Raw genomic sequence first — 72,089 nt, forward strand, 5'->3', positions numbered from 1 at the left:
GGCCCACAGTATCTTTATCTCTAAATGGGGTTAATACTACTACTTTCCTCATGAGAGGACTGTGGATGGTCAATAAAATAGTGCACGTGACAATGTGAAGTGGAACCCATGGTGTGTTATAAGCATGCGATGAATCTTACGTCTGAATATAATAGCATTAATCCACTTTTATACTAATATTCTTTTTATGAGCAAACTGAGACTTGGGGAAGTGGAAAACTTGCCCAAGGTTAAACAGCTTTAAAGAGGCCATCTAGGTTTGAGACTCAGCTCTGGGGCACCAGAGTCTGTGTTCCTTCCACCCATCTTGCATCTAACTACACGGCATCACTGCCCGTGAGCTCCATGGGTGCTGAAGACTATGTGGAAGGTTCTATGTGGTTTTGATCAAGAGGTAGTCTCTGCCCCGATCTTACATACAATGGCCTGTGATAAGAGCCACGTGTGAGAAGTTCCAAATGAATGGAATAAATGACGTGAGGCTAGAGTGCTGAGCAGAGGGAGGCCATGTGACTGTGAGCTCAGTCATTTCTGGGTAATCTCAAACCTCTGGCGGAGTGCCTGACTCTTCATTTCACCTCTTGCCGTGGAACTCTTGTTTTCCTTTAAGCCCAAGAGTCCAGCTCCACGTGTAACATAATATCATGTAAATGAGGGTAATCTTGGAAGGCAGGCTGCTTGTCATACTATAGTTGCTTTGTTGCTATAACGAAAACCACATGCTTCATGGTATTTTTAGACTAGTTAATATCAGCCGGTCGGCAGCATTTTTATTTAGATATTGCTATTCCAGCTGTGCTACCTCTAGTTACTTAAAGAAAATTCAGAATTTCTACCAAACTGTAAGCTTTCAGGAGAGTAGATTATCAGAAGAAAATGAACAGCACTTTCCTCTGGGCTCTTTTGGTTTCCACATGGAATTTTTATTTGCTTCCCTGAGTCTCTGTGAAAGGAAGATATGGCTGACCAAGTGGCTTGCTTTCAAAGAATGGTGGAACCAATAACAAGGTGGGATAAATGACGGAGAAACAATTTGAGTTCATCCTGGTTGAGAGTGAAGTGAATAGAAAAGAGGAAAGAAGGAGAAAAGGGGATGTCCACATACATCCCTGAGTTCTTGATCTTTACTGGCATGGTATGGGTTTTTTTGTTGTGATTTGTTGTGATTTGTTTTATTGTTTTGAGAAAGGAAGGATCATTCCAGTCCATTCTTGAGCCCTCTTTGAAGTCATTTGGATTTCTAGATTTGCTTCTTTCTGAGAAAGTTTTTATTTCTTGGGAAAGGTCCTTAAATTACTTTTCTCCAAACTAAATTGTACCTCTCCTTCTCCACCCAGCATTAAATACCCAAAGTCTTTGTGGCCAGAAAAATAAAAATGCCACTTCTCTCTCCCTAGAGAGAAATTGAGACCTATGGGTAGGTCTTTGTGGGTTCAAGGAGTGATTGAAGGGTATACTTTCCTCTGCCCAGCAGGCTGGAGGAAAAGGGAGTAAAAGAAAGGAATGAACTAGGTCCTTCATAACAGTCTTACAGACAAAGACCTTTTTGCCAAGGATCAGGTCAATTTATGACAAGCCTGTGCAAGCAACAACTCAGAACTCTTTGTTGGTGGAGGGCAGGACTGATGAAATTTTGCTTGGCATATGTTTTGTTTTGTTTTGACTAATGTATTGTGAATGCATTGCCCAACAGCTACGCACAGGAACCTGCCAAATTATTGCCACCACGACTGCCTTGAAAATGTATGCTGCTCAGTTTTCTTCCCCTGTCCCCTTCTAAAGTCTGGTCATTTTCACATTAAAAAAACAAACAAATCTTAATTTGATAATTGTGACTCCTCAAGTATTAAAAGACTCAATAGAGTCTAAATCAAATCTTGGATCTCAGATCCAATTCAAAACTTCTCTTGTTTCCATAGCATAGGCCTGACCATTGACTGGGGGTCCTGAAATGGGGAAGGAGGGTCTGATCTTAGAGTCTGCTTAAACAATATTCTTTCTGACTCACTCGCCCTCCTCCACTTTCTTTGCTGTCTTTGGTTTCTCCAGGTTAAGGAGTTAGGCAAAAGGGAAAGAAGGGCAAATAGCCTTTTATATCATTGGGGCTCTTTTTGATTTTCTCTTGGCTGGCACTGCTAAGGTGCTGGGCCCTTTGATACCTTTTTTCACGACGTGCATCTGTGGATCCTCCACTTTGAGACTTTTGTGCTGTACTGGTTCCTGAAATGGGTGATATATTCTTCAGCTGACCTCTTGTGACCCACTTTCTTCCTTCCATCTCAACTCTTGTCCCAGTGGTCTTATCTCCCGCCCCTTATGGGAGGAGTCTCCTCCCATATGGGAGTCTCCTTGCTCTAGCAGGCCACCTTGTAGGGTGGGGTCCTTTTAAGATGTCTCAATACATATTCCATGGTGCCCACAAGGCTCATGAGGACTCATACAGTCATGCTCCACCATCATGAGAACATGCTCCCCTGCTGCTGCTGTCTTTGCCTGCTCTCTTGGGCAGCTTCAGGCAGACTCCTGCCTTCAGAAATGGTCTGCACATGAGGCGGGCTGTGGTCTCTGTTCAACTACTATGTCCTCAAACCTTCAAAGCAAAATAAAAATAACCAAGTGATCTCTATTCCTAGGAATTCCCTTCGATGAGCTCCCTTTGAGAATTTCAAGATTCAAGCACCAGATCAAGAAGCTGAATATTATCAGTACACAAAGCACCCCTCATGTCCCTTTCTAGTCTCTCCAGGCTTTTAGCAAGTGTGGCTTAGTCTCCTTTTATATAGTCTGGGTGTGAAAGACCAGGTGGGCTACCTTTTAGTGAGTTTTGGTATCCAGTAGGTCCCTATAGAACTGAGGAAGGAGGTGCTTGCTATTTATTGTTGTCACCTTAGGGGCTCCAGCCAAAATGCAGAGAGCAGGAAAAGTTCTATTTGCACCTAATGGACCCCTGTAAGTTGAAGGTTCATAAGGAGTGAACTCTATGTACTGACTCCACTTTGAGATTTCCTCATGAATCCTTCAGAAAAATGTTTCCAGATTGTGCTATCTCTGGGAATTAGTATTTGTTCTCAGAAGATGCCTGTGAATGTGTTTATGTCTGCTTCAACAATTACTTGCTAAACAGAAAAAGTGATAGACATGTCTACATTAATGGGGAAATGTATATATAGCGGTAGCTAAAATTTATTGAGCACTTTTTCTTTGCTAAGGTCTGTTCTATTTATGTCTTAACTCTTTAAAGCCTCACTACTTGCAAAGTATCACTATTATTATCATCATATCACAAATAAGGAGGCTGAGGTGTAGACAGGTTAAGAAACATGACCAGGGGTACCTAGGTGGCCAAGTCAATTAAATGTCTGACTCTTGGTTTCAGCTCAAGTGATGATCTCATGGTTTGTGGATTTGAGCCCCACATTAGAGCCTGCTTTGGATCCTCTGTCCTCCCCCTCTCTGTCCACCCCACCCCCAGCTCTCGCGTGCTCTATTTCTCTTTCAAAAATAAATAAACATTAAAAAAAAAGAATCGTGACAAAAGTCACACAGCTGGGAAAATCAGAGCCATATTCAAGCCCTGGTCACCTGGGTGCAGAAATCCTGCTTGGAGCCACAGCACTCTCCTACTCTGGGGTCCAGACTTCACTGGAATCAGGGTGTTCCCCCATTGCTGATGAAGTGCCTCTGAGTTTCCTTACCAGACTTAGAGAAATGTATCACTGGGAAGGTGATGGGTTCTGGATCAGTTTTGGGTAGTGAGTAAGATTTTTCAGTTTGGGGTCATTGCTCTGCAGAGTGGGAAGAATGAGGCATTTGAAGAAGTGAGAGCCTCTTCGGGAATAGGCATGTGCCCATGATGGAAACCCCATGAGAAACATCTACTTATTTGATATTTCTCCCTTAGGCCATAGAAAGAATCATGAGCAGTGTACAGACTTGAGTTTTGTAATAGGAAAATATGTTGTTTGTTTCTTGAATTACCCTGGTTTTCAGACAAGACCAAAATACCTCTACTCCTTTGTGTTGACACAATGTAGAATGGAAGGTCCACACACTTGACTGAGGTGTGGTCAGACCCATATCAACCTCTTGTCTGATCCTATGAGAAGGGAGAGGAACCCATTAAAGGGAGCTGACTGTGAGTTCCCAGTGGTGATCAGTGAGGAGGGGCAGAGGCCCATGGCAGAATGGGAAGGAGAACAGGGTGCTAAGAAGCAAGTTCCAAGTAGAGAAGTGATGTGAAGTATATCTCCCCTTCCAATATGTTCTTAGAAAATCTGACCTGTAGGAGGGGAAGAGGAAGAAAGGAGGATACTTGAGTTAGATCTTTCTTCACTAAAGACCAATAGAACTGTTATTTAGTCACATGGTTTCAAAGATAGCAAGTTAGAGTGAATCTTATGCTAGAGTCCTTTGAGTGGGACTGTGCTATATCAACAAAGGTAGGAGAAGATCAGGCATTGAGCTTTGGTTGGGGTCTTGGCTGGAGTGTCATAGGTAGGTGGCAGAATGTGTTCAAAAGGAAAGCCAGAAGTCTCAGCTTCAAGGGAAGGTGGAGTCTGGGCTAAAGTGGGGGGGAGTGGGGAGGAGGGTCTGGCCATGAGGACAACTGCAAGTGTTAGCCACAGCAACGTGGAAAAATATCCTGGAGCATGCTCTAATATGTCTAACTTCTAATACACTAACTTTAATCTCAGAACCATATAAATAGCAACGGAACAGCATTTACTTTTTTTTTTAATTTTTTAAAAATTTCAATTAATTTTACAAACATATATTGGATGCATCATATATGTCTTGTCTTGCACTAAGCCCTAGAGATACTATGCCATTAGAAGGACACGGTTTCTGCTCACACAGAGTCCACAGTCCAGGGACATGATGGAAAATCAATACGGTAGTGTAACAAGTGCTTCGATGGAATATGCATAGATGCCCTGGACTCATGGGAGGGCACACAACTTAAACTTTAACTGGGGGAGGTGGTGTTAAAGAAGACTTCCTGGAGGAAGTGACATCTATAAAGAGGCTTGTTGGATGAGTGGCTATCAGCCTGGAAAATGGGTGTGGGGTGGGAGATTGTTTCAGGCAGATGAATCTTGACTTGAATGAGAACCAGAGACCAGAGGGAGCCCTGAGTAGCCTGTTATGACTAAAGAACACTGTGCCCATGGGAAGTGGCTAGAAAACAGATGCAGGAGTTAGGGACAGAGCATGATGGATTTTATAACTAGCCTATAAGGCAGGTAGCACTGTAATTTTACACTTGCAGCCAATGAGCTCAGTGGGTTAAGTGACATGCCCCAAATCACACAGTGGGTGGCAGAACTGGGATTGGATATAATATCTGCCTCACCCAAAGACAGAACTACCTTTACATTATTCCTCTGCATGTTTTTTTTTTATTTGGGAAAAAGTCTAATTAAAATTTATACCCGAATAAACAATGTGTCCATCTCCAATAGACCCCTCTGCTCCATTTTGACACAGAAGTCATTCCCTCCTCTATGGATTAAACAGATTGAAATGCAGTAAAGAATATTCTTCTCTGATCCTGATGGAGGCAGCAAATCACTGAGAACTCAGCTCAGTTCTCAGGCCTAAATTGTTGCAAAAGCCAGGCTGCATTTGAATTCCAAGTGAGAGTCCAGAGAGAAAAATGCACAGCGGTTTCTTTCATAAACATTTTAAAGGGACTAGTTTGTTCATCACCTTGGTTGATTAGGGTCAGAAACTTGACATGATAAGGCTGAATATATCAGAAAAATCTATGTTTGCTCACTGGCCCATGTTCCTGACTAGTCTTCTCCAGCTCTAACTTTTCTGGATTTAGCCCTTGGTATATGCAAGTTGGTTTTGAAGGGTGTGTGTGTGTGTGTGTGTGTGTGTGTGTGTGTGCATGTGCATGTGTTTTGCTTCTTTTCCTAGTTTGGGACAAAATCCTGCATAATTGTGGCATTTAACTACCATTAAGTGAAAAATAAAGTTCGCTGAAAACAATGAGTGTTGTCATACCTCATAAGAACTCACAGTATTTCCATCCAGATGCCTCCTTCTTGGGTCAAATATCTGCTGACGGTCTTTTCATTTCACCACACTGGACCTTGGACTTCAGTCACTCTATGTCTCCCTCCCTGCTGCACTGCAGAGCCCAGCCTGTATCGAGAAATAGGCAAAGAATGTCTTTAGGGCTATCAACCTTCCTCTTCTTCCTCTCTGTGTGGGGCCTCACACCGAGTGGCTTAGGTACCCAGCGCCAAGTTGAATGTTCATCCTCTTCCATCAAAATGATGACCAAGAAAGAATCTCAAACTTAATGATTAGAAGAGAGGAAGGAGTGATTATGTTGATAATAGCTTAGGCTTGGTGCATACTATGTGCAAGACACATGGTGCCCAGAGTTTTGTGAATGTTGAGTTAATGAGTTACTCTAATAACTCTCTGCACTAGAGAATATAATTATCCCTCTGTGTTACAGAGAAGTTAGTTTACTTACCCAGGGTCATGTCAGTAGAATGTTGTAGAGCATGGTTTGGACCCACAGAGCCTGGTTTTGTCCACGATCTTAGTTATTATATAAGGAGAATGGGAAAGATTCATTGACCAAGATGTTGAAGGCACTGTGCGAGATACCATAAGCATTATTTTACTTAATGCTCCTAATGAGCTTTTGATATAAAATTTTATAACCCCAATTTGCAAAAAAGGAAGACAAGAAGTAAGTGACTTGCTGAGCTTTCACAACTAGTTACGTGGTGGAGTAGGAATTGGAACCATGGTCTGAATGATTGCAAATTTCATGTTCTGTCCACCATAGCACTTCAGGATTCAGACCATCAATCACACACTAAATGTCAGATTAAGTGTCAGACTAAGTGTCAGTCTTTTCAGATTTTGTACTTTAAATAGTATCAGAGTATTAGATTATTGCAGCCATGATCACATGGGGTTGGAACTTTGGGTGGCAACTAGGAGGCAGGACAAACATTGTGTTTGGGAATTGGGGGAGTGGGCACTGAGATAATCTTGGATGTAGAAGTTACAGTTGGTAGGCTGGTGACCACTTGGCCATCCTGGCATGCCAGCTTCACCCAGAAGCTTTTTCTCTTCAGTTCGAGCCTGCTGTATTTGCCTGTGTCCACAGCCTCTCCAAAGGAGCCCTGTCTGAAACTAAACTCACCTTTACATCCTCCCCCAGGTTTAACAGTGTTGCCTAAGCTAGAAACGCCTGGTTTTTTTCCAGCCGTCACAAGTAATGAGTCTTTGAGTTCTATGAATTCTGCCTTTTGCAGACATTTCCAGTCTATTCTCTTATACCTCATCACTCATCTTATGCTTGCAAGGTCACTCATCATCATTTGCCTACATGATCATAGTTGTCTCCCAAGTGACCTCCTCTCTCCTGGTATCTCTCTCCTCTAATGTGCCATCATTGCTGCCCCTGGCATAATTGCCCTAAGATGGAAATCTGATCACATCACTTTCTTGTTCAAAGTCTGTCAGCGATGGGCCCCAAGCACTTATGTAATATTTCCTCAAACTTCAGGCTATGGTCTTTAGTAAAGTGCTCTTGGGGGCTGATGGGTTCTCTCAGACAGTTTTAAAAATCTTTTTTTTTTTTTTTTAATTTTAAGGACAGTTTAAAATGTAAATAGAGGCATCTTCTAGGACATTTAATGACCACTTGTAATCAAGGAGCCAAGTTGCCCTATTTTTATTGTCCCAGGCTACCGAGGAAGGAAGTGCAGTTGACGCACAGGCAAGGGATGTGGTGGCCACGTGACATCACCACAGTCTCTTTTGATGACAGTTTCATGCTAGTTTGACTAGAAAGAAGGATTGGAAGAGTTAGTGCGTGGTCATGTAGGCATGCTGAATTAAAAATAACGCACATGCTTGTAGTGAGTGCCATGTTCACATGCCAGTAGTCATTTGCTTTCAGTTAAATAATAACATCCGTTGCCTCGAGTGGGTTTTGTTAATTTGAATTAGATTGGGTTTTATTTTATAAATTTGTTTTGGTTTTATTATTGTATCATGGTTATAAACATTGGGAAATTATACCTGGTTTGTGTTTGTATACATCTGGATGATGTTGTAATAAAAATAAGTTGTGGATACATAAGAATAGGTGATACGTTCTCTTTTACAATATTTTTTTAAGTTTATTTATTTTGAGAGAGAGACAGAGAGGGTGAGAGGGGGAAGGGCAGGGAGAGAGGGATAGAGAGAATCCCGAGCAGGCTCTGCACTGTCAGCCCAGAGCCGGATGTGGGGCTCGAACCCATGGACCATGAGATCGCGACCTGAACTGAAACCAAGAGTCAGCCGCTTAACCGACTGAGCCACCCAGGCGCCCCTCTTTTTTAGAATATTGATCAACACAATTTTCCACACCATGTTCAGGAAATACTGACCTGTGGGATCAAGTGCAAATTCCTTAGAATAGCACACGAGGCCCTTTGTGTGTTCTCTCTACCACTCTTCAGCCTCGTTCCTGCACCTTCCCCCCATACCTGCTCCCCCTTACTTGACTAGAGCTCCTTGGCAGTAGAGATGATTTCTTATTCGTATCTGTACCTATATGTGGACAATGAATGAATGTTTGTAGGACAAATGAATGAACGAACATGTGATGGGAAGTGAGAGGAAAAGGAAGGCCATTCCACAGGCTTAATGGCCAACTTCTAACATTATTTTATTTATTTTTTATTTTTTAAAATGTTTATTTTTTTTAGAGAGAGAGCTCAAGCAGGGGAGGGGCAGAGAGAGAGGGAGACACAGAATCCGAGGCAGGCTCCTGGCTCTGAGCTGCCAGCACAGAGCCTGACGCGGGGCTTGAACCCATGAATTGTGAGATCATGACCTGAGCTGAAGTTGGATGTTTAATCCACTGAGCCACTCCGGCGCCCCTAACATTATTTTAAATAAGGTTCCTTGTTTGGCTCCAGGCTAGGACACATTCCAGCCTCTCTCATCTCCTCAGCCACAATTTACTGAGTAAGTCATTTACAGGCAGGCAAGGGAGAGAGGAAGGGGAAGGAGAAGGAGTGGTGGGGGAGGGAAGGGGAGGAGAGAGAGAGGGAGAGAGAGTCAAAACTAACACTCATAGGGGAAGGTCAGACGCAGCCCATATCCCGAGGGAAGGAGTCATCTCCACATGGTGTTTTCAACTTGGAAATTCTCAGAGGATCAAAGAGAGACTGTTCACATTGCCAGTAGTCCCAGAGCATATCAGCTGCTCTTCTCCCTCTCCTTTTTAGCTTCCAAAAGAAGAATGATTCATTTAAACAGACTTTTATGTGTACTTTATTTTTAGTCCAGGAAGTATTTGCTTTAAATATTGGTATGTGGAATGTGAGTTGAGATCAGCTGATAGTCAGGGGCAAACAAGTGCCCGCAGAGGGGCGTAAGTAACTTAGCAAACAAAACTGCATGGCTTAGTATGACCTCTAAGGTCTCTGTCAGTTCCAGAATTCTGCTTAGTCAGTTCCTATTTACTGAGTGTGAGTCAACTGCAGTGGGTTTCTGCCATAACATCATTCTCATAAGGAGGGTTTGGGTGTACTGTGTGGCCAATGTCATTCCCTACAACAGAAGAACTTTCTTCTTCCCTTTCCCTCCTTCTTTCTTTTCACCATTCAATAATTGCTTCATGTGCCAGGCACCACACTAAGCCTGTCTAGCCATTGATCCTGATCAGACACAACAAAATTATAAGACAGGTTCTTCTTGTATCTGCATACAACTTTATGTAGAGATAATGGGGTGCCTGGGCAGCTCAGGCAGTTAAGTGACCGTCTCTTGATTTCGGCTCAGGTCATGGTCTCATGGTTCGTGATTTTGAGCCCCATATTGGCCTGGGTGCTGACAGCAAGGAGCCTGCTTGGGATTCTCTCTCCCTCTCTCTCTGCCCTTCCCTGGCTCACTCACGCTCCTCCTCAAAATAAACAAATAAACTTAAACAAAAATACACTTTACGTAGAGATAATTTGGTTGTGACAAAAGAGACTGTCAGTCTTTGTTTGTTCCCTAGAAATTTGCCTTTTGATGCTGCATCTGGAGATGAGGACACCTGGGTCCTCCCACCTCCGGGACCTAGAGCAACTCATTCACCTCTTTTGACCTCAGATTTTTTTCCTCTATAAAATGATGGTGGAAAAATACCTGCTCCTTTTTACATGAAGGGCAGTGATGAGGATTCCAATGAAAACAAGACGATCTGTATGAGCGAGCTATCAACTGCATCTGGCACCGAACAACCTCCTGGGAGGGTTACTGTTCCCAGCATGCCTTTCCCCCACCCCTCTCGTTAGAACACTGCATCTTCTATAAGTGAAGTGATTGACAAATAAGGCGTTAACTCCATACTGTTAAGTAGTCATGGTGAATATCTTCCCTCATTCCACCAAATAAAGGTACTCAGAGAGAAGGAGGCTAGAGCAGGGACACCTCTGGACAGAGGGGGCAGGCCACCACTGCTCCAGGAAGAACTGGCCCGAGGGTGTGCACCGTGAGTGAGGGCCACCGTGGAAAGACCCATTTCTCCTTTGTCTTCTGAGCTGCATGGATAGATGGAAAACCACGGAACGAGGGCTGTCTAGGCTTGCTCGTGTCCCTTTCCTGAGCACCTTCCCGTGGACAGCAGTTGTTCAAAGGAATGACACAAGCTCCCAGAGAGTTTTGATTAGTTATATTTTCTCACTGCGCTCAAATGGTAAGACAAAGCCAGCCTCTGTCTTGGGGCTGTATGTAAACACTCTGTTCTACATCACAGTGATAACTCAGCGAGTTTGTAACTCCGTACTGCCTGGCCCCCAGCCCGCTCCCTTCCCATCCCAGCTTCACAGCTGCCTTCTGGTGTGGAAATATTTCCTCTGGGGAGGAAATATTAGCGCTTCAATGTGGAAATAAAGGGCTTTCCCTTTGATGTAAATACCACTTGTTTCCTTACCGTTAGGAAATGCCTATTTCCTCTTCAAGGGAAGAGACCTTCCCTACTGGTAATGGAAAGTACTTTCTCATTGCTATTTTGAACCTCATATTCAGGCTATTCCATTCATTCAGTCATCCCTTCATTCGCTCACTCGTTTACTTGTAAATTGAGGGCCTACTATGTGCCAGATGCTGTTCTAAGTGCTTGTAATAAAGTAGTGAATAAAAGAGACAGGGTCCCTTCTTTTATGAAGTGGGAGGACACAGTCAATAAAACAAACAAGCCTGTGTACAAAACAGCTTCAGACAGTGAATGAAGGAGAAAGAGTGACGCGCTAGAGAATGACCAAGGAGGGGCATACCTAGGAAGGCCTCTCTGAAGAAGTGCATTTGAGCTGAGACCTGAGGACAAGGGGATCTGGGACAGAGCAGTCTCTGTTAGGGGAACTCAAGCGTGAGGGCAGAAAAGGCCCAGCTCACGTGCTGAGAAACTAGTGCTGTTTCGCTGACATTGAAAACAGCTGGGCGTACAGACTCCCAGATGTTTTCTGCTCCCTAAACCATGTCACTTAAACCCGTATGTTTAAGAAAATGGGCTATCTACTTCGCTGCTGATTTTCTCCCCTTTTGCCAGGCTTTTTCTAACAAAGAGAGTAACACAGATGGTATAATGGGCTTCAAGTTACTGCCTTTCCTCAATTACCCCTATTTCTAGCTAAGCTCCCTAAACCTTTGCAGAGATCTCTGTCTACAATGCTTACTGAAGCCAAAGTTGGTATACAATTTTTCCTAACTCTTCCCCCACCTCCTCCTCTACTAGACATTGTGACCTTTAATCTTCAGACATAGACCTCAGTCTGGGAACTTTTAATGGGATTTAAGAATGCCCATTTAAGAAAGGATACCTGTGAACAGACACCAGCCTCCTGGTTTGTATTGATGGGCTTTATCAAGAAGAATTGGGAATGAAAAAACTCCCTTTATAAGTCAGTGATGTAGGAGAAAGAGAAGCAGCCTTCAGATAGGAAAATTATTTGCTAGACGTTAAGAACTATCTTACTTGCAATGTAATGCCCCATGAGAGCGTTCTTATACAAGTGCCCCAAGATGCCTAAAAGAAATTGCCTGGTGACATGGCCCCTCTCTCTCCATCCTTTTTCTGTTTATGTGCCCATCAGTCCTGGGAGTATTTAAAATACATAGCAACCACTTTTCCCCACAGAGTTAAATTAAACAATATAAGGAACCAGGACGCCCGGGTGGCTCAGTCAGTTGAGCATTCAACTCTTGATTTCAGCTCAGGTCATGATCTCATGGTTCGTGGAATCAAGCCCTGTGTTGGGCTCTGTGCTGACAGCATAGCATGGAGCTTGCTTGGGATTCTCTGTCTCCTTCTCCCTCTGCCCCTCCTCTGCTCTCTCTCTCTCTCTCCCTCAAAATAAATATATAAACATTTTTTTAAAAAAAGGCATAAGGAACCAAAGAAAATATTCTACAACTCATATCACACAAAGTGGGTGTTGCAAGTGCACGAGATTTCTAGGCCAATTCAATTCCAGAGGCTCATTCATCTCATCAACAAGTAATGCCAGAGTTCTCTCTGCCTCCTTGTGAAAACCTGTCCCTAAAGTCCACCCAAGGGGCTGACTTTGATCTCCAAGTTCTGTGCTGTGTACATCTTTGTTAGGATGTGTTGTTCATTCCTACTTTAGGACTAATTTCTGCATACATCATTCACTGATTCATATTTATCAAGCATTTACTATGAACCTGCAGTGTGCAAGGCTCAGACGATACCAACCTACCCACCATTACGGATGAGTAAATATGGCTCTTACTCAGAGGAAGCTTGAAATTTACTAAGAGGCACAGACCAATAGGCAAGAGTTACATGGGGTGACAAGTGCTTTAATAGAAGTAAAACAGGATGTGTGGGGAACACGGAGGAGGGAAAGGAGGGATGCTACTATTTTGAAGAGGGGCAGAAAAGCCTCTCTGTACTTCTGCCAGTCTCCTCTTCTAGGTGCTTCCATTGCCTTTTCTTCTTTTTCCCTGCCTCTGCAGACCCACAGGCCACAAATCATTACTGCTCATTTGGTTGACTCTCTAGGTAGTTTGAAGACATCATCTTTTCACCTTTCCTGTTCCGTCTGCCTCATTTTTGCCAAACCAAGCTTCCCTCCTAGCCTCCTCTGGCCACCCCACAACAAATGACCAATGACTTCCTGTTTATGGGAACACAGGGATACTGTCTCAGTGGGACAAGGATTTAGGGTTGTTTTCCCAGGAGTTATGATGCCTCATGCTCCTTCTGACATATCTAGGTTAAGGGCTTAGGTTTTATGGCTATGGGGAAAATTCTCTCTCTGAAGCTAACAAGCCTGTATGGGAATAAAATAAGCTCCTGAGGCTTCATTAGATCTGAGCTCTAACCAGATGATATAGGGTAGAACTAACAATAATAAATCAACTATTAAAATGAGGAGATTTGCATGCATTTCCAAGCCCAGGACCTGGTATACTTACTAGAATTTTAATAATATAAGCTGTGACCTTCAGGACTCTGATTACACATTGACTGACGATACTAAGTAGGGAAAATGCATTAATAAAGTCTATTAGATACTTCTGAGAAGAGAGCGAGAGTTTTTTCAAGATGAATAGTATTTCTGTGACAACTATCACAGTTCTTCTCTTATTCTTTGTGATTCTTACCCAGCCCATGTCAAAGGCAATGAGTGAGGAGTTTACACTTTTGCTGTATTCTAGAGACCTTCTTCCTTTTACAGAATCATTACGTTGCTCAGTCACCCATTGGTCACTCATCGGCTTGAGACTAAATATTTTTATTAGGTTTTGATGTTATTTCTTCCTCCACCCACACTCTAGGGGCAACTCTCTCTTTATCTCTAATTTAGGCCTCCTCTGATAAGTGAGCACAATAGTGCTGATTGAACAGAAATCTCAGATGAGGGCCTGAGTCATCCTAGATAAGGGCTCCAGTGGGGTAGAGCTCTGGCCGGGGTGCCTCTTCTTCCATAGAAGTGCTGGGTGTCCTCAAAGAACCCCTGGCCTCAAAAGTCTCCCATTGGTCTTCTCCAGAGGCCAGAATTATTTATTTTATATATAACTCTTAATAGGGGTTATTATATTTATTATTAATATAGTTATATATTATATATAATAGTTATATTAATATAATTAACATATAATTAATAATACAATTATAATGTTTATATATAATTATAACTAATTAATATAGTTAATATAACTATTAATAGGTTTTTTTCCTGTAATACCCCAATAATATATGTTCTTTATAGAACAGTAAAAAATAAAGGCCAAAAGTATAAAAATTAAAGAAAATTCTTAATTCCAACCTTCTTAGATTATAACAAACATGCTTGTTGACATGTATTCTTTTGGACTCTTCAGTATGCATTCTACCTGAGTATGTGCACACATTTTACATGTCTACTATATACATGTTGTTTGATTATTTTTTCTCTGTTAATTCCTTATTATGGACTCTTTAATATTATTACATGTTGCTCTATGTCATTTTAATGGATGCATAATAATTCATTATGTAGAGAGATTTAATGAAACCACTCCATTGTGGGATAGAGTTTCCAATTTTACACAAGTCTATAATAAACATTTCTCACAGAAAAATCTTTGCAAAGTGTCTCTAGATACTTATCTTTAGGAACATTTCTCTGAGTCAAGGCAACTTGGATGTTTTAGCCCATTTTGGCTGCCTATAACAAATACCACACTCTGGTGGCTTATAAACACATTTATTTCTCATAGTTCAAGATCAGAGTAACAGCATGGTTGAGTTCTGGTGACAACCATTTTTGGGGGGCGGGGGGTTGCAGGCTACTAACTTCTCATTGTATGCTCACATGGTGGAAAGCAGAGGGCAATAACTCTCATGACTCTTATAAGGGCACTAATCCCATTCATGAGGGTTCTGTTCTTATGACCTCATCTGATTACTTCCCAAAGACCCTCACCTCCTAATATCACCACATTGTGGGTTATGGTTTCACCATGGGAATTCTAGGGGGACTCAAACATTCAGTCTATAACACTGATTCATCTATGACAAGAGAGATTCATTACAAGAAGAAATTCAGTGATCCTTTCTTTGCTGAAATGTGAAAATAATAATACAACCTAATTTAACTTTTCCCTCCTCTCATATTTACTCCTGCGACTCAATTAATGTTTGAACAGCTCCAGGGTTAGGTACTCAGTATGTTTACATAGCTCCTTATAACTCACAAAAAATTTCACGTACAGTATCTTACGCTAGCCCCAGAATAACCTATACAGTAGAACAGATATTTTTATTATCATTTTTTTTCAAATAAGAAGGCTGAACTCAGAGGGGATGAGTGACCCCTCTAATTTCTGCTGCTGGTACACGGTAGAATCTTGGTTTCTGAATTCAGATATGTGGGGGAGTGGGGGGTTTAGGTGGGGGTGGGAGTAAAGGTCTTTTCGCAAAGCTCTGCTGCCTGCCTAGTATGTTACGTCACTCCCTTGGTCAGGAGAGACCAAAGCTAGATGGTCTTCACTTGTGGCTAGATGGGGCACATCTATTATTTCATTCATCAGTTAGTCCTCCCTGCCTGTCTTTGAGGAGGTAAGTTTAGAACTGGGGATGAGGGAGTAGGATAGAGGCCATGGGATTTAGATCAGGAAGAAACGGCCCTAGGGGCACAGCTTAGTGTGAGGCAGAGGTGTGTCTAGGGGAGGAGGGAAATGATGATGAGGGTGAAGGGTGTGCTGAAATACACCTGGCCCTGCCAATTGTCACTGCTTGATTGGTGCCATGGTGGTTCCTGACTTTGGGCTGGACACAGATAACTGTGATAAATGTACTTCCGTTTTATCATGCTCTTACCATTAGAGTGTCAAGAAAGTGAACACACATAGATCACGATGGAGAGAAGTCAACCTAGATGTATTCGTTTTTTTCCCTTTTAAAGTTTTGCTTGCTTTCCCCTCATTTGAAACTGCTTCTGTGATGTCACAGAGACAGCATTTGCCTGCCGGTCGCAGCCAGAAAGCTGTCACAGAAGCAGCATTCTTCAGGACACAGAGCCTTTGCTTTTATGAGCACACACTGTAGAGGGCAAAGACCTGCCAACCATCTGGGAAATGCCGAGCACTGGGTTTGACGGAAGGGTGGCAAGGGCGCCCTCTGGTGGAACTCTACTCATCCTCTAATCTGCCTGACAACAGGCTATATTTTGTAGCTCTAAACCAATAGTTATTTTCTTTCCCTGAATTTGTGTTTGAGGGTATTCTTAGAATATTCTGAGTACAATTCCTAGCTGCTTTTAATATCCACCACGAGCTGATAATCTCAAGTCAGTGTGCAATGGAAAAGGTTGCATTATTTTTTTTTTTAAAGGGTCAGATTAAATGTGAATTGTCTCCCACGCTGGCATGTTGGTTAATTATTTTCATATTTTTGTGCAAAGCCTCACAAAGTATGGTTTTGCAGTGAGCCCTTTTTTATTTTTTTTTATTTTTTATTTTTTTAAATTTCAGAGCCCAACAGTTTTATTTTTTTTTAATTAAAAAAAATTTTTTTTTAATATATGAAATTGTCAAATTTGTTTCCATACAACACCCAGTGCTCATCCCAAAAGGTGCCCTCCTCAATACCCATCACCCACCCTCCCCTCCCTCCCACCCCCCATCAACCCTCAGTTTGTTCTCAGTCTTTAACAGTCTCTTATGCTTTGATGAGCCCTTTTTTAAAACCACCTCTCCCACCTGGGTGGAATTTAAGCAAAGCTCGGGCAGTTTGGGGCTATTTTTAGTCCTGATTAATTATTAGGCCAAGATAATTCCGAGTTTAGCAGCTTACTTGAAGGAGTCATGACAGCTGGGCTCTCAGGGCAGCCTCCGGTCAAAGCCGACATCTTTATGAAAAAATGGTGCTTTCCCTGCTCGTAGGGGGAGTGCAGGGGCAAGGGGAGGGCACATTCTGTGAAAAGTAGTGTCAGCTTTGCCAGCTTGGAGCTAGTGAGTGGAGGAGAAACTGCTGATTCAGGGGCCTGCAGACATGGCTGGTCTCACCGCATTGAAACTAGGTCACTAATGACACATGGCAATAAGCCAAAAAGCCTCAGCCAGGATCTCTGAACCGTCCACCGGTGGCAAGATCCATTTTGCTGGAACTCCAGAAAGAAAGCAGTCTGCCTGAATTTGTTTAGAACAACCACAGGATTGCACAACACACATGCTCAGATTGTGATCTCACTCCCCCTTCCTTTATTTTCCGAAGCATTTAAGTTGCTTGTTTTACGGTTTCAGTTTATCCTGTTTCTATTCCCATGCGCTGAAATAACTCTGAAGCTCCTGGTTGGTTGGTTGGTTGGTTGGTTTGTGCAGCCGAGCTGATATGGTTGGTCTTTAAAAATATCTTTTTAATGAAATTTAAATTAAAAAAAAAAAAATTCTTCTCCACCGCTAAGTGGCAGGGAGCAGAATGGAGACGAGAATGACATTACCCTTGTTGATTCCTTCTATGATGACACGGAAATGGTTCTGACCCGTCTAGTCCATACCACAACAATCTTTGTGAAGCTATCCACCTCTGTGATTCTAGCGGGAAGGGTCTGGGGTTGCCATTACATGATAAAACAGCATTCTACTTTATTTTGGGTAGTGTCACTCTGGGTTGGTGTTTTCCATTTCTGTCAGGAGTTCCTTGAGAAGGGGAATTGTGGACAGGAAGTCTGGGAATGGCTAATGATTCAATGCCGAGCTTAGGCCAGAGAATCCCAAACAGAAATGAGCTCTGTTGTCTCCTGCAGGGCCTGCTAACACCCAGATTGCTGGGCCCCACGTCCCAAGTTCTGATTCAGTAGATCCGGAAGAAGGGCCCAAGGTCGTGTACAGGCTGCTTTTAGGCAAACAGACTTGAGGGATGGAATGTAGGCAGGGGCCCATAGAGAACCCCTGGCTGAACACAGACAGGCCCATCAGGTGACCCACCTCAAAATACCCGTAGACCCTAACTGACCAAGGGGCTGCTTACAACCAGACACAGTTATCAAAAAAGGGGAAACCCCATACGTTGCCATACCCCCTCACTTTCCTCCTTTAGATACAGCCCCCACCCACTAGCACATTGCAGACAGCCTCTCCCTCACTGTCCTGCCCGCTGCTCCGCTTGTGGTGGACTCAAGAAACTTCTATCTCCTTTGTTCTGATTTGGGTGAATTCTTTCAGGACCCGCCATCGACTTCCATCCAACTGTCACCCCACAATTGGGGGTCCCCATTCAATTGGAATGGACACTACAGGCTGTGAATTTCTAAGCAGTTCCCAGATGACCATATTACAAGAAGCACTAGCTCGGGCAGGTCAACTGTGGCCTCAACACTGTCTGTGCATAAGCAGTTTCCATGTCCTCGAGCTTCTTCCACTGTGCAGTCTGAGGGCAGAGACCATGCCTCCTTCACTATCAGGTCTCCAGAATCCAGCATAGTGTCTGACACAGAGAGAGTGCTCATTAAATTTTTTTAAAGCTTATTTCTTTTTGAGAGAGAGAGATTGGGGGAGGGGCAGAGAAAGAGGGAGGGAGAGAGAATCCCAAGCAGGCTCTGCACTGTCAGGACAGAGCCGATGTGCAGCTCGAACTCACAAACCATGAGATCATGACATGAGCTGACACCAAGAGTCGGACACTTAACCGACTAAGCTACCCAGGTGCCCCTAGAAAGTAGTCATTAGGGGCGCCTGGGTGGCTCGGTCAGTTAAGCGGCTGACTTCGGCTCAGGTCATGATCTCGCAGTCCGTGAGTTTGAGCCCCGCGTCCGGCTCTGTGCTGACAGCTCAGAGCCTGGAGCTTGTTTTGGGTTCTGTGTCTCCCTCTCTCTCTGCCCCTCCCCTGTTCATGCTCTGTCTCTCTCTGTCTCAAAAATAAATAAACATTAAAAAAAAAATTAAAAAAAAAAAGAAAGTAGTCATTAAATGCTTGTTGAGTTAATTAATGACTGAATCCTACCAGTTGATCTTAACACAGAAGCAGGTTTTCTAAAGGCCTGGGACTGCCTTCAATGGGTTGCACTGATTGTAAATCATTAAATTACTAAGATTTATATTAAAAACACAATGGAATAAGGAGAGATTAGGCAACATACTCTTTCCAGGCCTGCCCAGGTTGAACAAAAAGAGCTGGGTTTGAGGAGGACACCGAGCAAAGATGGGCCCATCACATTTGATAAGGTGTTTTACCCATAATTTGTAGTTAAGGACAGAAACCTTCCACGAGTGTCAAGCAGGTGACATGGCAACTCCCCCGTGGAGCTCCCCTCCACCCATGTACTGAATCTCATGGGGCAGGGTGTAGAATGGTTCTTAGAGAAGAGTTTTTAGTGTGTTTTGTGTCTCAGGGACTCTTGTCTATGCCAGGAACAAATGGGCTGATCTCCCTGGAGATCAGCTTCTGAGACTATTTGAAGCTGTGTGTTCATTTGTTTCAATGGCAACAAAAGGGAAAATAGAGTTTGAGTCTGGTTTGGTCACAACCCTCCATGCTCCATGACCTTATTCTAGCTGCCCCAACTTGTCCTCTACTCTACCCTACCTCACACTTTGCCCTCTATCAACACCATTTTGCTGGGGTTTTCTAACATAGACCGTGTTGCCCTCCTGCTTCTACCTCCCAAGCATTCCCAAGTCTGGGTAACTCTGATGCTGCATTTACGACTTCACGTAGCAGCCACTTTTTACGGGAGGTCTCTTTTGGTGTATCTTCTCTGCATTCTCATAATACCCTGTGAACATATCCATCACTCATTTAATTATCTATTGAGTTACTGTTATGTGCTAGACATCAAAGACACAAAGATGGACACGACACTTGTCCTCAAGTTCCTCATTATTTAGTAAGGGAATATGTAAACAAGATACGTAAACAAGTAACTATACTAGAAAGTACAAAGTCCTAAGGTATGATTGCTATGGAAATATATAGAAAAGGCACCTAACCCTGACTTGAAGTGTTTTTTTTAAGTTTATTTATTTATTTTGAGAGAGAGAGAGAGAAAGAGAGAGAGAGAGAGTGTACAAGTTGGGGAGGGAGAGAGAGAGGGAGAAAGAAAATCTCAAGCAGGCTCCACAATGTCAACACAGAGCCTGACAGAGGGCTCAATTCCATGAACCATGAGATTATGACCTGAGACGATATCAAGAGTTGGATGCTTAACAGACTGAGCCACTGAGGTGCCCCCTGACTTGAAGTGTTAAGGAAAGCTTTCCAGATGAAGTAACATCCTAGTCAAGTCCTAAAGAGTTGAATAGAATTAGCCAAAGATATGGGAGAAGAGCATACCAGGGAGAAAAAAAGAATTTGCAAAGGTCATTTTCTGCTTATATGATTATAGACCATAGATTTTGGAGGCTGAGACTATATTTTGTTCATTGGTCCAGCCCTAACTCAAAGCACAGAACATGGCACCCAAACAGATCTCTAAGAAAATGTTTGTTGAATGAATGAATGAGTAAATAAATGACTTAACCTCTGGTAAGAGGGCTGGTGAGGGTACTAATTAATCACAGAAAGTGAGGACTCTTAGAAAGTACATATTTGCTGGCTTAATGGTTCTCTATTCTAGTTCTTCTATGTTCCTTCCTGTATGCTTATCAACGGGTTAGCACACATTATTAAAATTGCACGGACTCCCTGTGCAAGTGGATTTCATGTCCTGAGTATGATCGTTGACATGGTTTCCACGTAGCAGCAAAATGTTCCAACCCGATGCTTTGAAAACAAATGGGCAATTTCTGTTGAGATTAACGCAAACAAGGTTAGAACTGATTGTGTGTTTTAACGCTGCCCGAAATCTAGAGAAATCAAAATTTGTTTTCAGACTTAGGCTCTCTATTTTATCATAGCTGGACAAATACTCATTTTCGTTGTTGTTGGCATTGCCAGTTACCTCTCAAGGTGTATTCTGCCATTAATGGAACAGTGAAGTGTGTCCACAGCCCCCCACACCTGCTCACTCACTTTCAGGGAGCTCTGAATTTCTGAATCACCTTGGGAAAATGGAAAATGATTAACTCAAAGCAAAAAGGTGATTTACGTTTTCTGAATGGATGATAGTGATTGAAGTGCTAATTGCTAAGAAATTTGCAGAGGAGTTCATGAAAGAACAGACAGCACCCTTGTGTTCTCAGAAGTCACTTAAATGACAGGAGCACTACTTTGAAGAGTAGGAAAGGCAAAAAAAGAAAAGAAAAAAAGGCAGAAAGCAGTGAGTGGGGGAATTTGGATGACTTGGAGATTCCTTGTGCTACTTCTCCGTGCCGTGATTGCATATGCACTGACATCTGGATACACATAGATGCTCTCAGCAAGGACTCACGGCTACCATGGCTCATAGTGGTTCCTCACAACTGCGGGTGCACATCAGAATCATTTGCAGGGGGGCACCTGCGGGGGCTCAGTTGGTTAAGTGGCCTCTTGATTTTGGCTCAGGTCATGATCTGTTTGTGAATTCGAGCCCCATATCGGGCTCTGCACAGAGGGCTTAGACCCTGCTTGGGATTCTGTGTCTTCTTCTCTTTCTGGCCCTCCCCTGTGTATGCTGTCTCTCTTTCTTAAAGATAAATATATATATATATTTTAAATAATGTATTTAAAAAAATCATTAAAAAAAAATTTTTTTTTTACGTTTATTTATTTTTGAGACAGAGAGAGAGCATGAGCAGGGGAGGGTCAGAGAGAGAGGGAGACACAGAATCTGAAACAGGCTCCAGGCTCTGAGCTGTCAGCACAGAGCCCGATGTGGGGCTCGAACTCCTGGAGTGCGAGATCATGACCTGAGCCAAAGTACCTGAGCCGAAGTCGGTCGCCCAACCGACTGAGCCACCCAGGCACCCCTAAAAAAAATCATTCTGATGCTAGAGCTTTATGCTAAGGTGTGGGATAGGACCTGACATTAGTGTATTTTTCTTTAAATTCCCAGGTAATTGTATTCAAAAACTAGGGTTGAGATTAACTGGTTGAAGTAGATTAGGAGTGCCTCAAGCCAGCTAGGGAGTGGCTCCTTGACTGACAGTCATTCCCCTCTGTGATCTCTCTGCAGGCACACTGGCTTGGAAAGGAGAAGCAAAGAGGAATAATTAAGGGTTTAATATGATCCTTTAAAAATCCCAGGCTGAAGAGGCCTTAGGAAACACAGGTTACGTACACTTTGGTTGGTATTATTACCCTCGGAATCAAAAAAATATGGAAAATGAAGAGTTAGCTGAATTTTTTGAAGTTTATTTATTTTTGAGAGAGAGCGAACACAAGTGGGGGAGGGGCAGAGAGCGAGAGGGAGACACAGACTCTGAAGCAGGCTCCAGGTGCCGAGCTGTCAGCACAGGGCCGCACTTGTGGCTCGAACCCATGAGCCATGAGATCATGACAGGAGCCAAAGTTGGACGCTTAACTGACTGAGCCACCCAGGCAGGCGCCCCTATCTTTTTAAACGATGGGACAGTGGGTTTCCGGCAAGATACTTCCAGGAGGTCTTGAAAGATGTTAAGCAAGAAACTCGCTGATCAGATACAGGGATCTATAAAGTGAAATTTGACGGGAATGAAAGTGCCGGCGGGGTGGGAGGCAGAGCTAGATAGATATTAAGAAATAAATGGCTAGAACTTTATCCGAAAAAAAAAAAAAAAAAAAGAAATTGGAGACCTCTCAGTGACACCTAAGAGAAAACAAGGAAGAGTTCTGGAATAATAGTCATAGTAACAAAACTCAGATTTTAGTTTAGAGAACTGAATATAATTTTAAAAATTATTTTCAGTACCATCAAAACTGTTAGGGTGGGATGTATAAGGAGGACACTGCACCAGAGTTCTGCCCACTAAAGATTTCCACAGGTGTAAAGCTTTCCAACATTCATATATTCCACTCAAAGCTCTGTAAGTCTTTCAGAACCATACTATAGGACTCTTGGGAAAGTCTTCATAGAGGACATTGTCTTCATAGAGACAGTGTCTTCATAGAGGACATTCCAGTACCCATTTTAATAACACACCATCACATAGTTGGAATTTGTGCTCATCTCAACGTCACATTCAAATTCACCTATAGAAAACTCTGGTCAGTCCAACAGGACTGGGTCTCTTTCCTTGACCGTTAGCTATTCTGAGTTTCCCTTTGGCCCCTCCCTGCTGGAGCCCTTAGATTTACCAGAGCCCCAGAAGTAAGAACCACCACTGGCTCCATCCTGGAAAGCCCCCAAGTTCTGTCGCGTAAAGAAAACTGTATCTCCCTGGACCCTGGGGATCTCACAGGGCTCTGATTCCTTCAAGAGATGTGGCATTTTGTGGATGAAGCTACAAGAGGACAGCAGCCCTGAAAATAGTCACCCAACACTACCACCTGCTACCATTGTCATATCCTGCTTGGCATGGTGGGTCCAGAGGTGAGAGGGTTTTTGTTGATTATCCTTGTACCTCACACGCACACTTCCTAAAACTTGTATCTCACTGCCTAACTTAGGGCCAGAATCTCTGATTTGCAAACAGGATATTGGATCCCACAGAGTTCAAGCTTCTGCAGCAAAATTTAGCCATGTTTCAGCATCTTCCTGAGATAGTCCAACTCTGAAGCTCCCCATAGAGGTGTCAGTGTGTTTAAACTAAGGGATTTAAAACCAGGTGCTATCAGCCGATACTAGCCAAGAACCTGGTTGAAAAAGGGCCACTAAGGCTTTGAGCGTCTGCCTGTAGGTCTTCCCTTACCAGAGTTCAAAGACTTCCGCTCTGGTGTCTCTTTGTCCATGGATGCCTCTTCTGGCCCCTTTTCTTTTTAGCTTGGGCCTGATATTCCTGGGTCAGGTCAGAGAAAGGGTTTGTCTTAATGGCATGGCTACCCTCAAATCTCCTATAACATCCACTAAGCCTCTGGGTTCTTTGATTCTCCAAGATTTGTGGGAAATGGCCAATGAGTGTTAGGAAAGATCCACTCAGGATATGCCCGTACCTTGTTATGATGCTATGCATCCGGTGGAGCCTGTATTTGAAAATGGACAAGGTCAACCCTGATTCTTCCAGGCAGCTCTGAATCTGGGGGATCAGAATTCCTGTGCTCCTGAGGCCTTGTAAAATATGTTATTATCTAAAGAAATCAGTACTTCCGTATATTTCATATCAGCAGCATCCTTTCTATCAACCCCTTGAAAGTATCAGGAGCCCCAGGATATCTTGTGAATATCACTTAAAACTGAGAGAACCCGCCAGGCAGCAAAATTGTCTTTTCCTTGTTCTTGGTAGCATCTGGGTCTGATTCTGTTTGCTCCCGAAAATTGGCTTTAAAAACTGTCTCCGGTAAGCAGTGTTGGGCATTCTCCACCTAGGTTTCGGGTTCGGGTCTCTTTTGGTGTCTCTTTAGGAAGCAATAGTCTACCCAAATGTCACTTGTATCTGAATTTTTATTCTTCCCAACGCACATGCGGTGAGGCTCAGAGCTAGTAGCTGCGATCTCTTATTCTCCTCAGGAAGTGCAATTCCCTAAATGGTCAGGAGTTTTGCATTGCTCTCAGCCTAGGAACAGTGAACCCTGCGCTCGCAGAAGGTCAACTGACTTGACCTCGGCTTGGAACCTCCTTATTAGCCTCATCTGCATTTCCTCAGGTAAAACAACCGAAGCTTTCCATCCTCTGAGGGATCGGTTTGGGACACTCTCGCAAGAGGAAATGGGACAAGCCAGCGCTTGAATATTTGTGTAGCTTTCTGCACATGGGGCGTGCTTAAGGATAGCCATGCTAACTGCCCAAATATGCTGCCTATGGGTCCGGACACGTACAGTAAGCATGCTAGAGCCGGCCCTGTGCACCCATCTACCTCTTGCAAACATCCTGCATTTGCCGTGTTCTTCTCTGACCACCACCCACTCCCACTCCTTCCCCGTCTCTTACGTATATGAGTGCTGGGAGGCTTCTGCCCTGCGGCCGCAGAATCCGAGGCCAGGATGATGGTGCAGGTGCTGGCTCTTGAGTGTCATTAAAGACTCCCTAACTAGCAACGCTGAGATCCAAATCTCTCCTCCCTTGGCAGCCTTTTCTGCTGGGCCTTTCCAGATCCGGGGGACTGAGTGCTGGAGGTTTTCTCCAGCAAGAGCCTGCTCCTGGAAGGCTGGCAACGATGCACATCCTTGGCTAATTCATTGTTTCCCAACCTTCTCCAAGTGGCCTATAACCCTGCAATACTGAAGAAAGGTTCTCTTTCGGCTACAGGTCTTTGTCCCCTTCCTTTCCACAGCGATTGAATGTCACGGGATCGTCTTTTTCTTCCCTCAGGTCCTGCCTTGCTCCCAGGCCTATGCTCTCCAGTGTTAGCAGTGGGATCCTCGAAGCTTTGCCGGGGACGCTGCGCTACGTGCTCCAAAGCGTGTAGGTCGGCGGTGGGGTGAGCCATCAACACCCTAGTGGGACCTTGTAGTTCCTATATGTTCTGGCCCTCCTTTTCCTGTTTATTTTTGCTAATGGGAAGAAACATGGGGCTATCTCTGGCCTGTCAGCCACAGTTTCTGCTGCAGCGGTCTCTTCGGAAATTACTCAGGACCTGCCCTCTAGCTATGTTTTTTCTCTCTGCTGTTTTTCTGCCGCCTTCTAAAACAAAGTTTCCACATTCAGCTTCTAAGCAGAGGGTATTCTCCTTCAATATCTGGTTAGAAAAGCGCCCTGCACAGCCTGTGGCTGCTCTCCCAAAGGCTGGCTGGAGAGTCTTCAGAATTCTGTCCCTGACGGGAGGCAGCGTTTGCCCTGGGGCCATAAGTGACCTAAGACAGCAGGCGCTCAAGGCTCTCGACCGGCTTTCTTCCCCCCTCCCCCCCCCCATCAGGCTCCCACCATTTTGCATTCTGGCAGCATCTCAGCGGTGTGTTTCTGCCACAGTTGGAAGGTGCCCTCCACCCCACCCTATTCCACCTCCACAGGGCTGGAGCAGGGCTTCCCCGAATAGTTTCAGTTTGTAGGAAGTGACAAGTCGCTTTAACAAATGAGCGGCCCGCACCTCTGAGGCTTTTCAGCAAATTTTACGTGCACAAGACTCGACATATAAGTATACAGCTCGACGAATCTTCAAAAGATGGATATCCCTGTGCAACCAGCGCTCAGATCAAAAAGCACAGTGCCATCAGAAGCCCAGAGTGCCGCTCACATGCCTTCCTAGTCTCTCCAGACTTCCTAGCAGAACGGATTAGTTTTACTTGCTTGTAATCTTACACAGATGGAAACACACACGAGACGCTGTTTTGTGTCTTTTTCGTTCGGCGTTCCGTCTGCGCACTTCATCCACATGATTGCACGGGGTTATAGATCATGCATTTCATGTCCGGTGCGGTATTCTACTACGGGAACATAGCACATTTTCAAAAATCGATTTTCCTGTTTTGCTCCAGATTTCGGCCACTGCAAACAGTACTGCTGTGAACATCGTGTCGCCTGTCTTTCGCAGGGGCACTCGTCGACCTTTCAGCTCTGTGCTACCGGTTTTTCAACACGTGTCAGAATTCTCCCCCCCCCCCCCCTCGCCACGGTTGGCATTTTCTGTATTTTCATGTTAGCCAGCGTGGTGGGTGTGTGGTGATATCGCACGGTGGTTTCAGCTTACATTTCGTCTTGCTTGGCTTCTGTGGAAGCCTCAGGTATGAAGTTCAGGTATCTAATGAAAGAAGTCACCATAGGCGCGTGCCTGTTGTAACTTTCAAGAGACCGCAGCCTTTCATCCCCACTTTAGAAATGACTTGTTTGCAGAGCAGAGGCTAGCTTGAAAATCCAGAGTCCTTCAGGCAGCTGCATTCTGAGGAAACACGTTGTTGGTAGCAGACCTAGACACGTTCCAAAGTATTGTGCAAGTGACGCCGTCCGGCCGGCACGCTCATTTGTTCACCCATCCACAGTCAGTGGCGAAGCCCTGTACGTGACAGGCAGTGTTCCAGGTGTTGAAAGAAATCGGGGAACAACACACAGCGAACCCTCTTAGGAAGTTCACGTTCTTGGGTGGACAGACAGACAATAAACAAGAAGTAAAATAGCGTGTTGAGCAGTGACCAGGGCTATTGAGACAAGTAAATCAGCGAGCGGGAAGGGCCGGCACGGGTTTAAATGGGATGGTGAGGGACGGCCTCACCACGCTGACGTTTGAGCACAGCACTCACACTGACTTGGAAACAAGCAGTGCGGGTATTGGGGGAAGAAACTTCCAGGGGGATCCGCACACGCGCAAATGCCCTGAGGTACGAATACGTTTGAGGAACAGTAAAGAGGCTGTTGGGAACAGGGTGAACAAGAGATAATGGGGTGCAGAGAAGAAGGCGCCTGCGTTGGGCCTTGTGGATAATTCTGAACGCTCTGGTTTTCCCTCAGCTGTGACTGAAATGTCCTCAAAAGCTGTTCTGGTCCCACCTCTGTGAAGCCTCCCAGTATCAGATCTTTCTTCCAACTGGGCCCACTTGGTTCTCCTCCCACCACCTGGGATGGATCAGGTTAGTATCTCCTTCCTCTCACATCTTTCCTAGTAATTTAGAGGCTACGTGGCTGAGGCCACAGGAAGGAGAAAGACCAGATGGAATTTGAAGACACTAATTTTTCTGTGATAGAATGAACACAGGGTTCAAACATTCCTGAGGGAATCCAACAGGCTATAATCCCAACTAGGCCTCAGCAGAACATGAGTATTGGCAGGCACGGTAACAGTTAAAATCAAAGGCCCGTGGGGCCTATCTTTCCCATCTGCATCCTAGAAAACCAAATCCTACTTTCAAGGTCCCTCACACCCTGCCCAAGTGTCTCCTGGGGCAACTCTAAGAGGGAATCCAACATGTGCTCTCGATTCCGGCCAACGTAGCTGTGACTTTTCTGAAAGGAAATAGGAAAGCAGGGGTCTTGGCATCAGAACAGACTGATCAGGAGAGAAAAATCTAGAAAAAGTAACAGTAAATGATAAAGGGAAACGTTATCAACGTATGGTGTTGGAAAAACTTAACCACTGGGGGAAAAAGTAAACTCTTTGCTTTATAGCTAATACCCATATTAATTTCCATAAAAATACTAACTTCCAAAACAATACCATGAATAGTTTTTGTGTTTTTTTTTTAACGTTTATTTATTTTTGAGACAGAGAGAGACAGAGCATGAACGGGGGAGGGTCAGAGAGAGAGGGAGACACAGAATCCGAAACAGGCTCCAGGCTCCGAGCTGTCAGCACAGAGCCCAACGCAGGGCTCAAACTCACGGACCGCGAGATGGTGATCTGAGCCGAAGTCGGACGCTCAACCAACTGAGCCACCCAGGCGCCCCTGAATAGTTTTTTTTTTTTTTACAACATGTATAATGGGGAAAGACTTTCTCCATCATCCAAAAAATAACTCATCATCATTATATGACACTCTGTGTCAAAAACAATTCTAAAGCTTTATCTGTATTAAGTGATTTAATCCTCACAAAAGCTTATAGGTACTTATATGTACTTTTCCCATTTTCTCAATGATACTGTTGAGCCATAGAGAGGTTAAGTAATTCTCCCAAGATCCCCACAAGTAATGGTGCCAGGATTCAAAGCAAATAGTTGTGACTTCAGGCTCCATATTCTAAATTACTTAACGGCAAAGGAAAATACGGAGAGATTTCAATACATGAATTAAACAGTGTATGGAAAAAAACATGCAGAGTAAAAGACAAACGGTAATAGGGAAAAATCATGCCACATACCTAACACATAAAGCATTAATATCTTACATAGAACATTTTCTCAAATGTTATTGCCCAGAACACTCGTGTCCTGAATGATGCCAGAGGGTATTCTGTTGGGGGGGGGGGGGGGCGCGGGGAGAGAAGAAGAAGGAAGAGGAGGAGGAGGAGAAGAAAATGTTTGATGGTCAACTAAGCTTAGGAAATGATGTGTTAAATCTGACCATGGAAGTCTTTTCCTCCCCTCAACACACCTATTAACATCTCAAAGTGCAATTAATTCCCTGAAATACAGTCTAGAAAATGTCATCTTTGTGTGTAATGAGTTCCTACAATCAGGAAGGAAAATATGAATATCCCAAAAGAAAAATGAGCACAAGAGAATAGACAATGCAAAAAAGAAAAAAAAAAAGTACAAACAGTTATTAGCATATGAAAACCTTGTTAATAATAATAATAAACCCCACAAACTTCTCAGGGATGATGACAGTGTAGGAGGACCCTAAGCTCACCTTGTCCCATGGTTACACCTACATAACACCTACATCAGTGTAAATAACCCAGAAAACAACCCAAACACTGGCAGAACAGACTCTCCAGAGCAAAATGTAGAGAAGAGGCCACAAAGAATTGAGATACAGTTGGGAACTAAAGGGACCCATGGGACTGTCTGCTGGAGGGAGGGATGTCACAGGCCAAGAGAAGGGGGAGGAGCATACCCTACCCCAGGCACCCCAGGCATGGGGAACCTGCATAGGGACGATGAACCACTAACATTTGGTTTTGAAAACAGAGAGGCTTAACTTCTTGAGTTCTTATAATCAGTGGGGCTTACCACCTGGAAGCTTAAAAATCAGCGGGCTTATCTCTGTGAGACCAGGGATGGTGAGAGGAAACTGAGTCCCTGTCCTTAAGGAGCAAAACAAACGGTCCAAGAAAGATATAGCTTAGAAGAAGCAATTTGAAAAATACCTGGAGTATACGGGAGGGAGATTTACTTACCGATCTAAGAGTTTGTGTTAGAGAGGCAGGGATCCTTGGGAGACCTAAGAACAGAGGAGTTGGCAAGTGCCATTTCCCTCCCTTACCCCCAAGCCTAGATACACAGACACCCATGGGAACCAGCTTAGCACAAAAACTCTCCACCTAGTTTGCTAACGATGTGTTCTGCCCCTGTGTTCTCCTGCAGACTGGCCTCCTCCCTCCTGGCCTCAGCAGGAGTCTTCCTGGGTGACTGCAGAACCCCCTCCATAGCAGACCAGCATGAACCTTGCTGGCATCACAGCTCTGACCCTGCCTTTTTTCTATAGACCTGCCACTGGCAGGAGTCTATCCGAAGGGGTGCCATAAGCCTGGCAGTGTGCAAGCAGCCTCGACAAGGGTCAGCGCCACTCCAAAATGGAGAGGGGAAGATAACCACACACACCAATCCAACTGTAGCTCCAGCATTGGACTGGGGGAAGACATGTGGTCTGACTCCAGGTCATGGCCACCAATGAAAGCTTCTCGGGGGGATAACCCAGGGAAAGCATCTAGCTCTGGCAAATGCCTTTTCTGACTCAACTCAAGCCCAAGGGGGAGGCCTCGGACTGGCCTACTGACAGCACAGGGACCAAACCCTGCCAATAGGCAAAGAGAGCCTTTGTAGATGACTGGGCTGAAGGAAAACGTGGCTCAGCCACACTAGTAGGGTGCACATAACACACACAGGAAATGCTCCTGAAGTGCCAGGCTCTGGTGAACAGGGGACACTGTACTGCAGGGCACTACAGGAACTTCTTCTTTTCATAAGGCCACTACTTTCAAAAGCAAGTGACATAGAAACAGACACAGAGAGTGAGACAAAATGAGGAGACTAAGGACTATGTCCCAGATGAAATAACAGGACAACATCCCAAGAGAGCTAAATGAAATGGAGATAACTAATATGCCTGACAGAGAATTTAAAGTAATGGTCATAAAGATACTCAATGGACTGAGAAAATAGTGGAGAGCCTCAGTGAGACATCGACAAGGAGAGAGAAAACATAAAAAGGAACCAATCAGAGGTGAAGAACTCAATAACTGAAATGTAAAATACACTAGAGGGAATAAATAGTAGACCAGAGAAAGCAGAATGGATCAGTGACCGGGTGGAAAGCAATCAAGCTGAACAGGTGAGAGGAAAAAAATAGTAATAATAAATGAAAATAGACTAAAGGAACTCAGCAACACCATGAAGTGTAATGATAGGGATCCCAGAAGGAGAAGAGCGAGAAAAGGGGCAGAAACTTTATTTGAAGGAATAGTAGTTGAAATCTTCTAAATCTGGGGAAGGAAATAGAAATCCAGATCCAGGAAGCACAGAGAGCCCCCGACAAAATCAATTCAAGGAGGTCCACACCAAGGCACATAATAATTGTGGGGCGCCTGGGTGGCTCAGTCGGTTAAGCGTCCGACTTCAGCTCAGGTCACGATCTGGCGGTCCGTGAGTTCGAGCCCCACGTTGTGCTCTGGGCTGACGGCTCAGAGCCTGAAGCCTGCTTCGGATTCTGTGTCTCCCTCTCTCTCTGCCCCTCCCCCGTTCATGCTCTGTCTCTCTCTGTCTCAAAAATAAATAAATCTTAAAAAAATATATGACAAAAGGTAGCGATAAAAAGAGAATTTTAAAAGCAGCGAAAGAAAACAGTTACGTGGAAAGGGAATTCTCCAAGGCGATCATCTGATTTTTCAGTAGAAACTTTGCAGATCAGAAGGGAGTGGCATGATATATTCAAAGTGCTGAGAGAAAAAAAAGATCTGCAACCAAGAATACTCTATCTGTCAAGGCTATCATTTAGAAATCCAAGTATATCACTAAAGAAAGCCAAGAAACCACGAGAGAAGAGAGTGAGAGAAGAAAGAAACAGAGAAGAACTACAAAAACAACCATACGAGTAACAAAATGGCAATAAGTATGTAGCTATCAATAATTACTGTGAATGTAAAGGGACTAAGTGCTTCAATGGAAAGACATAGGGTGATAGGATGTATAAAAAAGCAAGACCCATCTACATGCTGCCTACAAGAGGCTCATTTCAGACCTAAAGACACATGCAGATGAAAAGGGAACAGACAGAAAAGCATTTACCATGCGAATGGAAGTGCAAAAGCCAGAGTAGCAATACTTACATCAGATAAAATAGACTTTAAAACAGACTGTAACAAGAGTCTTTAGTCTTTCTTTAGAAAGACAGTACATAATAATAAATGGAACGATCCAATAGGAAGATATAGACGATTATCAACATTTATGCACCCAAGATGGAGGAACCCAAATAAATAAAGCAGTTAATAACAAACAAACAGAATATTATCGATAGTAATAAAATAATAGGGGACTTTAACACTCTACTTACATCAATGGATGGCTCATTCAAACAGAAAATCAACAAGGACACAGTGACTTAGGTTGAGAGGGAATAATACACCTCAACCTGATAAAGGCCATATATAAAAAACTCATAGCTAACATACTCAATGGCGAAAAACTGATCAGGAACAAGATAAGGGTGTCTACTCTGACCACTTTTATTCAATATAGTACTGGAAGTCCTAGGCACAGCACTCAGACAAGAAAAAGCAAAAAAGGCATCCAAGTTGGTAAGGAAGAAGTAAAGCCTTTACTATTTGCAGATGATATGGTACTAGACATAGAAAACCCTAATGACTCCACCAAAAAAAAAACCTTCCAAAACTGATAAATGAATTCAATAAAGTTGCAAGATACAAAATCAATATATAGAAATCCATTGCATTTATATACATTAATGATGAAATAGCAGGAAGAGAATTTAAGAAAAAAGTCCCATTTACGATGGCACCAAAAACAATATCTAGGAATAAACTTAACCAAGGAAGGGAAAGACCTGTACTCTGAGAACTATAAAAACATTGATGAAAGAAACTGAAGATGACAAAAACAAGTGGAGAGATAGTCCATGCTCGTGGGCTGGGAGAACAAATATTGTTAAAATGTCCACACAACCCAAAGCAATGTACAGACTTAATACAATCCCTGTCAAAACACCAACAGCATTTTTCACAAAATTAGAACAAATAATCCTAAAATTCGTGTGGAACCACAAAAGACCCCAAATAGCCAAAGCAATCTTGGAAAAAAAGAACAAAACTGGAGGTATCACAATCCCCGATCTCAAGATATACTACAAAACTATAGTAATCAAAAATACTATGATACTAGCTAAAAATAGACCCATAGATCAATGGAGCAGAATAGAGAATCTGGAAATAAAACCATGATATTATGGTCAATTATCTTTGATAAAGGAGACATGAATGAGAAGTGGGAAAAAGACCATCTCTTTCCCAAATGGAGCTGGGAAAACTGGATAGCTACATGCAAAAAATGAAACTGGACCACTTACACCATACACAAAAATAAACTTGAAATGGATTAAACACCTAATTGTGAGACGTGAAAAATCCTGATAAAAACCCTAGAAGAGAGCACAGACAGTAACCTCTTTGACACTGGCCATAGCAACATTTTCCTGCATATGTCTCCTGAGGCAATGCAAACAAAAGCAAAAATAAACTATTGGGACTGCATCAAGATAAAAAGTTTCTGCACCGAAAAGGAACTAATAAACAAAACTAAAAGACACCCTGCTGAATGGAAGAAGGTATCTGTAAATGACATATCAGATAAAGGGTTAGTATCAAAAATATATAAAGAATTTATACAACTTCACACACACACACACACACACACACACACACACACAATTTAAAAATGGGCAGAAGACGTGAACAGACATTTCTCCAAAGAAGACATACAGATGGCCAACAGACACATGAAAAGATGCACGGTATCACTAATCAGGGAGATGCGGATCAAAACCACATTGAGATATCACCTCACAGCAGTCAGAGTGGTTAAAATCAACAACACAAGAAACAACAGATATTGGTATGGATATATAGAAAGAGGAACCCTCTTGCGTTGCTGGCAGGAATGCAAAGTGGTGCAGCCACATTGGAAAACCGTATGAAGCTTCCCCCCAAAATTAAAAATAGAATGACCATATGATCCAGTAATGCCACTACTCTTTACCCAAAGAATACAAAAACACCAGTTCGAGAAGATACATGCACTCTTATGTTTATTGCAGCATTGTTTACAACAGCCAATTATGGAAGGAGCCTGAGTGTCTATTCATCCATAGAACTGACAAATAAGATGTGGTATATATATAATAGAATGTTACCCAGCCATAAAAAATGAAATCTTGCCATATGCAACAACATAGGTGGATCCAGAGAGTAAAACGCCAAGTGAAATAAGTCAGAGAAAGACAAATAACGCATGATTTCACTCATGGAATTTAAGAAACAAAACAAACAAAAAAGACACAAACCAAAAAACACTCTTTAACTATGGAGAAGAAACTGATGGCCACCAGAGGGGAGGCAGGTGGGCGAATGGGTAAAAGAGGTGGAGGGGATTAAAAGCACAGTTGGCATGATGAGTATTGAGTAACGTATACAAGTGTTCAATTGCTGTATTGTTCACCTGAAACTAACATAACACTGTATATTAATTATACTAGAATTAAAATTTTTTTTAAAAAAAGCATGGAGGTACCATTTTTTTTCTCTCTCAAATGAGCAAAAATTTTAAAAAGACCTATTTTACTTAGTATTTGTGAGAGTTGGATTTTAAAATGCACCCTAGGGGCACCTGGGTGGCTCAGTCGGTTAAGAGTCTGACTTCGGCTCAGGTCATGATCTCGTGGTCTGTGAGTTCGAGCCCCGCATCGGGCTCTGTGCGGACAACTCAAAGCCTGGAGCCTGTTTCAGATTCTGTGTCTCCCTCTCTCTCTGACCCTCCCCTGTTCATGTTCTGTCTCTGTCTCAAAAATAAACATTGAAAAAAATTTTTTTTTAAATGCACTCTAATGAAGTCAGTGAGGTTGAAAATGAGGCCAAGTTTTCTGGGGGGGGGAGACGTGATTTGGCATATGTATCAGAGGCCTTGAAAAGAATGTATATGATCTGACCTAGCAAAGTTTGTTTATAGGACTTGTCACAAGGAATAGACTAGTGAGCAAGGAATGTATGTCCAAGTTCATTGCAGCAGTATGTGTAGTAGCAAAATATCCATTGTTATAGGTAGATTAAAGCATGTTAATATTTTGCAGTATTCTGCCCCTCTTAAAAACAGTGACATTTATCTATTCTGTTTTCATCTAACATCCAAAATGTAAAAAAAAAAAAATCAAATTATTAATAGCTTGTAATTTGTGGGGGGAAAAAATAATGAAAATCATAGACATTAAAATGTTAATGGTGGTTAGTCTTCTCCAGTGGTGGGATTTGGGAGGATTTTTTTCTATCCCAATTAATTTTTTTTTTTTGCATTTATTACTTGTTACATTGAAAATAAGAAAGGCTAGGACCATTTTGAAACATGAAATTTTTATTATTCTGAAATGGTGACTCACAGATTGGGAAACTAAGAGGATTTCATTCTCCAACAAATATGAAGGTCTTGATTGTGCTAGTAAACTCGGCCTCAGTCTAAAAACTAACCTCGAAGTGAGGGTGAGTAGGATTCATGAGGAAGAAAAAGAAGCTTAAGAAAAAATCTGGAATCTGCAGACATAATAGATCTTTATAAAAGGGGATTTGGAGAAAAAGGGGAATTAACCTTTGCTTGGTGTAATTGCTGCACTGAAGCACAGACTTGTCGGAGGAAGAACCCAGACAGCTGAACGGTCCTTTTTGTATCAGGTGGAGAGACAAGTGCACCTGCAGAGCCACCCTCCAGCCATTTCTGAAGGGAATGGCGAATCCTTGCTCCTGAATGTGTGAAACAGGATCTGGGCCAACCCCTTCCCTTTTTTGACTAACCAAAAACGAACTCCTCATGTGAAATCTGGATCAGTGCCAACACACCCAGGGCTCAAGGTTGTCAGCCAGCTGTCGGCAGCTCACACTAATTCTCTTTTCTCTTAAATGATGCAGAAATATGTTGCTTTGCGCACACGGGGGGAAATGAATCAAAGGACCTAATTGGCAAATAACCTAAAACCTCCTAAAATTAGCCTTAAGACCTGGTCAGTGTTTACCCACTCATTCTGTTGCACTAATCTGTGTTGAGAGGGGAGGGGTCACATGGAGAACTGTCCTCTTTACTTCTGATATGGAAGGGGACTTCCCCAGCAAATTTCCCTGGAAAGGACGGGGCATGAACACTGAGGAGGAACATGTCTGCTTTGCCACTTTCTTGCCAGTAGCCAAACTCTCCAAAAGCTTACTGCCTCTCAGGACTGCTCAAGTGGGGGTCCAGGGAGAGGTGACAGGACCAGTTTGCTGTACGGGACAAGCTACTAGGACCTCCATGCCCTGAAGGGGAGGTCAAGGTTCATGGCTGCTTTCACTAGTCCCTTAAAGAATCAGTTTTGATTCTTATGCCTTCATTTGGATGACCAAGGAGACCCTTCCTCGTACACATTTGTATTAAATGAACGTATTCGCCCACTTAGAAGCTGAGTCTTAAACCACCTGGTAGGCCAGATTTTATTTTACTCCGGGGGGGGGGGGGGGAACCTTTCAAGTTCTAATGAAAAGTACAGCTTCCTGTATTTATTTAAAGTAGAATCTTTCATAAAAATATATTTTAGGGAGTAGAGTATTTGGGGAAAGTAGTATCTTTATTCTCGTTAGGAGGGAGCATTGTCCGGTGGTCAAGGTCAGAAGCACTGGAGTCTTTGTTCCTCCATCCATAAGATAGTTGGGTTGTCGTGAAAACGAAATAAAACAATGTTTTGGAAGTACACACTGCCGGCTTGGCACAGACCAATTAATGGTGGCCAGTAGTAAATACCACCACCGCTGCAGGGTCACAATCCACCTTAGCAAGCACCTTCCCAGAATTCTTTGGGATTTAGAAAGGCCGGCATTGGCAACTTTTGTTGTGGTGGTGAGCTGTTTAAAAATACTCTGCCCATCCAGAATCCCTACAGCTTGTTGTGTTACGGGGTAAATTCCTCCACTCCAACCCCATGTCCACTGACCTACGAGGCTGGGTCTTTCCCCTTCACGAACGCCTGCCAGTTTGCGAGTGCTGTTGGACTGTGGACAGAGGGCCGGCCACGTGGGGGGCAGTTCGGGAAGGCTCGGCAACTGCCCAGGTCAGGGCAAGATCACGTGGGATGACGGGGACATGTCCTGGGAGGGCGGGAGGCCCCCACGCAGCCAGGAAGGGAACCGGTGGCGGGGGGCGGGGAGCAGGAAGCCTGCCTGGAGAGACCACCACTAATCTTTGTGGATATAAACGTTGAAAAAAAATTTTTTTTAAATGCACTCTAATGAAGTCGTGAGGTTGAAAATGAGGCCAAGTTTTCTGGGGGGCGGGGGAGGGGTGACGCGATTTTGGCATATGTATCAGAGGCCTTGAAAAGAATGTATATGATCTGATCTAGCAAAGTTTGTTTATAGGAATTGTCACAAGGAATAGACTAGTGAGCAAGGAATGTATGTCCAAGTTCATTGCAGCAGTATGTGTAGTAGCAAAATATCCATTGTTATAGGTAGATCTGTGATCTGTGTTGAGTGGAAATAAAACTTCTGAAAACTAACCTTTCCTTCCAGTCTTCCAGTCACAACAACGCTAGTTCTTCTGCAAAGTAGATACTTCTGCCCACTAGGGGAAAGGTCAGGAAGTGCTGGAAAGAAAGAAAACAACAGTGATTAATATTTCAAGGTTTTCTTAACTTCTGTGTAATTGTTGGGAAAGCAAGGAAAATAGAGATAACTGGGGGTGTGGCCTCCCTGGGAATTTCTCTGGATGTTATCTTATCTCTTTACCTTAAAGGTTTGTCTTTTTATTTTTAAGGCATCTCTGTACCCAACATGGGGCTCTAACTTAAACCCCTGAAATCAAGAGTCACAGGCTCCACCGACTGAGCCAGCCAGACGCCCTGGAGGATGTTAAATTAGGAAGCCAAAGAATTCCTGCGAAGCTTTGAGGGGGTGGGAGAGGTAGGGGTGAGGGTGAGGTTGGAGGGGGACAGGAGCGGCCACTGTGGCTCTCTTGCTTTCTCCATGTGCTCAGTGTCCCTAGAAAATGCCACGCTTGGCACTGGGGGCTTCCTTTTCCTCCCTGAAGCCCTTTCCAAGTCCTGGGAGAGCCAGGAAAACAGTGGCTGGGACAGCAGCTGTTTTAAGCAAGACTGAGTCTGTTAGCGGACTCCCCTGCCATCTCCTGCTAGATGCGAGGTGGGCATACTGAGCAGTGGTTAAGAACTGCTATACTTTAAGACTGGGCCTGTCTCCAGTGTTTCTCTGATTCACGGATTAAAGTGGAATTTTCCAGGAAGGCTTGATCTAGAAGGAATCCTTCTCTTGGGTCTACAAGTTCTCTTTGTGCAGCAGGAAAATCCTACCCCGTGACCATCTGCGGGCAGGGTCTGCTCACTCCGAGGACCGTTTCCTGAACGAAAGAGAGGAAACACCGTCCTGAGCAGAAAGGATCCGCCAGGCACAGTGTGGTTTTCACACTGTGACAAAAGTCAGAGCCATAGGCTTATTGATAAAATGTATATCGGGCTTGGAGTTTTCAATTTTTATTAAATTTATTTGATTAAATAAGAACCTAAAAGGAATTTTGGAGTATAATTACCCTGAGCGAGTCACTTAATCTCTGTGTCTGTTGTTTTTTTTTTTAATCTGGGAAATAAAGGGTTGTAAAATTTTTTTATAGCCATCCTAGCATTAATACTATTCTTTTTTTAGAAATATTCTAAAGTATCAAATACATATATGGGGTGTTCTAGACAAAATTTTTCCATTAAAAAAAAAAAAAGCTCCAGGAGCGCCTGGGTGGCTCAGTTGGTTGAGCATCTGTCTTTGACTCAGATCATGATCTCACGGCTCAGGAGTTCGAGCCCCATGTCGGGGTCTGCAGTGACAGCAAGAAGCTTGCTTTTTTGGGTTCTGTCTCCCCCCCCCCCCCGCACCTCCCCCCCTTGCTCCCTTTTGCTCTCTTTCAAAAATAAACATTAAAAAAAAAAAGCCAGCTGACAAAATTTAGCCGTTGGAGTATTTATATCTTGCTTGTTTTCTAGATAGTGGTGAGTGTATTTCTTAAAGTTTAGACTAACCTGACTGGCTTCTTGAGTGCCTGGCAATAGGATTTACAATTACATTTCAGAATGCTTAATCCCTAAAATGTGGTCACTGGGACACAATACTAAGTGAGACTTGAAGGTCAGAACCCAGGAAGGATATGAAGGACTCTCCATTACTGAGGGACGGAGTAGCAGATCTTGAAGAGAACCCCGGGAGCGGGAACATAGGCCACAAGATTTGTCGGAACTCTTGAGAAACCAAGACTTTCCCAACTGTGGGGAACGAGCGAGCACGGCCCACAGCCGCAGCCGTCATGTTCATTTCCCAGCCCCTCCCTTCAGGGTTATTTCTGTAAACAGGCAACCACTGTGGTTGGAGCAGGAATGGGAGGGATTCAGGGAAGGATGCTTTGGTGTCTTTGAAGTGAATACCTCAACTTGCTGAAAGGGAGGTCATTATTTATTTGGTTTGACTTGTTCTTCCTATTCAGCAAAACCCGCCAGGAGGACCTACTCCTCACTTTCTTCATGTCACTCAGAGTCAAAACACTGGGGATGAAAACCTAGATCTCCACGTGCAGAGGTTTATTGACCTCTTCTGTCTACCATACGACCAGTGTGCCTTGAGTGGCCAGACCTGAATATACCAGAGGGCAGCCCATACGTATTTAGAAGGCACATGGTCACAGGCATCACGAGCTGTGACATCAGTAGACGGTAGCAGTAACATCTATGCTCATAGGTCCCGTGCTGTTGACGGGGACCTACTGGTCCAGTTTTGGATGCGAGGTGCAGGGGTCTGCACCTGCACACCAATATTTCTCCCCTTATTCCAGAGCACCCTGAAGAAAAACACAACCTTATGCTCATTCTTAACCTAGACTTGCCTCATTTCAGACACCGAGAGGATTTTTATTTCCCATCCTATCGCTTCCTCACAAGACTCCACTCATGCTTTCTTCATCCCAATCTTGGGCCTTTTGCATTAATGGGCCTATAGGAATCACTTTGTATCATCCCCACGAAATATTTTCCTGTCTTTATTGCTGACTCCAGGGCTCATTCTATTTTCTGGCTTTGATGATTTTTCTACTAACATTGTCAAAAAATTTTTTAAAAGTTATGTCCGCTAGAAATTTAAAGCCATATTATCACAACTCTTTTAATGCGTTTTAAAAAAAATTTTTTTAATGTTTATTTTTGAGAGAGACAGAGACCGAATGCGAGTGGGTTAGGGGCAGAGAGAGAGGAAGACACAGAATCCGAAGCAGGCTCCAGGCTCCGAGCTGTCAGCACAGAGCCTGATGGGGGGCTCGAACTCACAAGCTGTGAGATCATGACCTGAGATGAAGTCAGGCGCTCAGCCGACAGAGCCACCTGGGCGCCCCTCTTTTAATGCGTTTGATAGGAGTAGCTGGTAAAATATTGAAGACACCCAACCATCATTGTCACCAAAACAATATACACCTCTAGACTGCACATTAATTATATTTTGTCTGGAGGGAGTTTACAATCTAACATACAACTACTGTATTGACAACAATGTATTTAGCCTACCAAGTTAGTGCCAAATACTCAGGATTAAACATTCTCACTGGGGCACTGGGTGTAGGAATAGTAGGGTGGAATTCTATCTCTACACACAGTTCATACATGTGCATGTCAACTGAAGAGTTTCTTAAACTAAGATTACCTAGTAAGAACAGTAAAAATTTAGTCTCTAAAAATAATATTCATCACCAATTTAGAGCAATGGCAAAGCCCCTTTTTATTAACACTCAAGTTTCAGGGTATAGATTCTCGTATAATAGTTGTGTCTCTTGTGATTCACGTTCTTCCCTTTCAGTTCGATTGAGCCCCGTTAAAACCAGGTTACAATGAACTGATATTTTTTATTTTATTCCATCCTGTGAGATCAATGTGTCCAAGCAGACATCTGCATAATTTTTTTAAATTTTTTTTTAACCTTTATTTATTTTTGAGACAGAGAGAGACAGAGCATGAATGGGGGAGGGTCAGAGAGAGGGAGACACAGAATCTGAAACAGGCTCCAGGCTCCGAGCTGTCAGCACAGAGCCCGATGTGGGGCTCGAACCCACAGACCGCGAGATCACGACCCGAGCCGAAGTCGGACGCTCAACTGACTGAGCCACCCAGGGGCCCCGACATCTGCATAATTTAAGGTAAGTTAGCTTTTCGGTAAGCCCACAGCTACCTCCTCTGAGTGGGTAGGAGCTACATGAACCCATCTCTCAGAGATATGGTTAGCATTACATATTTGTTTGTTTGTAATTTGAATAGGATATATGATTTAAGCACACTGTAAATTAATTTAAATAGGCCAGTTGTTAGAATAGGATTTTCTCAGATTATCAAATTTATGTTTGCCGCCTGCAGGTGCCTGGAATTATTGACTGGCTCTGAGGATCACACATAGGCATTTATTCCAAGGCTTCTGTTCACTTTAAGAAACGATACACAATTCTGCATTCTTGATCCTCCGCAGACTTTTCATCATGTAGCATGGAAAACCATGTAGAAGAGAAACTCACAGACCAAAAGAGCATAGCAAAGATTTTTTCTCTTTTTAAATATCAGGAAGGGAGAGGGGAAATTCCTGAATGTAAATGGCAGGGTCTAAAAGTCAGAGTGGAGTTTCCAAGGTCTATTTATAGTGGTGTAATCCTATCATGGGAATTCGAGACTGTGTACTTGTCGTAAGTGGCTGAAAAAATGAAAAGAAAGCAAAATGTTTTTCCCACGTGGAAGACTGGAAGGTAAATCTATCTGAGAAATAAATATACCTTAATTTTTCTCGGGATCCAATTAGTCACCCATTTCACTCTCCATTCTGACAGTTGTTTATCAATTTAATAACATTGGACAACCCGGGAGCTACTCACCCTGATATCTGCCAAGTGCATGCTTAATTTTTGCTTGATAATCTATTTTTCATTCATTTCCATGAATTTATGCTTTTTTTTTTTTTTTTTTTGGTGGCCATAAAGGCACCATCAGATGGTTACTGTCATTTTTAAATAAGAAGACATCAGGGCGCCTGGGTGGCTCAGTCAGTTGAGCATCCGACTTCGGCTCAGGTCATGATCTCACAGTCCATGAGTTCGAGCCCCATGTCGGGCTCTGTGCTGACAGCTCAGAGCCTGGAGCCTGCTTCCGATTCTGTGTCTCCCTCTCTCTCTGACCCTCCCCCATACATGCTCTGTCTCTGTCTCAAAAATAAATAAACATTAAAAAAAAATAAGACATCCAGAAAGAGTCTGAAGGAGTGTACTCATGTAGCCAGATGTATATAAAGGGGCAGGTGACAGTCGCAAAACTATTTTGTTTTCATTTCTCCCCCTTCAAGCTAACAAGCTCCATATACTCTCTCCCCTTTGTGAAGAAGGGTTTCTGCCCCCTCTGGGCTGCCTCTATGCATAAAGCAGTGCGGGGTTGGTTGGCACTTGAGACAAACAGAGGCATAGCTGATGGAAAGCAAGGAGAGTTTTGGCACAAGGGAAGGTATCTTTGTCACCTGTCAAATCCCTCTTCTGTTTCCTCTTTGCCTCCTTACACTTGTGGCCGCCCTAAGATGGGACTGAAGCTGTTGTCTGCTACCTGCCCAAAGTTAGGCAAGAGTCTGAAAAGGTCTTGAAGGTTCAAAGGACTTCTTCCTCAGAGGTAGCAGTCATTTTAATTAGGTAAGGGGACGTGTTTGAAATGGGTCAGTTTCTTAAGAACTTTTGTTGGCAGTCTGCCTAGAAGCTGGTCTTTCCTGCACCGCATCATAGGGTGGCCCCTCCTGGGAATCGGGACCTGAACAATAACACACAGAGAATTATTGATGGCCAGTATGGATGCTGTGGTTATTGGAGCCTGGGGTAAAATATTCCGTAGTCAGTGAAGTCATTACCTTGGCAGTTGCTTGGGCAAGCTTGTGGTGTTAAAGGACCCAAAGACCTTAGACTTACTTTAAGGGAGCAGGTGCCAAAGACAAATCACTACCTCGAGAAATGATGCAAAAGCACAGTTAGAGGCACAGATTCGTTATCTGGTTAGGGTTGCGCAGGATAAATTGAGCCAAGTGAACCTAAATGAAAGATATCACGGACAAAGTGTGTGAGATTCAAATAAAGAGTTATCAACTTTCATAACTAGCCAGAGGTATTTCTCCAACCCAGAAGTGGAATTCAGGTGAGATTTTGCAGATACAGAGAGAGAGACAGAGAGAGAGAGAGAGAATTATAGCAGCAACAACACCCAAACCAGATAGGGCAGAAACTCCAAGTAATGCAAGCTTAGTGTGAGAAAATCCTAGGGGTGATACCTTTCTGGAGGTGGGGCAAGTCTGTTTGAAGAACAACCGATAACCCAAAGACGAACATGCTGCAGAGGAGCTAATTTTTAGGTGACACTAACACTACTGTTATGCACATGTGATTATTTTGGGCATCTATTTAATACAGCTGCAGCTGCAGCTTGAAGATGGCAAATGCATTCTTCGTGTCTCCCTCCTTCCCCGTTCAGAGCCCTCCGTGAACCTCTCTGATAGACCACACCGCCACCAGACATGAAAATGGCCTCAGAGCCATTCTCTACGCAGGATTCGGTGATGCGGGTTGGCGTGGGAGGGGAGATCTATTTGCAGTCTCTACAGTGTTTTCGGTCTTTTCCATATGTTTGTTTGCAAAGCGACAAATAAGAAAGCGCTATTCAGGGTTGTTAAAAGAGAAACTCCTAAACTGGGCATCAGGTTACTACGTTCCTGGACAAAGTTTCGCAGCACCCAACGCTGCACTGCCGTGTTATCTGCGTTCACAAAAATGGCACCAAGATGGAACTATCCTGGCAAGAGTGAGCGGATATCACCTTTCAGTGCGTGTGAGAGAGAAAGAGACAGAGAGGAGCTCTGAGCCTGGGGAATGGAGGTGCTACAGTTTTTTGGTTTTGTTTTTTTTTTTCAGCCCACTGCAATTCTAACTCCTGCCTCCTTGGTTTCTGCTATTTCACCTCAACAGTAGCTCCTGTTTTCTTTGGAGGATATAATGGAATCCAGTGTCAGCCCAGCCATGGGGGACTCTGGTCCCCAGGCCCACCAGCTTCTTTTGGGTGCTGAATAACAGCAGAAATGTGCAAAAGTTCATCTAGGAACTTGTTTAGTTCTGTCTCACGTAACTTCGGTGAGAAGAGGGACAAGGTAGCCTCACATAAGCATGTGGGTGCAAATATGGGACACGGCCATATCCCAGGGTCCTACGATGGGATCTTTACCTTAGGGAAGACTGTTTCCCTGTAGCTCACCCACTGCTTCCTGATGTTGCTCTTTTCTTCTTTCTCTCTCAACAGACCATCATATGGCTCTGAGAGCTACCTTATTTATTGAAAGAATTCGGGGGCTTTTTTCCTTTACTAAACTTAGAAGTTGAAAGTTACAGTTTATCATTTGGTAGGCCTAATATATAACTCTTCCCATTCACCTTGGAGTCAGTAAAGAACCCAACCTCTCGCAAAATTGACAGAAAATTTAGCAAACTGTGTACTAGGAAGGTTCGTTAGTTGTTTTGGTTTGCGCCCCCTCCCCCCGTCTTTTATTTTAAGTTTCTTGGTACCTTTTCTGTTTTCAATCTAGGAAGTTGAAATACTAAGCCTCACATAAATGCAAACAAAGTGTTCAGAGCGCAGTCCGTGAATTATTTCTTTTCATGCCCCAAACATCAGTCTCATTGGCCACAGTCTTACACACTCATAGCAATAACTGAGGTCAGGATTCAATTCTTGAGCAGAGAAGGACGCTAACAAGTTAGGGAAGAAAGAAATATTCTATTTGTACAGTGAACACAACAGCCATAACTTCTTCCGGGTGAACACAACAGCCGTAACGACCATTTAGAAAGCCTCCACTATGTGTTAGGCATCGCAGTGCAAGAAGGTATCCTTTTTTTAAAAAAAAATTTTTTTTAACGTTTATTTGTTTTTGAGACAGAGAGAGACAGAGCATGAATGGGGGAGGGTCAGAGAGAGGGAGACACAGAATTGAAACAGGCTCCGGGCTCTGAGCTGTCAGCACAGAGCCCGATGCGGGGCTCGAACCCACGGACCGTGAGATCGTGACCTGAGCCGAAGTCGGCCGCTTAACCGACTGAGCCACCCAGGCGCCCCAAGAAGTTATCCTTTTAACTCTTGCCATAGCTTGGTAAGAGTGGACATTGTTTTCTTAATAATACAGGTAAGAATATCAAGCCTTTAAGAATTTAATTAGCTTGTTAAAGTTCATACCGCTAGAAAATGGCTGAGAATGCATGCTCCCAGAATCCTCTTATATCTACATGAATAAACTTGGCTATTGATCAATGGATCTTCTTAATGATGGTTATTTCCCCCAGCCTGCCCCTCCCTCCCAGCTTACAAAGCTGTCATATACATCGTTTCCTCTTATTCAAGCCTCATAACAATTCTGTGAGGAAGTGATTGTAATCCCACCACACAATGAAAAAACTAAGGCCCAAATTCAGGAAACTGTGAAAGCAAATCAATCCTAGGGGCGTTTGTGAGTATACTCTGGCTAAGCACTGATGCTCTATTTCCTAAGGGGAAGCTGATTGAACAGGCTCCTCTCCAGAGGGGATTCTGATTTATCAGATAGGAGCAAAATAAAAATAAGTTTAACAGTCTCCACAGCCTATAAATTCAGTGAGAAGGAAGGAGAGAGTCCCAGGCCAAAGGAGAGCAAGGATTGCTGTTTTCAGCAAGCTGGGCCGGTGCACACGTAAGGCTGGAGTGTGTGTGCGCGCGTGTGTGTGCACATCAGTGTTATCCTGGCAGCCTGAGTGCCTGAAGAGTGCCAAGGTCTTTCTTATCCCATCAGGACAAGGAAAGGCAATCTTATCGGTGGGTTATTGCCAGGACCAGAGTGTGCTTCTTATCATCTCAGACTCTGTGATTGAGAGGGACTCATCATCTTCTTCCGGGGCCAAATTGGACCTTGTCAAGAGCATCCAGACATTTAAGATACTGCGTTCACCTACAGATATCCACCAGATCCAATGGTCTCCCCCCAAACCTTCACACTCTCTCAATTCAAACATGGCGTCATGCTTACCTTCAAACTCTGCATTGTGATGAAATTGAAGGCTCTTTTCATAATTCAGGGCCTGCGGGCTACAGCTACGTTAGGGAACTGCCTGTTGGCCAAAGAGAAAAATACTCGTTATAAGGTGGCTTTTGCCAGAGGCTTTTTCTCTGAGAACAATTATCAATAAATCCGAACAAAGAGGCCACCCCTGAATCCGCCCATGGCGCACGTGGTCACTGCACTCTTTCCTTTTGGGTGTTATTGATTCTGGGCAATCTCTTCAAATCCCTGGGCCATAGTGTTCCTCTTTATGATATCACAAGAACTCGCCCATGGAATAGGAGATATCCACAAATCTGCATTTACGCCAAGGGTCAAAGTAGTCAAGGTAACGTTGCATTGGGGCTGCGCTGAAATAATTAGACAAGTGTAGTAGTTCTTTCCCGGCCTCTGTCCCTTCCCTGTGACGCTGTACAGTTGTTTAAGGACTCGGCTCCGTGTGACGGTCCTTAAAGCCAGAGGTATTGTCTGTGCCGCGTCTCAGAGCCATGTTTCCACTTGACACGGTCTTGGTTGGAGGGAGGGGCAGGCCTGAGTGTGGCAGCCCGGGTGTTATTGTTAGTACCGTCTGGGTCAGCACGGGCTGCGTGTCAGCTTGTTTGTCACATGTCACTGAGCCTCACCAGGCAACCACTGGGATAATAGCCCTAATCCAGCCCCACAGAGAAAGCTGGAACCCTCCGGGAGCTGAGTGCCTTCTCTCTCTCTGTCTAACTGCAACTAGTCATTTACATCCCAAGTCAGCCTTTACCTAAACACATTCTATTTTTAGAAAAAGGAAGAAAGGCATCCTTGAAGGGTTACCACCAGTGAATGGTTAGGAACTTAAGAGATTTTCCCCCCTAACGTATTTTAGAGTTTAGGAAAACCTAGAAATGAGATACCCTAAAAAAAAACCCAAAACCAAGTTTCTCTCTATCCTCCCAAATCATCTTTGTATCTTAAAAAAAAAAAAGTGTGTGCAATCTTCAAGGGAAGGAGAATATATATACCACTGCTGACTTCCTATTTCTAAAGATAGTATCCTAATATCTATAAATCAAACTCACTACTTTGACTTTATATAGCAAAAGACAGAGCTTTGAAATACTGCAGTTCTGAGCCCATCTGCAATCCCCTCTTCTCATCATTTTTAGCTTTCCTAAAGTGTAGAGACCTTTGGAATCCTGAATTTGGGACTCACTTTTTTTTTTTGGAAGCCTGGTTAAGTTTACCTTTACCTCATCTGTATGTAGCAAGTAGAATTTACGAAGTAAGAGGATAGTAAAAACTCATTTTGGGATGATTGCTTCATTTACTAAAGAAAGGGTGTTTTCATCACATTTGAAACAATTGTAATATCATTTGTTTGAAGGCAAACAGCGAACAGATTACAAAGCAGTATTTTTTTTTTTTTTGAGCTTCCTCGAAAATACCAAAACTTTTAAAATCCTATAATTTCTCCCTAATTCACACTAGGCTTCCCTCCATTTATTCCAAATGGGTGAGATTTTACTGAGCACTGAAAATGGGACACTCCTGGGAGAATTCCCAATTAGGGTAAAGCCTTGGCTAGCTATGTGGGTTAGCCAGATGGTATAGCAGAGGTGGACCCTGCATTCATGATCTCATTCATTTGGGCCGTAAATATTTTTAGCACCTCCAGGCACCGTGGTATGTGAAGATAATAGAAAATAGAATATACACTTTGCCTGGACTTGGCTCCACAGCACTTACAGTCCAACAGAGACAAGTTCTCTTCCAATACGCGTCCGATGGGTGTTATCAACTGAACGGTGTCCCACCAATTTTCGTGCTGAAGCCTGAACCCCCAGTGGACTGTTTTTGAGATCGGGCCTTTAAGGAGGTGAGGAAAGCTAAGTGAGGGCCTAAGAGTGGGGCCCTCATCCTACAGGGCTGATGTCCTTATGAGAAAGAGAGACACCACCGCATTCTCTGCATTCACGCACAGAGGAAAGGCCACGTGAGGGCACAGCAAGAAGGCAGCCGTCTGGAAGCCAAGGAGAGAGTCCTCACCAGAAACCAACAGTGATGGCACCTTGATGTTGGACGTCTAGCCTCCAAAACTGTGAGAAAATAAGCCTCCATTTTCCCAGTCTATAGGATTCTGTTATGGCAGCCCAGACAAATTCAACAGGAGAAGTGTGGGGTTCTTGGGGGGCATAGGGTAGGGACCCCACAACCACATCTGAAGCAGCAGTGTCTGAGTTGAGACCTGGAACAGCAGCAGGAGTTGGAGAGGGGAGACGAATGTTTCATGTGGAGGTTGCAACATAGGTGAAGCCAGAGGTAAGGAGAGTACAGCCTGAGATGTGACACAGAGGAAGAGGAAGTTCAGCAACCTGGAGCATAGGGGGCAAGGGTGGAGGTTCTGGAACAGAGGAAGCTCTGTAGGTCCCGAAGCACTTAGAGCAGGATTTCTCACAAATGTTCAATGCAATCCAACTCCTCTTTTCTCTTGAGATTCCTTTTTTCCCCCTTTGTTCTTCGGTAGCACCCTGTTCTGGTTTCCCTCCTACTTCATTGGTCACTCTGAGTCTCTTTGAGAGCTTTTCCCCTGCTCAACTTCTAAATATCTGAGTGCCCCATGGCACCATTTTGAGCTCTCTGCTCTTTTTACAATCCTTCCGATGTGGTTTCGTCTAGTCACATGACTCTAAGTAACATCTGTATGCCTAGGACCTTCAAATATCTATCTCCTGCCCTTATCTCTGTTTCCAAATATAGATTCACATGTCCATTTGTTTCCTTGATATCTCCCTTTAGTTGTTCAAGAAGGAACTCAAACATAATATTCGATTAGATAGGATGTTAGTAGCTGTGAGCAACAGAAGACTCCAACTTAAATGGTTTAAATAGCAAGGGCATTCTTAGAGTATGGTTCCTGACCTGGTGGGCCATAGAGATGGTGCTGTATGAGAGGGGAAAGCCTTTCCTGCACTCACTTAGGTGGAGTGACTGAGTCCTGCAAATTAAGTTGACAAAAAGACAGATTAACAGGAGAAAAAAAAATGATTTACACACACAACGCGGATACACGGAGGCATGCTTGATGAGGAGTTACTTAAAGGGGTTAGAATTGGGGCTCATACACCTTAATAGGGGAAAAAGAGGGAGAAAACATTTCTATGGAAAAAAAAAGACGTTTTTTTTTTAGGATGACGAAGTTTTAGGAGAACAAGAGAGATTTGTGATTTGTGATGCTATATGGTGATTTGTGATTTGTGATGCTATATTCAAATGTCTTCAGTTTAAAACAATTCTGATATCAAAATGGCATATTTGGGGGTGGCATATCTTGGTCTCTGGCATTACTGCATTCTTTCAGTTGGTCAGAGTTACACAAAGCGGTCAATCCAGTATTCTGAATGAGGTTTTAGGCTAATTCTAGAATTACAAGTCACCGAAGGGCCTCGGTTGGTAGGATGCTTAGCTGTAACCCAGCCACTTTTACCATTCTGTTCACCATACGATTTAAATTCAAGTCGAGAGACTCGTTTGAGGTCTAAGAGTGCCTACCTTGGCCTTCCCCCTACAGTTGTTTCCTTCCATTCTGACCTTGAGCTCATCATGAGACTTGCGTTAGCCGGTGGACGGTTAGCAAATGTACCACAGCCAGTGGCTTCAAAACTTCTTACATGTGGGGGTTTACTTTTTTCCTCTCTTCAACCTGCATCATCACCATGAGAATGAACCCAGGCTAGCCTGGTAGAGATAGAGGGGAGTTCTCCTAGCTCAGGCCATACTAGGGCAGCCCGCTTCCTGACGATTAACCAGTCAACCACAGATGCATGTGTATGCCCAGCTAAAATCAGCTAAGTCAAGCTCGAATCAGCAGAACTCCCCAGCCAATCAGATTCATAATAAAAGACAAGTGCAAGCAATTTTAAGCCACTAGCATTAGAGGCGGCTTCTTATGTAACAAAGCCTAATTCGTATGCATGGAGAAGTCTTAACTTTTTGAATGGGGAAGATGAGGGGACACTTTAAGAGAGGGGGGAATAGGAATAGGGTTCCCCTAAACCAGGTCTTCCAAGTCTGGCCATTTTTATTCCCAGATTTCCTGAGATGGGAAATTTTCAGACTGGGCGTTCTTCCCACAGAACATATTGCCGTGGCCCTCGGGGAGTAGTTCTCTGATAGGCAGAATTATATCATTGTCAACTTCTCATCCCTAGGTGTGGAAGACTGTAGTGCAGCGTGGAAGAAGTCTGGTCACTGCTTTGAGACGTGTGGAGTCTATTAGAAGAAGCCACACAAGGCTGTCCCATTAGCACAGGAGGTAGGGTCTTTAAATGGGAGCAATCATGGCAGTACATGGAATGGCCCCCGTGGAGAGGGATTTCCAGCAAGTTCTTTGGCGTTAGCTTTTCTGTCTTCTTCAGATCCTGAGGTTATGGGCAAGCCTCCAGCCAGAGCTTCACACAATGGCTGGTGACTGCTCCCAGGCCACAGTGGTGCCCTTCATTTGCCAAAGGATTGCCACCAACCCCTAGTTGCCCACTAATCTTTACCCTCTGTTTCCTCCACTGTGTCCTTGGACACGCTATCAAACTTTAACATCCAGCTTGGTGTCTTTTGCTTTTTTTTCTGTAGGAGGTCGCGTGCCATCATTTAGACATCTCTTGACACGCACATAGAGAGGCCCTCAGGAAGAAAGCAACGCACATTTCCAGTATGCTTGATACAGCTCTCATTGGTTGAGTGGCTGCAGCATGGTGGGAAGGTGCTCACTGATAGACGGATCTGCCAGGCTGGATCTCAGGGCGTGAGAAGATAGGATAGTTCTCAGAGTATCAGGAAAGTATATATCAATGCCATGCACTGTATTACTCCACGAGGTGACTATTTCAAAGTTCAGTAGTGCCATAACAAATGTAGCTTACTGGCTAAGCGTGGAGCCTTTGGAATCAGACAGACCTGGACGCATATTAGGATTTGTGATTCACTAGTGCTGTCATTGTGCTCTGCACCACTGGACAATGAATAACGCCCATCGCCCAGAGATGTTGAAAGGATTAAGTGAGACACAGCGTGTAAAATCCCCAACAGTACTCAATATCTAGTAAGCACTCAGTGTAGGTGATGATGATGATGACGATTACTTAATGTTCCTCAAAATATATTCCACCCGGGAATAGTGCACTTGGGTATGTTAACAACCATAATGTGGGGGAAAAGTTTCAGAGGTCACAGAGAATATCAACGTACTCACAGCTCTGTGGGGTTGTGCAGTAAAGCAGTCAGTAGAGTTTTGTGCAACCCACCTTGTCCCAAGTTTATTTGAAGACGGAATCTATTTTCCTCTTAGAACTACTAACCTCACTAGCGTGCCCCAGAGCACTGTTTCAATGATGCTCATTTGTGAAAATAATTCTTAGTTGTGTGACTAGTTAATCAGAATCTACTGTTTTAACTGCTGGCTTCACTCTGAAACGGAAGCCACCCAGGGGCGCCTGGGTGGCTCAGTCTGGTTAAGCATCCGACTTTGGCTCAGGTCATGATCTCACTGTCCGTGAGTTCGAGCCCCGTGTCGGGCTCTGTGCCGACAGCTCGGAGCTTGGAGCCTGCTTCAGATTCTGTGTCTCCCTCTCTGACCCTCCCCCCTTCATGCTCTGTCTCTGTCTCAAAAATAAATAAACATTAAAAAAAAATTGAAACAGAAGCCACCCAGACCTCTAAGTGGCACCTCCGTCCCCTGAAGAAAAGCCCTGAGTTCTGCACTAGCCTCACTAGGACCACCCAGGCCAAACACTGACTCTCTTTTTTAAGCCAGGAATGGCCACACATATTTTCGACTTTTGTTTGGGTTCGTTTTGTAGGAAACCACATGAAGTGTCAAACAAGTCAGCCTAGGCTGGTCTCAGTGTGGAAGAAGCGCCACACAGTGATGCTTTTGAAGAGGAAAGTTACATTTGTCAAAGAACATAGGACGGATTCCTAAAACAAGATGACTCATAAAGAGACCGGGGGTTTGGATGGCTACCCCTCTTGAAAAACAGCTGGCTGGCTATTCCTACAGGATTTTTTTTTTTAGGGGGGAGGTTTACAGAGAGTTACAGAAAGCATGTAGGAGATCCAAAAGGCAGAAGAAGAAAGGTCATGTTGTTGTAAGGGTAAGGTACATTTTTAAAAAATATTGGTGTTTAACATAATATTTGATATAATGTTAATACAGAGCCAATGGAAGGGAATTTGCAAGGGAAGGAAACACCAGATTACTTTTGTAATGACACAGTCTATGTATCTTGCCACAAGAACACGTTTGGTCCCATGCTTCATGAATCGTCACATGGCACAGAAACACGGCATGCTGACCAACCCACTTTGTGACGGGAGCAAAACAGAAATACCACGTTTTAACAAAGGTCCCACAAACAGACCCTCCTGCCCAAACCATGAAAAATCAAACCCTCAGACAACTGACACCGACTTAGGAATCCAAATTAAAAACGAACTGGAATACTAAGAAATTACATGCAGCAGCATCTTTGAAAAGACTACAATCTGACCAAGTAAGATTTACCATGGGAATGCAAGGAATAGTTTATTAATAGGAAACCTATAAATAAAACACTTCAATAAGTCAAAAGAGAAAAATTATATAATCATCTCAGCAGATGGTACCCATTTAGGATTAAAAATATACTAAAGTGGAGTTAGAGAATAGTTTCTTAACTGTAGTTAATAGAGATACCAACTGAAGACCTGGGCAGCATTCTTGTCAGAACTAGAAACAGGATACGGATCTCCAGGATTACTTTTAGGATTTTATATTTTTCTGGAAGCTTTAGCCACTGATAGAAGATAGGGAACAATTAACCATGTGATAGTTAATTTTACACATCAACATGGTGAGGCTATGGTACTGAGACGTTTGGTCAAATATCCGTTTAGATGTTGCTATGATGATTTTTTGAAGTGTAATTAATTAAAAAAAAATTTTTTTTTAAATTTAATTTTGAGAGACAGGGTGAGACAAAATGAGAGTGGGGAGGGCAGAGAGAGAGGGAGACACAGGATTGGAAGCAGGCTCCAGGCTCTGAGCACAGAGCCTGATGCGGGGCTTGAACCCACAGACCGTGAGATCATGCCCTGAGCCGAGGTCAGACGCTCAACCGACTGAGCCACCCAGGCGCCCCTGAAGTGGAATTAATTTTTAAATCCACAGACTTTGAGGGGCACCTGGGTGGCTCAGTCAGTTAAGCGTCCGACTTCAACTCAGTCATGATCTCACAGTTGGTGAGTTCAAGCCCCACTTTGGGCTCTGTGCTGAAAGCTCAGAGCCTGGAACCTGCTTTGGATTCTGTGTCTCCCTCTCTCTCTGCCCCTCCCCCGTTCACACTCTGTCTCTCAAAAATAAATCAACATTGAAAAAAAATTTTTTTTAAATCCATAGACTTCGAATAAAGCAGATAACTATCCATAATGTGGGTGGGCCTTATCCAATCAGTGGAAGGCCTTCAGAGAAAGACTCAAGTCCCCAGGGAAGGACAGATTCTGCTTTTAGACTGCCTTTGAATTCAAGACCTCATTAATTCTTCCCTAGGTCTCCAGTCAGTTGGCTTGCCCTGCAGATTTCAGATTTGCCAGACCTCACAATTGTGTCAGTCAAACCCTTAAAGTAAATTTCTCTATGTGTATAACACACACACACACACACACACACACACACACACCCTTATTGGTTCTGTTTCTCTGGAGAACTATGACTAATACAAATAACCGCTAACACCTACTAAAGACGTTAAAAAGTGCCCGGCAATGTTTTAAGGGCCACACCTGGCTGTATTAACTCTTAATCCTCATAGTAACCCGAAAAGGAGGCCGATGTTTGTCCCTGTTAGAAACTAATCAGAATGACATATTCTGATGACTCCTATGAATGTTTCCGGGCTAATTCAAGAAGAACCAAAAGCCTCAAGTTCCTGCCCTTTTACTTTTAGGCAAAGGACTCCAGCTGGCCCTTTCCGGGTAAGATAGCAGGGTTCCGAGACCACGCAATGGTGGTGAAATCAACCCCACTGTCCTGGCAACAGCCAACTAAATTGGACCCAGGCTAGGAAACAGTGGTGTTCAGGAACCACCGCGGGGACTTGGCCTGCACTTGACTTGTACTCTGACAATCCCATATTAGTTTCCAATTGCTGCTGTGACAAATTAAACAAACACAGTGGCTTAAACAACACAGATTTGTTGTTTTACAGCTCTGAAGGTCAGAAGTCCTAAAACCAAGGTGTCAGCACGGCTGCATTCCTTCTGGAAGCTCTAAGGGAGAATCTATTTCCTGGACTTTTCCAGGCCCCTATAAGCCACCTGCAATTCTTGGCTCATGGCCCTTTCCTCTATCTTTAAAGTCAGCAGCACAGCATTTTCAAATTTCTTTCTTTCTCTTTGACCTCTGCTTACATTGTCATTGCCTTCTCTGATTCTGACCCTTGTTCTCCCTCTTCCAAGGGCCTTTGTGATTACTTTGGGCCCTCTGGGATAATCTCATTATCTCAAGATCATTAACCTAATCATATCTGCAAAATCCTTTGCCACAGAAGGGAACGTATTCACAAGTTTCAAGGACTAGGATATGTACATTTTTGGAGGATATGATTCCATCTACCATACGTTAGATGAAAGATCCCATCATATCCTTCCTATGGAGAAGTACACATGCTAATGGAACAAAGAGAAGCTGGCTTCTCAACTCCTATTACAATCATGAAACATGTCGACTTTCAGTGTTTCCCTGTTCCTGGTTCTTTAGTGAGAAGCCTGTTGCACAACCAAGATTTGGACAAACCACACCGCAGGAGAGGGGAGTATCTTTGCAACACTGCTTTCTAACCTTCCCATACACACATAACGTAAGAAACTTTTACAAAACTAGAAGGAGGGGTGCCTCGGTGGCTCAGGCAGTTGAGCGTCTGACTCTTGGTTTCTGTTCGGGTCGTGATCTCGTGGTTCGTGCGATTGAGCCCCGTGTCTGCACTGTCAGTGCAGAGCCTGCTTGGGATTCTCTCGCTCTTTCTGTCTCTCTCTCTCAAAATAAATACACTTTAAACAATTAAGAAAAACCCCACCAAATTATAAAGAAACATGGACCCGTTACTTTCTCACTTTATTGAGGGCAAGGCTATTCCAAACATAAAAACAAAGACCGAATTCACAGTGGACAAGATTAATAGCTAGGACTTACTTAAAACTTAATAACCTATACAGGCTCTTAGAGTTTACTTATTTGGAGAGAGAGTGCACACGTGTGTGTGAGCAGGGGAGGGTCAGAGAGAATCTTAAGCAGACTCCATGCTGTCAGCAGAGAACCCCAACACGGGGCTCAAACTCACAAACCGTGGGATCGTGACCTGTGCCAAAACCAAGAGTCCGACACTTAACTGAGTCACCCAGGCAGCCCGCAATTTATATAGGCTTTTAAAAAGCAAACAAATGTCCAGTTTCTCGTCCCACATGTAAATAGCTTAGAGGTTGCCACTCCATCTAAGCCAGCACAAATCTGAACTGAAAAACCAACAACTCTTCTTGGATTCATAAGAGAGAGGAGGACACAGGTCAGACTACTGCCCCCAGGATGAGAGAAGCAGGGAGTCACTGCTTACCAGAGCAGAGAATCACAGGTGGAAAAGCCAGGCTGTGAACACCTGATGAATGTTGGATGCCCCAAGTGGATGACTCTGAGAGCCAAAAACCCCAGGGAGGTCCAGTCATAGAAGGGACCCCACAGTTTTGTGGGATTTACCTCCAGGAGCTCCAGCAGGTTCTCACGGTAAATAGCGGAGAAAAAGTTCATGTGCCCCCAGGAGGCTGAGACGAAGAGGATCCATCTTGAAATCTGCCAGCGCCCTCTGTTCTCCTTAATAAGGCCTTCCATCAGCAGAAACGAGTTAACCGGCACCTAGCCTGCCGGGATATTATCAGAGCCTAATTAACCCCAGGGGAAGAGAAATACCAAATTCTAGCTGGCTCCAGCCTTCCACCTGGGAGAAGGAAATACCCAGATTCAGCCCACATTGGCCATCCTGTCCCACCTGATGAGGAAAAAAAAAAAAAACCTGAGGAACACTTGTGAAGTTCACGGTCCAGAGGCATGGGCTCCCTAAAAGAGTGAGATCTAATCACAGGACTATAGAACGCTTCTCTCCCCATCCGTGGCATCTCCATACAGCAGTTCAGTTTACCCAGTCCATCATGCCCAGCTACCAACAAAAAAATGACAAGGCATACCAAAAGGCAAAACACACAATTTGAAGGGACAGAGCAGGCATCAGAACCAGACTTGCGAGAGATGTTGGAATTATCAGAGAGGGAATTTAAAACAATAATGATCAATATGCCAGGAGCACTAGTGGATAAAGTAGACAGCATGCAGGAATGGACGGGCAGCGTAAGCAGAGAGATGGAAATTTTAAAGAAGAACCAGAAAGAAATGCTAGAGATCAAAAACACTCTTAACAGAAATAAAGAATGCCTTTGATGGGCTTATAAGTAGATTGGACACAGCTGAGGGAAGAATCTCGGTGCTCAAGGATATCTCGATAGAAACCTTCAGAACTGAAAAGTAAAGAGAACAGCCCCCACCAAAAACACTAGAATATTCAAGGACTGTGGGACAGCTACAAATGATATAACATATGCACGATAGGAAGACCACAAGGCAAAGAAAGAGAGAAAGGAACAGAAAAAATCTTTGAAACAATGATGACTTAAAAATTACTCCTCAATTGAAGTCAGATACCAAAGCACAGCTCAGAGAATGCCAAACAATATAAATGCCAAGAAAAAAAAAACCCCACGCAACACAAAACAAAATAACCCAACACGTAGGCATATCGTTTTCAAAGTACAGAAAAAGACGATATAGAAAAAAATCTTGAAAGAATCAGGAGAAAACCAACACCTTACCTACAGAGGAACAAGAGTTACGCTGACTTCTGCTCAGAAGCCATGCAAGCAAGGAGAGAGCGGAGTGAAAATTTAAAATGTTAAAGAGAAAAAAACCCCGCAAACCTAGAATTCTGTACCCCGTGAAATCCTCCTTCAAAATGAGAATAACAAAGGCTTTCTCAGACAAAAATTGAGGGAATTTGTTACTAGTAGACCTGCCTTGCAATAAATGTTAAAAGAAGTTTAGACTGAAGGAAAATAATATAGGTCAAAAACTCAGATCTACCTAAAGAAAGAAAAAGCTAAGAAGGAATAAGTGAATGTAGAATAAAAATGCTTATTTTTCTTATTCTTAAATTTTTGAAGTTTATTTATTTATTTGGAGAGAGAAACAGAGCACACAAGTGGGGAAGGGGCAGAGAGAGGGGGGTGAGAGAGAGAATCCCAAGCAGGCTCTGTGCTGTTAGTGCAGAGCCTGATGAGGGGCTCAAACTCACAAACTGTGAGATCATGACCTGAGCCGAAGTCAAGAGCTGGACACTTACCTGACTGAGCCACCCAAGAGCCCCTATTTTTCTTATTCTTAATTGATCTAACAGTGAACAGTTTATTTGAAATAATAACAACAATGTGTTCTATTATGTATGTTCATATATAAGCATGCATATATGTACGGAGTGAATGAATGACAACAAAGATACAAGGGACAGGAGGGAGGAATTAGGATTATTTTGTTATTTTAAGGTATTTCTACTATCTGTGGAGTGGTATAGTGTTATTTGAAAGTGCACTTAGATTAGTTGTAGTACATATTGCAAATTCTAAAGCAACCACTGAAAGAGGTAAAAATATAACCGATAATCCTAAGAAAAGAGAGAAAATGGAATCTTATGAAATGCTCAGTTAAAACAGCAAAAGGCAAAAAAAGAACGGAAGACAAAATAAGAACAAAGAACGAAGTAGAAAACAGTAACAAATATGGTGGACATTAATCCAACTATATCAGTAACCAGTTTGAACATTAATGGTCCAAATGCACCAATTAAAAGACAAGATTGTCAGAGTGAATTAAAAAACAAGTCAACTAGGGGGGTGCCTGGGTGGCTCAGTCGGTTAAGTGTCCGACTTCAGCTCAGGTCATGATCTCACGGTTGGTGGGTTCGAGCCCCATGTCGGGCTCTGTGCTGACAGCTCAGAGCCTGGAGCTGCTTCAGATTCTGTGTTTCCTTCTCTCTCTGCCCTTCCCACACTCATGCTCTGTCTGTCTGTCTCTCTCTCTCAAAAATAAACATTAAAAAAAACCAAGTCAACCGTGTATTTTTTACAAGAAACCCACTTCAAATATAAAGGCACTTAATCTATATAAGTACATGGATGGAGAAAACCATATCATGCTAATAAGAGGAAAACAAAAGTAGCTGTATTAATTTCGTAGAAGAAAACAAGGAAATTTATCAGGGACATAGAAGGGAATTACATAATAATTAAGGGGCCACTTCTCCAAGAAGACATCAATCCTTACTGTGTATGTGCCTAACAAATGAGAGGCAAAACCTGATAGAAATGCAAGGAGAGATATGTGAATCCTCCAGCACAGTTAAAGGCTTCAACAACCCTCTATCAGAAATGGACAGATCCAGCAGGCAGAAAATCAGTAAGGACTGAGTTGAACTCAACAGCACCATCAATCAATGGGATACAATGGACATTTATAGACTACTTCATCCAACAACAGCAAAATACACGTTTTTCCTGAGGTGACATGGAACCCTCACCAACATAGACGACATTCTGGGCCATAAAATATACCCTGACAAATCTAAAAGAATAGAAGTCATGCAATGCCTGCTCTCAGACCACAGAATTAAACTAGACATCAATAACAGAAAGGTAACTGGAAAATCCTAAAACCTGTGGAGATTAAACAACATACTTCGAAATAATGTTTTTCCAAAAAAAAAAAAAAAAAAACAAAACAAAACCCAGAAACAAAGTTAAAAGATAAACAATAAATTAGAAAAATATTTACAAAATGTATAACAAAGGGTTAATATCTTTAATATATAAAGAGCAGCTACAAATTAATAAGGAGAAAAGACAAACACATCAAAGGCAAAATGGGCAAAGGAAATGGACACTTGACAAAAGAAGATATCAACTGGCTTATGCACATGTCAAAATGTTTCAGCTCATGGGTATAAAGGGAATTTAAATAAAAATAACTTGACAAATATGAAAATAAATGACAACTAATGCTGGAAAACATGTGATAAAGCTTTTGGGGCACCCTTCCGATCGCAGGTAGGAGTGTGTATGGCACGGCATTGCTGGGCATCCGCTTGGCAATATGTATTAAAAACTTAAAAATTGTGTACACTCGATGACTCAGATATTCCATTTAAAAGAAAGTTATCCGAAGGAAATCAGGAATACATGCAAAAATTGATATATACATATATGACAGCAAGATATATATATATATGTATATGTACATATATATATAGCACAAATATATAACAGCAAAAGAAAGGAAATTAGATATCTGAAGGAAAGATGGGTTAACTATACTGTGATCAGCTGTAAAATAAAATACACTTCAGTCATTTAAGATCCATTTGATCTCATTTATTATCAGATTGAATATCAGATTGTTTCCCCTCACTGCAAAATGAGGGCAGGGACTCTTTCTTTAACTGCTGTACCCTTAGAAACTGCCATGTACTCTTCTAAATGTTCGCTGATTGGCTTAGTAAGAAATATGTTTTCAAATAATATAATAGCATGTGAAGCGCCCACAATTTAAAAGGAAAATAAAATCAAGATTAAAAAATTTATGGAGGGCGTGATGTAAAAACAACAACAAAAAGATGAAAAGGAAACACATCAAAATGTTTATACAGATTCTCTCTGGATGATGAGATTGAAGGTGATTTGATTTTCCCCTTGTACATTTTACAGTTTCCAAATTCGCCACAATGATTGTGTGTTAACTCCATAATTAGAAAAATTTCAATAAATAGTAAAGACGTGAAAGGAGAGTAATAGCGTCTTTTGTCAAAATCGCGACTTGTCCTTCCTGATCTTTTCGAAATACAGAATCTCCTGCCTTGCCTGACTGCTACGTCAGAATCTGAATTTCATCAAGATACTCAGCTAACATACGCACTGATGCTTGAGAAGCACTGTTTTGGGGCACTCTCAGCTGATTGTTTCGTTACTGCTGTTTCATTACAGCATTCGCTTGGCTAATTACTGTCGAGAGGTAGCATTTGGCGTTCTGTGCAAGGAGGTTAATAAGATTTCAAGTGCCTTTCTGGCGTTGAAATAACTTTCACACGTTTTTAGTAGTCAGGATGTGAATGATTCAGAAATACCTGTGTGAAACTTGCCATTACATTGGCCTCTGTCTTAGCCCTTGCTGCCAGCTGGTTTACCCTCTGAGTCAGCAGCCGCTCTAAGCATTCACTGCTCTCTTTCCCTCACCTCATTGTCTCCATTTACTCACCCCTGCACTCACTACCTAATTCAGCTTTTGTTCACCTGCTCAGTCATGCTCATCTACATGCTTCCGTTCAAAATGGTAAAACACGCTGTCACTTCTGAGATTGCCCTAAGCAAGATTTGAAGCGTATTGATCACACCTGGGTAGAGATTTCTTTCTCTCATTCACTGAACATTTCCGAGGGGACTGATTGAGATGATCCGTGACCTTAAAGCCCCCTCAGCGAAATGGCAGGGATGGCAGGAGTGGGGGAGGCATCGTCTAGAAATACCATGCAGTAACCCGATGGGATGATACTTGCCTTTGAGTAGACATGGGAATGAAAGAGCGACAGTGGCCTCGGGAAAGCCAGGAAGGATTTGGAGAGGAGGCGGCATCCTTCTGTGACCCCCAACCCCACCCAAATGAAGTCACTCCCATAACGGATACATCCTCCGGAAGTGCATATGACACTCTTTACTTGTCATCTTTCTTGGTAGACCGATAGCTCAGTGATGGCTCAGAAGTGGGTGCTTACGCCGTATTTGTTGAATGAAGGGATATGATCTGAATCTTGGAGGGAGGGTTGAGCTGGGCCTTGGGGCCAGGTAGACGTGCTCAGGGGCAGAGGAGATACAAGGCAAGAGGGAGAAAACAACTAGCTGGCTATAACTATCGTTAGCATGCCTTCCCCAAACCGTGTATCGGTCGATCAGGGAGACATCTCCACTCTGAAGCCGACTTTTGTGGATCTACCCTAGCTGGAGGCTATGGAGGTGAAAGCCTTCTGGCCGATCAGCTGTGGCAGACTGAAAGGTGACCTGCCAGCCACAAGCGCATGTCAGAAGGTGGTCCCCTCTTTCAGAGTGTGCTGAAGTCTGCCCACGACTCCCCCCGTCGCTTTACTTATGGCTGTCCCCTTCAAAGCAGAGTGCAAATGTGCTCCGGATGAGCAGGCAGCACAGTGCAGAGTCTGGGCACCTAGAACTTTCCGAAAAGAAAGCAGAGCTGGAGGGCTGCCAAGGCAGTAAGCTGTCTGCTGCACGACCAGGAAAAGAAAAGCTGGGCTTCTGCCTCCAGCTCCTCCCCACCAATTTCTCGATATCCTTCGGCATTTGAACAGGCTGCTGTTGCTTTGGGGGAGAGTGACGTGCACAGTGACATTTGTCTTAATACCTTCCTGATGACTGCCTTCTGTTTACCAACCCGTAGTACGAAAGTGGAATCTGTTCCAGAAAACTTAAAGTACATGTGTGCTAAGGGCAAAGAACGCGCCAGGTTTAGAAGATGGGTCCTACGGCTGCTGGAAAGGGACCTATCACAGGGCCCCTGGTCTCATCAACCATTTGCCCTGTTGTTGGGGGCACTGGGCAGGCGTGATGGGACCGTCCAGGCCAAGAGGAGGCTCTCCCGTGAGTGAGTACTGTGGCGTCAGGAGCCACAAGCTGGAGGTGAGCGGGCCAAAGGGAAGCCTGCGGGATCCTAAATTGCTGGTTTCAGAACCCTGCTCCCTCATGGAGGCAGCCACCCCCCGCGACCATGCCACCCTGCTTCGGGCTCACGGGGCTTTGCCAGGCATGAACTCCAAGTCACCCAAGAGAAATCACACCCTCAGCTTCGGGAGGGGGTCATTGCCTCTGCACGCTCCGGCAGGAGGGTATGAAAAGAACACCCGGGTTGTAGGAATCTGTGTGCTGAGCCCGAGGACACTGCACAGCTGTTTGCCTCAGTCCCAAACCAGCTTCATTCAAACCTCTAGCAAAAGCGGTTCCGTGTTTTCAAGGTAAACATGCCGGCAAAGTCTGACCGGCACCCGGATGTACAGAAACCACGGTAGGGAGCAAGAGCTTTCTCCCTTATTTTTCACCCAGAACATAGACTACATTTTCTTGCTTCTCTTCAGTACACCTGAGCGCTTATACTGTTCAACTATTTGGGGGGCATGCCTCCAAGAACTGGGTCCTGGACCGCAGGGAGCTGAATAGAAAAGCTCCCTTTTATAGCAAATGTTTTACGTGCTCCTGAACATTTTTACGCACTTGCGGGCTCCTCGGAAAGACACAAGCCGTCCTGTGAGGTGCCCCGGGATCCACGTTGTGTTCTTTTGATGTATGTGGAACAAAGAGAGCTGTGATGGACCCGGGACTCCAGATTCTGGTGCCTCCCCCCTGCACCACAGAGGACTTGTCTTCACCCCTTCATCAGAGGCCTGGAAGGGTGCTGCCTTCTGAAGAAGGTGCAGACAGCATGGTTTGGCAAATTCACTTCCTTCTACATCTGGGACTCACATCGCAAGCTTTTTGTGGGATCTCGGGTGCAGTATCTTTCTTCGTTTGGTTTAAATATAATCTTCAGTAGGCAAAAGAGGAATGCTTAGAAAGCACCCAACTTGCTGATGTCAAGGGGAAAGAGATCTAATTTCTATAGCATATAATTCCGCTTTTATACCACTCATATTTGTTTATTCAGCTGCCATTGTCCTAATTCTCATCTGCATACCGCCTAAAATAATTAATCTTTGGGTCTGCAGTAGCTTCCCCTTTGGTAATCTTGCCAACATATTCCTGGAAGAATCCTATTTCACTGGCTTGCAGTGGAGGATGGCAAGGCTCTGAACAGAGCTCAATACAAAAGAAACGTCTGCGTTCTAGGGAAGGTTTTTTTTGACAGGGGCTGTTGTTCCTAATTTGCACAAAAGCCCCCAGTGGGATAATAGTGTCTCTGGGAGAAGGAGAACTCTGGCCCATGCTTTAGAGATATTATTCCTTGTCTCTGAGCATGGGTTTTGGGGGAGAGAAAGCCCGTTCTCTCTGCAAATCCCAGCCCCTTTTAATCGTTAAAATATTATAACAAACAGGGGCACCTGGGTGGCTCAGTTAGTTAGGCAACCGACTTTGGCTCAGGTCACGATCTCGCAGATTGTGAGTTCGAGCCCCGTGTTTGGCTCTGTGCTGACAGCTCAGAGCCTGGTGCCTGCTTCGGATTCTCTGTCTCCCCCTGTCTCTACTCCTCCCCTGCTCACGCTCTGTGTCTCTCTGTCTCTCAATAATAAATAAACGTTAAAAAAATTTAAAAAATATATATTATAACAAACATCCTAAACAGTTTTGGAAAAACTGCCACAGTTATTCTTGCACACTCTGTTGCTTCTATCCATATGTAATTTGCATGTTATATCCGAATATAGTCACAATTTTTATGCTACCTTTTTTTGGCTGACCATTATACCATAAGCACCTCACGTCTTCTATGGGTTTTTGATTTTCATAATTATGATTTTGATGCTACATAATTTCCACTGAAGGTAGGAATGACAGTGAATTTAACTACTCCTCTCTTGTCGGACTTTAGCGTTGCTTGTGGTGTTTTGTCTTCATGGCTAACACCTCTGTAAGCATCAGTGGACCTATAACTTATTCTTCTTTTGTATTTGAATAAATTCCCAGGAGTGGGGTAAAGCATAACTAGTTTCATGGCCTTTCATGTGTGTTACCGCGTTGATTTCTTAACGGATAGTAAAGGTTTACATGCCATGGATTCTTTGTGATTGAATAACGCACAAGCCGAGGCAGGGATGATATTCAAAATGTATCAGCTAGTGGAAGCACTGATACTGACTGACCTAAACTGAAACCAACTGGTCGGCCTGCCTGAACACACTGCCTGAATATTGGCCCTACTTGGATGGCCAGCTTAGTTACCTCCAAGGTATCCTTCTCATCGGTTCTCTTTTCTGTCAGCCTGTTCGTTCTCTAGTTCTTTTCTGCTCTTTTAGCAAGGTAGTAATCATAACGGCAATAGCTGATACTTTGTCGAGTATTTACTCTGTATTCACATGAATTAGCCCAGTTAACGCTTGGAACAACCCGATGCCGTGAGTTTCGTTCCATTTTCCAGACATGAACACTAAGGCTTGGGAGGTTAAGTTACTGGCCGGGGCACACAGAAATGAAACAGGACGCGGCTGAGATTCAAACCCAGTCTGGCTGGGTTCTCAGCCAGGAGGCTGCCCAACCTGTAGGGTGTTGGGGTGGCTGGGTGGCAAAACAGAAGAGAGAGAGAAGTTGAAATCATGGGGGGACTGAAGGTGGGTTATTTCCGTTTCCTCTTTGCTCTTTTGTTTCCTGCCTCCTTAAACTATTTGATTAGCTTCTCCTGGTGTCATATTTATTTGCAGCTGTTAAACATTAGAAGACTTCAGAGGGGGGATTTATTTAAAGCATAGTTATTAAAATGTCTATTTTGATTTAAGGATTTCTTCTGCTTTGTATTACTCAGTTGTCTCATCTCTCTTTAATCTATAGTCATTTCTAATAAAAAATGTTCAGAACCTACCAGCCAAAGCACTTTAAGTGATTCTTGCCAAGTCTCATTTAAATATATTATCTCTCAGCCGAATTATCACTCAGTCATATCCCTGTCCTTTTATCATTTATAAACTTGGCAATGTGTCCATTCAGGTCCATTACAAAGTCATTTATGTATTTCGAGACTATGTCTTCCTTACAGTATCCCATGTTCTCTTGACTGGAAGAGATCCCTGATAATTTTTAATTTTTCCCTATAATGTGCAATTGTTTTCAGTTAAATTTCCATGAGTTGGGCTAGATATCAACCTTTGAAGCAGGGATGGATGATAGATGTCTTGAAGGAGTTAAGGAAAAGCTCTGTTTCCTGTTGCAAACTTCATAGATCTTGGGAAAAAAATAGAAACTGGAATATGAGGGTGGCATCTCCTGGGTGTTCTCTTCAAGAGCCTTGAGCCAGGACAGGGAACTGTATGCGTTTGGTAGGGGCAGAGCTTGCTGGTAAATGGGAAATAGGTAGAGAAGGCAAATGTCCTGTCTTAGTTTGAGTTCCCCCAAAGCAGAGGCCGAAACAAGGAATTGAGTGAAGGCAGCTTATTTGGGAGGTGATCCTAGGAGGCAGGAGTGAGAAGACAGGAAGAGCAGGGGAAGAAGGACGAGTTAAGATAAGGGTATGTGCCCCAGGTCACTGACACAGGCCTTGAACTGACGTATACTCTGAGAAGTATATAGAATGCCTTCTAGAACCTTCCGCCTGAAAGGAAGCTGGAGCATTTGTATGACTCCAGTCTCCTATCGGTTGAGGGTTGCCCCGGTGTCTAATACCTCCAGCCTGCACTCCCCGTGAGCCTGTCTGTAGGCCAAGAGGACTCCTTTGGTACTGGAGAAGTAGCCCCAGGCGAGTGAGCTTCTGGGAACCGTCCACCACAGTCACAACTGAAATCAGAGGTGAGTCAAAGGCAAGTAACACAGGCATCCGAGCTTTCCACCACATACCCACAAAGTGAGATTTAAGTGTCTGATTTCAAAATATATCTGGAGCTTTAGCCCTTCTCCCCACCTTCACCATGACTCCATCTCAACTGGCTATATTTGCAATGACCCTTTCTCCAACGTGGTCACATTCTGAGATCCTGGGGGTTGGGACTTCGCCATAAGAATTTTCAGGAGACGCCGAGACCAATTAAAATCGCATCTATGAAACTATTGCTACACGCTCGTAAGGGGTTACAAAGTGTAAGAGTCTGTGCTTGTCACAAATGATCACATCTTAAAGCATCTAGTAACCTATTCGTTGCACCACACGGCAAGAACTTAGCTTGGCACAGATTAGACAGTTTGGGGGAACGATGCTAACAGAGCTTGTCCAGGGACTCTTTAAAGCAAGCGCTCTGTTGGGTTCTAAATCTGCCCTTGGTAATTGATTGCTTTAGCTCAGCTAACAGAGAAAAATCCATTCTGTAAAGAGTTACTAGATACATAGGGTTTGTCCAGGCCACCTTCGTCTCTCACTTGAACCTCCATAAAGCCTCCCGACTGGTCTTCCTGCTTCCTTACTTGTCTTCTTACATTCTTTTTTTGCCTTATGCGCCCCTGAAAGCACATCATCTCATTCTTCTGGGAAAATTTTTCCACTGGCTTCCTATTGCCCTAAGAATATCTGGTCCATGGTTCCTCAAGCTTCATTCTGAACGACTGTTCCATTTGCTCTCTGTGCTCCAGCCACACAGACCTTCTTATCCTCAACAATGGTTGTCCCTCCTTCCTTTCCTTCAGCCTAGCATGATCTTCCTTCTGATTTTCACTTGGCCCATGGCCTCAGTGCTGTCTCCTCAGTGTGGACTTCCCTTAAAACTCTTCCTAAATCAATATCTCATACTCTCTAACTATTCTTTTTTTTTTTTTTTTAATGTTTCTTTATTTTTGAGAGAGAGAGCACAAACAGGGGAGGAGCAGAGAGGCGGGGGGGACAGAGGATCTGAAGTAGGCTCTGTGCTTACGGCAGAGGTCCTGATGCGGGGCTCCAACTCACGAACCATGAGACCCTGACCTGAGCTCGAAGTCGGACACTTAACTGACTGAGCCACCCAGGCACCCCTCTAACTATTCGTAGTGATATTTCTTTGTCTTCATAGCACTTCTTACTACCTGAAATGAGCTTGTATGTTTACAAGAATAAAATCCCACAAAAATTCAACACTCTATCTCCAGTATCAAGAATATTCCCTGGTGTATTATAGGTTCTCAATAAAGATTTGCTTAATGGGTGAATAAACAAGTGACTCCAGAAGCATGATGTCTCCTCTAAATTCTCCCCGCAGATGCTCTCATTAATGTGATCACCCCAGTGATACAGGAGGGCATTACTTCTGTGCATACTTCATCATTTATATCAATGTGGTGAGAATGTATTAAGAGCCCCTACGAGAACAGATAGCCTGAGGTGGGCAGGAAGTGGGTGGTACTTCCTGCCCAGGAATGTGGGCAGGCAGGGAAGCATGGGCAGAGGGCCAAGCTTCAACCACTTACCAACTCATGGTCTGTTTCAAACCTGGCCCACTGGGTGGATTGTGTGAGAGAGCCAGGGCTGATACTGGCAAATCGATGCTTCTTGCCTCTTTTCTAACTCTTTCCTCTCTCCCACCCCCTCAGGAAATGACAAAGAAGGAGAAGCTAGACCATCTGGGGCCGTGGGAAGGTCTGGCAGAGAGAAAGTACTTGACAGCGAAAGTACTTGGGAGGCCTGACTTCATCTCCTCGTATCCAGGGACTGACTGAAACAACACAGACAAGGGCCATTTATGGAAGTGAGTATAACATTGCAAGAATGTGCTTTTGGGAATTTTGACCAAAAAAATCTGCATTTTGAAGGGGATAGGGGATTTTTGTTAGGACACAGAGTCTCTCTTTGTTCCCCCGCTTCTTTGCTCACCTGCACACCAGATGCTCCTCTTGCCAATACAAGGGGAAACTGGCATTTCCTCAAATAGTGCCCCAACATCCACATTTTTATGTTCAAAACTTACCTGTCCCCCTTAAGGCTCTGTTCTTCTAATGTGAAGGCCAGCACCCTATTCTCCTACTCAGGTGACAATGGAACTGGAGCATTCTAGAAGCAACACCTCCAACTTCATCTTCTAGGTCAAAGAAATGATTCTCAATATGAACTTCCAGGCTGTTGGGAGGAAAGAATGGGCCACTGGGGAGGATAGTTTGTCACCTCCAAGACATTATGGTGTTGGCAGTTGTCTACTTTGAAGACAGGCCCTGAGACCTGACTCCCAAAGTCCAACCTGCCATTTGGTTAGTTGTGGGACCTTGGAGGTTTGTTCCATCTTCTGCAAAATGGGGATAAGCTGGACCTTCCTCACGGGGTTGGTGTGTTAAATGATAATAACTGGACCTTTCTCATAAGGTTAGGGTGAGCATCAAGTGGGTTTGTGGGTGTGCAAGTGCTTAGAAAAATACCAGTGCACGTTGAACTTCAGAAATGAAGGCAATGATGATTCCGTGGAACTCACAAAGAGCCAACAATTCTCACCATTGGCTTTGCCTCTGCAGAAGTCACTTCCTTGGTTTCCCTATCTCCAACAGTGCCTCCAAACTGTTTTGGGCATGGAATTCAAATTCCATCACTTTCCTAAAACATCCTGTGGCTTTTTGTTGACTAGAGAATGAATTCCCATGAATTCATGAATCCATGAAGGCCCTTTCTAATCTGTCTTCAGCTCTGCATTATAGGAAAAAATTCAAACTGGCTAAACACGTGGGGAATGTGTCATCTCCCGTATCTGAAAAGTCAAGGGGCAGATTGTTTTAGACATGACAGGATCCAGGTGTATAAACGTGTCGGCCTTTCTCCATGTCAGGCACTCTCCTCAGAGAGACAACGTTTCCAGATTTTCCAGAAAATTCCAGATTTTCATTATTCTTTAGAGCTACTAATCTCATGGAAGGAGAATGTTTCTTTCCAAACTTCCAACAAAATTCCCGAGATTTCGCCTTGGGACATTGGATAACTTGAGTTGTGTACCCAACTCTGAAGCAATTGCTATATCCAGGGAGATAGAAGGCAGTGATTGGTCAAGTGATGATCACTCTGGCCCTGCCTTGACTCCAGGAGTAAGGTCAACTCCACTTGTTAGATATCAAGAGTAGATGGGTTCCCCCAAAGGAACCATTTACCACTAAGAAGAGAATAGAGAGTGGGTATTGAGTAGCCAAAAGTAACAGATGTCCACCACAACCTACTCTTCTTGTGTCTCCTATCATTCTTTGAACACATGCTGCAATTTTCCATTTCCTGCCATTGTACGTGATGTTTTCTTTGCTTGAAATGCCTGTCTCACACCTCTACCTATCAGAAGTTCAAAGTACATTTTAAATTATGCTTCCTTTCTGTAGCCTAGCCCTTGAAAATCATAATTTATTACCTTTATTATAGCTTTTAGCATCATCCAGCTTGTATTATATTACATTGTGTTCATGTCTTTCTTTTGTGGCTGCACTATAAGCTTTTGAGGGGCGAAAATCATGCCTCAAAAAAGATTGCACACGTGCATATTATTTGGACACCGATGAGCATCCTCCCCCACGTAAAAAGCTTGGTGTCAACTCTAAAGTACCATCATAAAGATTAGGCGTTGTCATCACCATCGTTTGTCAGTACTATGTCTTCTACATTGCAATTTTCTAATAAATATTTGGTTGCATTACTAGAATACCTAATAGTTATCAGAAGTGATTTTTAGCAGTCTCAAGACTCTCCATATTCACTCCAACGCTTTCTAAGCCCGAGATTAACATTATTCAGGTGCAGAAATGTGCCTTCTTTCAAGATGCTTCAGGCATCTGGACCAAGCAAACAGAATTATGATTTTATTACGTGTCTGCGTTTAGATTAAATTCTTTGGCATTGCTTTGGTTGTTTCCTTAGCAGACTTTTGCATTTCAATACTCTGCCTTGTAGCTTGTGCACCTCAATCACACGCAAAGCTTTGAGTTTTTAAAGAGCTTTCCTAGGGCCAATGAGCATATCTTTCCTTGCCCCTGGATGGGCTGACAGCCTATAAGGTTGCCTGGCACTAACAGGCACTGGTCCAGTGGTACCAAGGCCTGCAAGCTTGATCCAACTTGGGTGTCACTGGCTTCCCTCAGAGCCTGCAGCCCATTCACCAGCCTAGCGGGTGAGTGTTGGGTGTCGTTAGGCACAGGAAGCCTGATCCCTGGGCTACCACTCCTCCCTTGTCTTCCCTTCTTCCCCATCGTGTACACTCCTCTTCTTTCCTAAGAGATGCCCACAGTCTACCACCCTCTTGCTGCTCGGGGCCACATTTTGGGAGTGCCGTTTAAATCTCCGTTTTCTCATGATGCTTCCTCCTCATCTGTTCATAACAATTCCACTTTCTTTGGGGGGGGGGTCAACAATCTTTTATTAAATTACTTATAGTTACTGGTCGTAACCAGCGAGTCATGGCTGTTAGTGACTTGATCACGTCAGTCCTTCCAGATCACAAATTGAATTCACGCTTTTAGTCAGACTGGCTAGAGACAACGCTCCATTCGGAGAAAAGACAAAAATGAGATGGATCCCAGACAACAAATCCGCTGTGGAAAAGGCTTGGAGATGGGCTGGCGTTGGACAGGACAGGGTGGAGTATGCGTTTAGCAGCTCTTTCTGTTAAATGAGCATCTGTGATAAGAGCGAGCAAAAAATAGAGTACATCCATCAATATAATGTCAGAACCTCACTGAAAACAGGGGTTGCTCAGTCCTCCTGGTAAGCTAATGCTACACCCTCATTTATATTTTAAGAGGTGAAAACCTAGGATCTGCTGACAAAAATCCAGTGGGGGACAATACTTTGGGCCAGCCTGACTTTCCAGCATCTTTTTTTGCTAGTCTTAATAGCTGCCACTTAAACCATGTGTTTGTCGTGTGCTTTGCATCTACTAATCCAGTTAATCTACATCTTTAATTTTTATTTAAAAATTGTGTTTTAATGTTTATTTGTTTTTGAGAGAGAGAGAGAGAGAGAGAGCGAGCACAAGTGGGGGAGGAGCAGAGAGAGAGGGAGACACCGAATCTGAAGCAGCTCCAGCCTCCGAGCTGTCAGCACAGAGCCCGATGCAGGGCTCGAACGCACGAACTGCGAGATCGTGACCTGAGCGGAAGTTGGAGTCTTAACCGACCGAGCCACCCAGGCGCCCCCATTTAATCTACATCTTACCCCACCAAGAAAGTTGACAGAAATGATCTCCTTTTGCAGATGAGGACGCTGAGACTCGGAAAGCCTGGTTTACATTTCTCAAGGTTTCCTAATTAGCACATTGTAGAGCTCACACTCAAATCAAGGTCTATCTGCTTCCAAAGTCTTTTCTCTTAACCAATAGACTCCAATCCCATCCAAACAGGCAATTTAAAGAGTTTCTAACTTCACGTACACAGGTCTGTCCATAACTGACTTAATTCATCTGTAATGCGCAGTCACTGGTTTTTGAGCATTTCTGAGCATCTACGACGGACAATCACTGTTGGATGTTGAGGATACCAAGATGTAGCAAGTACCCTGGGAACAGCAAGGATGGAGCAGTGAGCCGCTAGGCCTGGGGGTTGGTGCATCTGAGATGAGTATTGAAGGATGAGGGAGTTTGCCAGACACAGAACGGGAGCAACGATGCTTTCGAAAGCATCATATTACTTCCCTTTTGGATTCTGAGAATACGCCCAGCATAAGAAGGCAAGCATAAAGTGTGCCAAATGGGCCTAACCTTGTAGTCCCCATACTTGATGCCCCCAGAAGTGGACTGCGAGCTCGAGGAAGTGGGGGAGGGCAGCGAGTGTATCTGGGACATGACACAGCAAGGAACAGTGTGGAGAGCCTGGAATCTGCAGAGGGAAACTAAGAAACAGTAGTGGAGATTCGGCTTTTGTAAATAGAGTTTGGGGAACATTGGGGAGTAGATTATAAGGAACATAATTTAGGTCAAAACAATATGGAGGAGGATGTAAGTGAAGCAAAGGCCCTTAGACAGAGGGGTAAGGGAGATGGTCCTGGCTGATTTGTCTTAAAAATTTTTTTTAAATGTTTATTCATTTTTAAGAGACAGAGAGAGAGACAGAGCATGAGTGGGGGAGGGCAAAGAGAGAGGGAGACACAGAATCCGAAGCAGGCTCCAGGCTCTGGGCTCGAACCCACAAACCGTGAGATCATGACCTGAGCCGAAGTCAGACGCTTAACCAACTGAGCCACCCAGACGCCTCCTGGTTGCTTTATCTTAATAAGAAAAAATATATTGGTTTCTACAAAGTGATATTAGTCAGTGGTACCCAGAGTCACAAAACCAAAAAATTCCAAATATTTAATTTTTTTTTAATGTTTATTTATTTTTGAGACAGGGAGAGACAGAGCATGAACAGGGGAGGGTCAGAGAGAGGGAGACACAGAATCTGAAACAGACTCCAGGCTCTGAGCGGTCAGCACAGAGCCCGACGCGGGGC

The 72,089-nt window shown here is 43.7% G+C and overlaps 1 long non-coding RNA gene across 2 annotated transcripts; it reads right to left on the reverse strand.

Moving 5' to 3' along the window:
* Window positions 1-3,985: 3,985 nt before the first annotated feature.
* Window positions 3,986-46,500, reverse strand: LOC122240387. 2 transcript variants are annotated; one of them, XR_006220053.1, is made up of 5 exons: window positions 46,078-46,500; window positions 45,876-45,957; window positions 37,287-37,372; window positions 6,013-6,153; window positions 3,986-4,279 (listed from the first exon to the last, which is right to left on the reverse strand). It is a non-coding gene; the product is annotated as an uncharacterized LOC122240387 (long non-coding RNA). The 2 variants fall into 2 exon arrangements; XR_006220054.1 differs by lacking the exons at window positions 37,287-37,372; window positions 45,876-45,957; window positions 46,078-46,500 and adding an exon at window positions 15,848-15,917.
* Window positions 46,501-72,089: the final 25,589 nt, after the last annotated feature.

The sequence above is a fragment of the Panthera tigris genome, chromosome B4 (genome assembly GCF_018350195.1).
Source record: "Panthera tigris isolate Pti1 chromosome B4, P.tigris_Pti1_mat1.1, whole genome shotgun sequence".
NCBI lineage: Eukaryota > Metazoa > Chordata > Mammalia > Carnivora > Felidae > Panthera > Panthera tigris.